The 72089-nt window shown below is 41.4% G+C and overlaps 1 long non-coding RNA gene and 1 pseudogene across 1 annotated transcript; both read right to left on the minus strand.

Moving 5' to 3' along the window:
* Nucleotides 1–2354: 2354 nt before the first annotated feature.
* On the minus strand, nt 2355–2443 carry LOC129633507 (uncharacterized; annotated as a pseudogene).
* Nucleotides 2444–13769: 11326 nt separating this feature from the next.
* On the minus strand, nt 13770–45454 carry LOC129633249 (uncharacterized). The gene is made up of 3 exons (XR_008704973.1): nt 45342–45454; nt 43977–44054; nt 13770–13870 (listed from the first exon to the last, which is right to left on the minus strand). It is a non-coding gene; the product is annotated as an uncharacterized LOC129633249 (long non-coding RNA).
* Between the last annotated feature and the right edge of the window lie 26635 nt (nt 45455–72089).

Below are 72089 nucleotides of genomic sequence, written 5' to 3' on the forward strand. Positions count from 1 at the left end.
AGGTGCGGTTCATCCTCAAGGATATTTCAGATCACTATGCACCTCATTGGTTTATTTGGTCCCAGGGGTGAGCTGAAAGTACCCACAAAAATTTAGATGCTGCAGCCATCTTGTTCTTTCTGCACCAAGAGAGACCTCCTTAAACGGCTTCTAGGAAAGAAAGTAGAAGTGTTTGGCTGGGACAGCTGCAGTTTGACTTTCTTACAAAGTTCAAAGGGTTATTTGGTCAGTCACGCCCTCCTGCAACCTGCTTTTGTGTAGCCACAATTCTAACTATAGGACTGCCTGCCCCCCAGATCCCTTTAAGGAAGGTGCCTTCAGAGCACAGCTCAGCTGAGGGGAACTTTCTAAAAAGAAGTGACCATTTTCCTCTTTAAGAGGGAAAAAAAATGGCATGGAGTCAAACATCAGTAAGTATACGGTTGGTTCTATTTACATGACACACTTTGAGTCCTGCCTTATATACTGAACAATAGTTATCTCCCCTGCACAGGCTGTAGCTGTGAAGTGTGGGTGCTTCAAACTTGCCTACTGGAAACTGGGTCCAGGGCCCTTTCTCTCTCAGCTGTAATAACATTCACTATGATGTAAGTTCCACCAACATCTTTCAACCCAGGAGGAAGTTTGGTTTGGCTGATTTAAACTTAAAATAGGAAAAGAAAAGCTTGTTTTCTTATCCTTCTTCTAGACTAGCCTGCAGTTTTAAATTAAGTTGTTGTGACCACCTATGTTTATTTATATGTGGAAAATGCTATCTCACACATTGATCACAATCTTTCACAGACTTTGATAAGATTACAGATGATCTAACCGTGTATGCTAAGTCACTTCAGTGGTGTCCAGCTGTTTGAGACCCTGTGGACCCTATGGACCCACCAGGCTCCTCTGTCCATAGGATTCTCCAGGTAAGAATACTGGAGTGTGTTGTCATGCCCTCCTCCATGGGATCTTCTCGACCCAGGGATCAAACCTGCATCTCCTGCACTGCAGGTGAATTCTTTATGGCTGAGCCACTGGGGAAGCCCCAGATGATCTAGGAGATTATTGTAAATTGTTTCCATGCATGCTTATTTATTTTCTTATTTGACTCTTTCTCTGTGGATCACACTCAATCTTATATGTAGGAATATGCCCAAGTGACAGGTTAAAAGCTTGTGTAAAAAAGACAAATTTTGGAGAAAGTAGAAAAACAATATCCAGCAATGAAAGGACAGTTGGGATAGTTGTGTTCAAGAACGGGAGCAGCTTGTGAACCTTTACTTACAGGAGCAGATAGCCTAATTTTAGGCTTGTAAGCCATTTGATCTCCCTCACAACTACCCGACTTTGCTGTTATGGTGCTAAAGAGTGTAGACAGTGGTCTGTGGTTGAGGCTGGGATCCAATAAAACTTTATTTACAAACCCAGGTAGCTGCTTGCCGGGTCACAGTTTGCCCATTTTCGCATTACAGTATAATCTATTTGATGCATGCATTTGTTATATTGCTTTAAGCTGAAAGTAAGGGAAAACCCAACTAAAGAGGCCTTAAAAACCATGTTAATTCACGTAAGAAAATTATCTCATGTAAGAAGAAGTCTCATTATAGGGAAGTCCCAGGGCTGGTTAATTAAAGCAGCCTGATGATGTCATCCAAGGCCCAAGTCTGTCCCATCTTTCTCCTCTCCCATCCTTGGCTCATTGGCTTGTGTCCCGGCTGCACAGGCACAAGACGGCTGCTCCAGTTCTAATGCTGTATGTAGCGGCAACAACAACTGGGAGAAGAAATAAGACTCCCTCCCACCATGTATTTCCTTTTAAGAGTAAGACAGTCTTTCCAGGAGGACCCTTCCATTTGATAGACCATGTCTATTTAACCAGAATTGGGACAGAACATTTCAAGAAGGGTTTGATCTACGTTAGTTGCCTGCAGACACCAAACATGGTGACATAAAACAACAGAAATGTATTCCGTCCAGTTCTGGAGACCAGAAGTCCAAAATCAGCATCACTAGGTCAAAATTAAGGTGTCATGAGGGCCATACTCTCTCAGGGTGTTCTAGGGGAGAGCCCATTCCTTCCTTTTCCACTTTCTGGTGGCTGTTAGGATTCCTCAGCTTGTGGCCACATCACTCCAACCTTCAAATCTCTCTTTGTTCCATTTTCAAATCACCTTCTCTTCTGTGTGCCTGTATGAAATCTCCCTTTGCCTACCCCACCCCTTGTTTAAAATATGCGGCTGCTAAGTCGCTTCAGTCGTGACTCAGTCGTGTCCAACTCTATGTGACCCCATAGACGGCAGCCCACCAGGTTCCCCCGTCCCTGGGATTCTCCAGGCAAGAACACTGGAGTGGGTTGCCATTTCCTTCTCCAATGCATGAAAGTGAATTGCATGACATCCTTGCACAGGGGCCATGCTAATCTCTGTATTGTTTCAATTTTAGTACATGCGCTATAGAAGTAAGCTCTGCCTCTTTCTTGTAAGGACACCCGTGATGGCATTTAGGGCTCACCCATTTAATTCAGTGAAACTGACTTCTCTCAAGATGCTTAAATTAATCACATCTGAAAAGAGCCATCTTCCAAATAATGTAACATTTACAGGTCCAGGGATTAGGATCTTATGACTTTGGGGATCATTATTCAGTCAGCTTCCATCTTGGAGAACTTTGTCAAAATAAAAACTTTGTTAAAGTAACACCATTAAATCAACTACCAGGAAGAAGGAACTACCATGATTCTTTTTTAACACTAATCAAGATTTACTTAATTCAAATAGTAGAAGTGTTGGCCTAAAAATGTTGGAAATCAGGCATGGAAAAATCTGGAATATGACTGTTATATAGGCAAACATCAGTATCTGCTATAGCATACTCATGTGCAACTATTGTGTTTAGCAAGAGCTTACAATGACTTAAGAAAATACATTTTGTAAAGTAATAGGAAGAAAACCTTTTATCTATAGTATGGTCACAACAGAGAATGAAATTCTCTTGTGCATTAAAAAGATGGAGACAATACACAATACAATACACTAGTGTTTTCCTGGCGGTGGTGGAAGTTTGGGTTATTGACTTTCTTTTTTCTTTTTTGTACTTTGGAAAATTTTTATGAAAAGTATATATATATATATATATACAGCTTAAATTAAAAATATTTTAATAAGAAAACAATAGTATTGTTATATGATAATACTAGAGTATTTTTAAAAGATAATATCAGTTTATTTCGCATCATGTAACTTAATTTCTCTATCTCATTTAGTTTACTGTATCAAAATTATACAGAATAGCCACAGACCCCAGCTACCCACTCCAGTAGTCTAGCCTGGAGAATTCCATGGACCATATAGTCATGGGGTTGCAAAGAGTCGGACATGACTGAGTGACTTTCACTCACTCCACCCACATGAATTCTTCTGCTTTCAGAAAGACCTAGAACCCTTACCTTGTCATTAGAGTTATCTTTCTGAAACATGGGTTGTGAGATCCACCATGCGTGCACACGTGCTAAGTCACTTCAGTTCTGTCTGACTCCTTGCAACCTTATGGACTGCAGCCCGCCAGGCTCCTCTGTCCCTTGGGATTCCGCAGCAGGATCACTGGAGTGGGTTGCCATGCCCTCCTCTGAGATCCACCTTGCTTCTCATCAAAATGCTCTAGAAAATGTCTTTTCTTTTCTAACTTTGGCACTTGGAGTTGTACCTCACAAGAGTTGTAGTTTTCAAAGTCCCCAACACCAGATGCCCCCCAACTCAGTCATGTTCTTTTTGCTCTGTCTTGACTGTCTATGGTCTTTCTCAAGCCCATCTCTACTCAGGGGTTCTCCCTGTGGTCCCAGATAAAGGAGCAGCTCAACTCCACCAGGGATCTTATTAGAAATGCAAATTCTCAGACCTCCTGAATCAGAAACTCTGGGGGTGAGCTTCCTCATGCAAGTCTTGACAAACCCTCGAGGTAATTTCAATATATGCTAGAGACTGGGAGACTCAGGGTTAGCTAGCTTTGTCCTGCTGCTGCTGCTGCTAAGTCACTTCAGTCATTTCTGACTCTGTGCGACCCCATAGACGGAAGCCCATCAGGCTCCCCCGTCCTTGGGATTCTCCAGGCAAGAACACTGGAGTGGGTTGCCATTGCCTTCTCCAATGCATGAAAGTGAAAAGTCAAAGTGAAGTCGCTCAGTCGTGTCCGACTCTTAGCGACCCCATGGACTGCAGCCCACCAGGCTCCTCCGTCCATGGGATTTTCCGGGCAATAGTACTGGAGTGGGGTGCCATTGCCTTCTCCGAGCTTTACCTACTTTGTTTATTATTGCATTCTTACATCTGTGGCAATCAACATTACTAGAATCACCATGGTATTATTCATCCTAGAGAATTAATTTGTAACTCAATTTTACAACTATATATTAGGCCAGCAATTGGCCTTCTAAATGAATAACATACCTATATTCCTATGATTTTCTTGCTATATCAGTCATTTTTCCTGTAGGTAAATATTTCTTAGCTTGTTTTTATGTATTTTATGCATATGAGTCAATGAACCAGGGCAAGGATGAACGCTTTTTCTTAACCATCCTCTGGATCACTTATTCTAAAATCATCAAATGCCTACTTTGAGCAAACATTGTCTATGATTCAAAGCCATTCCTTCAGCTGCAGTTCATTGAATAGGCCTGGTAATACATGACCATCCCTCTGTCTCTTCTGTTTTCCTCAACTAAACCAAAAAGATACCTGGAAGAATCACGGCCATTCTGTCTAAAGACCCAAGAGAGACTCCCCCACCAACTTTGCTTGTAATTTTATAACCTCAGGCAGATCATCTTTCCCTAGAGTCTTACATTCATCATTGTGGAAATAGAGATGGTAGAGGATTTTTCCTTTGATTATATGGATTCTCATGTGCTAAAATCTATGCGCTTCCACAGAGCTCAGTGATAAGGGAGGGTTCAGTTCAGGTCCTACTTTTTCCTCCACTGTCATCTGAAGGAACTGTGTTTTGACCTCTGATTAACACCTAATCCCATGGCTGGCACATAGGTGTGTGCGTGCTCAGTACTCAGTAGTGTCTGACTCTTTGCAACCCCATGGACTATAGCCTGCCAGGCTTCTCTGTTCATAGGATTCTCTGGGCAAGAATACTGGAGTGGGTTGCCATTTCCTCCTCCAAGGGGTATTTCCAACCCAGGGATCGAACCCATGTCTCCTGCATTGGCAGGTGGATTCTTTACCACTGAGCCATTTGGGAAGCCAGCTGGCACATAGTGAAGGCCAAATAAACAATTATTGGATAAATGGAAGAAACAATGAAAGGGATGATGGAAGAGTGGAAGGATAGAAGGAAGAAGGGAAGAGTGAGAGGGAGGAGGGAAAAAGGATGGGAGGGAGGGAGGAAGGGAGAGGGGAGGAAGGGAGAGAGGAGGAAGGCAGGGAGATGGATACGTGTAGATCAGACACAGCTTCTGATGTGGGGAAATGCTTAGGGAAGACAGGTAGAATTGGAACTCTAATACTTAGTCTCTAATACCTACCCTGTGCCTACAGCTAACTAGCTAGGTATGCTCCAAGGGTAAATTAACCATTGGTTCTCTCCCTGGAGGATGTTTTCAGCAGCTCCTGCCAGGTGCAGAGGGTGAGGCCTCTGAGAGTCCAAGAAAAGGGCTTTGTGAATTATAAAGCAAAATGCAGATGGTAATTAACTAGCACATCACAAGCAAGGACAAGTCTCCTGAGCAGTCCCAGGAGACACTGTTTTGCCTTTTTTTTGGTCATTTGAATTCTCAAAATTGTCCTCAGCTTATACAAAATCAACCTGAAATGATCTGTGATTAAAATTTCCCCTCTGAAAATCTAAGCGACTTGGGACTTGTAGGAATTGGACCATTTGTAGATAATTTATGAATAATACTCGCCTTTCAAATAGCCTCTGTCTTCCCAAAGAGCCCTCTGTCCTGTCAGTGGGACTACTGCCAGGGCCGAAACTGCTAAACTGGGCCAGAGACACTGAAGTCACTGGTGTCTCTGATTCTTCTAAGAATTTGGGACACTTTATTGAAGCATTTGTTTTTCCTCATATAAAATGTAGGCTAAAAAGTTATTAGCTATCTTTCTGTTGGAAAAGGCTTTCAAAATTTTAATGCCTGTGATTCACTTCGCTTTTGCTTCGTCTTGTTGTTGTTGCTCAGTCCTTCAGTCGTGTCTGACTCTTTGCAGCCCCATAAACTGCAGCACACAGGCTTCCCTGTCCTTCACCATCTCCTGGAGCTTGCTGAAACTCATGTCTATTGAGTCAGTGATGCCATCCAACCATCTCATCCTCTGTCACCCCGTTCTCCTCCTGTCTGCAGTCTTTCCCAGTATAAGGGTCTTGTCCAATGAATCAGCTCTTCTCATCAGGTGGCCAAAGTATTGGAGCTTCAGCCTCAGCATCAGTCCTTCCAATGAATATTCAGGGTTGATTTCCTTTAGGATGGACTGTTTGGATCTCCTTGCAGTCCAAGAGACTCTCAAGAGACTTTTCCAATTCCACAGCTCAAAAGCGTCGTCAGTTCTTCGGTGCTCAGCCTCCTTAATGGTCCAACTCTCACATCTATACATGACTGCTGGAAAAACCATAGTTTTGACTATATGGACCTTTGTCAGCAAAGTAATGTCTCTGCTTTTTAATACACTAAGTTTGCCATAACTTTCCTTCCAAGCAGCAAGTGTCTTTTAATTTCATGGCTGCAGTCACCATCTGCAGTGATTTTGGAGCCCCCCAAAATAAAGTCTCTCACTGTTTCCATTGTTTCCCCATCTATTTGCCATGAAGTGAAGGGACCAGATGCCATGATCTTAGTTTTTTGAATGTTGAATTTCAAGCCAACTTTTTCCCTCTCCTCTTTCACCTTCATCAAGACATTACTTTGTTTACTGCTAAAATAATGGAAACTCAAACCAAATACTGAGCAGAACCCAACATATCCTGGTCGTGGTAATATTCAGGGGCTTGAAACAATGACTAAGCCCTCTGCTCCTTTTTCACAGGATTCTGTGAACATGAAAGGGAGTCAGTAACACCATCTTTTCCTCTCCCTTTCTTTCAGGTCAGTCCTGGCAGACACAGTCTTAGCCTGTGTTTGCATGTGCCTCTGAAAGGCCAGATCAGCAGTATTAAACTGAACAGTGGCACTTTGTGGTACCAAACCAGACAAGACCACTCAGAGTTGAGCTGCCTGGGGAACGATGCCTGTTCTTATATGTCAATTGGGTTGTCATGTTTTTTTTCCTTGCCTCTGCTGAGCTGGAGTGATGGAAGTCTCATGGTTGTTTACACCCTGGGATTATGATATATTTTATTAGCTCTCAATACTGCTCAAGGAAAGGCAAAATTTTTAAATGGTCAAGTTCAAAAGAGAGTACTGTAGCTGTGATCTCTGTGTCTCTGGCAAAATTCCACCAGGTCCACTCCCACCCAAAATGCACATGCAGAGCCCTCCCCGGCCACTGGCTGGGCATGTCTGAGTTCACACATATTCCTGCAACTGGCTCTGTGGACTGGAGGTCTTTACATTGCTCCTCAAGGATCCACTAATGGCAAGTGATAAAATGGATTGCCTGGTGCAGAAGAGAGTCATATTGACTTAATTGCATAAGAAATAAGAAATTTATTAAGCAGAGCTTTTATGGTGTGGTGCTGAGAGCTTTTTCATTTCAGAAGATATACAGCATAATATACCAAGCTGTGCCATTTCAAATATAATGGGCACGGTGTAATGTTGAGATAGAACACATATCCATTTCTGAGAACATTGTTTAGCTTGGAAAACATCTGAAAAAGCAGCTTCACAGTGGAACTCTTCTCTGCTTCTCTCTAAATCCCAGAGAGTTGTTCTCTGTGTGGTGTCCATCTTCCCTTTTGTTACCCTTATGTTTTATAGCGTTGGCTTTCTAAAGGCTGAAAAGAAAGCTCCTAGGGATCAGCATTCCCTAGGATGTATCAGCATTCGTAGGAGGAAATACATGTATACTTTGAAACACTATTTCATATTGTAACAGAATGCCATAACTTGAGAACCAAGTTCTCATAATACAAGCAAAGAAGGTAAAGTTTGATAAATTCTCTTTGCTGAGGTGAATCTGCATCATGAATCTTCAGAGAGGACACCCAGTTGGGGGTGGAGGTCTCATCTTCCTTGGTGGCTCATGTCAGGATCTTCTTGGGTGGTCAGACATAACACTTTTGTTTATAAAATAGGAAAAGAAAAATGTCTAAGGCTCAGAACAATTCTGGGCACAGATAATAACAGGAAACCCCTGTATCTTTCCGGTAGTATCAACTTGAGGTGATTGAGCTGGGACCAAGCCCCCTGCCAGGGTAGGAGCCACATATTCAGGGCCTGAGATCCAGGGTCAGGAAGAGAAAGTTAAGTGTTATAAGTGAAGACAGCCGTGGCTTCAACAGCACAGGCTTTGCCTTCATTGCATGGACAAGTGTTTGCCCTAGGAAAATGGAAGAGACAGAGGATTGTGGGCAATGAGTCCAGCAAGGGGCCTCAGAAAGGGGCCTGGCCTGCTGAGCTGTATTCAGGAAGGAGACTGCAATGAAAGTGAAAGTGTTCGTTGCTCAGTCGTATCTGGCTCTTTATGACCCCATGGACTGTAGCCTGCCAGGCTCCTCTGTCCCTGGAATTCTTCAGGCAAGAATACTGGAGTGGGTTGCCAATCCCTTCTCCAGGGGATCTTCCTGACCCAAGGATTGAACTCTCATCTCCTGCTTTGCATGCAGATTCTTTCCCATCTGAGCCACAAGGGAAGCCCCTCAAGAATATGGAAGTTCCTCAAGAAACAATTGTGAAGTGTGTGGGGAGGAAGAGGGACAGAGGCTGCTTCCTCATTTTCACTGGTGGTGCCCTGGGCAGGGGGTAGGGGCAGAGGTCCCACCTGAGCAAGCAGACAGCAGAGTTAATCCCTGTTCAGCAGGGAGGCAGCTCTTTGCAGGTGACTTCATGATGTCATTTTATAAGACCTTCTGAACCTACTCAAGGGTGTTTAGTCCCACAGTCTTCATGAGCAGTGGCTCTGGGGAGCAAAAAGAGTGAGTCAGGTAGGAGTAGTGACAAAGACGATGGTCAATCATAGCCAGCAGATCTGATAAATGAGTTTTAACAGTGAAAAGAGGAGAAAGCCTAGTGAGTGTAAATGCCGCAAGAATCACCATGTGCCACAGCTGTGGATGGGGCCGTGCCCCCGTGGTCCTCCCTTGTCCCACCCACAGTTGTCGAAGAGTCGGTAGGACCCTGTGTTGATGAAAGGGTATAACCTCTGAGTCACACTCTGAAAGGGTAGCAAGCAGCACCAGGGGAGACCAGAAGGGTGGCCCTGAGAGACGGTGCTAAGAGCTGGGCATGGCCCCAGCCAACATACAGCAATGCAACTGAGACTTCAGCCTTCTAACCAACAGGAACTAGTGTTCTTTCAACACTCTGAATGAACTTGGAAGTGAACTCTTCCCCAGAGCCTGCAGATAAAAGCCCATCTAGCCAACACTCTCATGTCAGCCTGTGAGACCCTAAAGGGAGAATTCAGCTAAGCCCACCCGGACTTCTAAACTATTGAATTAGAAATAATAAGTGAATGTTTTAAGCCACTAAGTTTATGATCATTTGCTGTGCCACAGTAGAAGAATAGTATAACAGCCATGCTTACATGTTTGTAACTCCTTTCACACTGCACCTGTAGAGTTGAGTAGTAACAACAGAGACCTCACGCCTACAGAAATTAAAATATTTACTATCTGACACTTGACAAAAAGTTTACTCATCTGTGCATGTGTGCTAAGTTGCTTCAGTTGTGTCCGACTCTTTGCAATCCTATGGACTGTAGCCAGCCAGGCTCCTCTGTCTATGGGATTCTCCAGGCAAGAATACTGGAGTGGGTTGTCACATCCTCCTCCAGGGGATCTTCCCAACCCAGGGATCAAACCTGCTTCTCTTAAGTCTGCTTGCATTGGCAGGTGGATTCTTTAAGCCTCTTATTCATCTGTCCTTTAACCAAAAATGTAACCTCACGTCAGATGTATTTAGTGAGAGTTTTATACCTGACCCAAGGCTTGCAAGAAACAAGACTTACAGTATTGAAAATGAAATGGGCCAAAAAACTAGAAGCTGTCCTAAAGACCTGTTCTCCATCCTAGTTTTTAAAAGGCTGGGTGGGTTGGGGTGAGGTGGGATGGGTGAGGGGGGAGAGAGAAAGAGCACACATATTTTCAGAGGAAGAAAACCAGGGTGATGTGTACCATATGCATATTCATTTTCCATATTATGAATTTTTATAATAGTTAAATTTTGTGTAACATATGGTATTAAATTAAGAATAATTATAATCATATGATTATTAAAAGACATATTGTGCCCCACCTTGCCATGCGTGCTCCGTGGTGCAGTGGCCTGCAGAAAAGAAGGTATGAAAACTATTGCTTTGTGATTAGAACTTCAATTCACTCAACTGGTTCTTTTTTTTTCAATTTGTGTGTGTGTGTGGTTAAAAGTCACAAACATAAAACATACTATTTTAGCTATATTTACCTGCACAGTTCAGTGGCACTAAGTACATTCATATTGTTGTGCAACTCTCACCACTATCCATCTCCCAAATTTTTTACCTTCCTAAACTGAAACTCTATCCTCATTAACCACTAAGTTCCCATAACTCCACCCCTCATGCCGGGCCCTGGCATCTACTATGATACTTTCTGATTCTGAATCTGACTATTCTAGGTACCTCAAATGAGTGAAATCAACCAGTATTTGTTTGTACCTAATGTATATTGGGATGTATTTTTGAGGGTAACGACATATTTTGTTATTAAGGGTAAGGTAACTTCACTCTGTAATATTAATGCATATATGTGGAGTCTAGAAAACTAGTACACTTGAATCTATTTGCAAAACAGAAATAGAGACACAGATGTAGAGAACAAACATATGGACACCAAGGAAGAAAGGGGGGATAGGATAAATTGGAAGGATGGAATATATATTCATTAATACTACAGAGTAGAGTAAGTCAGTAAGAAAAACTCCACTGATTCTTGACTCTCCTTCCCTTCATGGTACCTCTCTTCTTTCACAATGGAGCAAGTCAGGGTGATGCAGTTCTTCATTCACTATTGTTGTTTATCTAGAAGAGTAATTATCAACCACTTTAGAGCTACATTGCCCTCTAACACACACACACACACACAAAGATATGGTATGGTATGTATTTAGCTAAATTGAATTAAAATTCATATGATTCTGTAGAAAAAATTGAAAAGGTGTACTGGTGTCCTCAGACTGTCATAACCAATTACCACGAGCTGGTTGGTATAAAACAACATGAATTTATTCCCTCACAGTCTTAGAGACCAGAAGACTGAAATCAAGGTGTTGTCAGAGTTGGCTCCTTCTGGGTAATCTGAAGGAGAACCCATTTCATTCCTTTCTCCAAGTTTCCGATGTTGTTGTTCAGTCGCTAAGTCGTGTCCGACTCATTATGACGCCATGGACTGCAGCACTCCAGACTTCCTTGTCCATCACTATCCCCTGGAGTTTGTTCAAACTCATGTCCATTGAGTCAGTGATGCCATCCAGCCATTGCATTGCCAGCAATCATCAGAGTTCCCTTGGCTTGTAGCTGGATACCTCCAGTCTCTGCCTCCATTTTCACGTGGTCTTCCCCTTTTCATGTCTATGTCTCAAATCTCTCTCTGCCTTTCTCTTTTAAGGATGCCTCTCATTGGATTTAGGCCTACCCTAAATGCAGGATGATCTCATCTAAAGATCCTTAATTATACACACAAAGACTGATTTGCCAAATAAAGTCACAATCACAGGTCCGGAGGGTTAGGACTTAGAGGTATCTTTTTGGAGGCCCCCCAGTCCAACTCATTATAGAAAACATTTGCAAATTTCTGTACTTAATACTGAAAACTTTCCCTCTATTTCTTAACTAGCAGTTGAAATCACAAAGCTGTCCTATATTGTAGGAAGAATTGTTTTGCTTTTTATTACGAGGTTTTAGGAATACTCAGCTCCTCTCCCCAAGTGCTGTGAACATAGATTGGACAATTCCTCAATGGCAAAGCAAGTGAGAAATGCCAAAACCTTCACCACTATCCTATATGAGTACCCCCACCTTGTCTTGTGTCCTTTTCATCCATGTGAACAAAACCCAAGTTAAGGCAATATTGGGAGATGTATCAACAAGCAAAGTAGTTATGCTCAAGTATTACATCCAGGATAGAACCCTGTGGAGTTTTTCTGTAGGTTGGAAATTGTGCTCTCTAGCAGAAGAGCATGGGTCTCTCTGGGAGAAAGTCCACGCCACTGATTGTCCATTTGGCCTTGGGAACATTCGATGCTGTGATCTGGGTTCTCTCTCTGTAAAGAAGGCATGACAATGCCTTGCTACCTTACCAGGGTGTTGTGTGAATTTGCTGAACATCCATAAAGCTCCCTGAAAATGAAGAGGCTTACATAAGTCCCTGGTATTATTCACACAGCAAACGTCTTCCCCTGAGAATAAAGTAGTAAATGGTACCATTGTGCTGCTGGTGGAACGTGTTCAAAAGTTTCCGTTCACAACTAGTAGATCAAGTTGTGGGTGGCTGTATGGACTTTCTGTGCTCACGCCAAGCTCCTTCCAAAACAGCAGCACAATGGACTATCCTGGAATGAAAAGCCGTACTGTGAGAGACGGCCGAATCACGGCATCGCATCACATAGGAGAGTCCTGTGTAGCCAGTGACTTCATATGCACCTTTTCCTTATGGCAGAGGGGAACAATAGCAGAAGCAGCGGCCACATGGATATCCAATGCAGCAGCTATTGAGCAGCAACTATCTTCTTCCACCACATTGACAAACTTCCCAAGCCTGTGGATACTCACAACAGGGGCGGGAGCTGGGGGGATTATAATTATAGCTCTTCTTTCTTTTTTCCTTTCTGAATTCTTAAGCCAGGAAAAGCCAGCATTCTAAATCAGATGGTGCACAGGTTAAGGACCTATTCTCTTGAAATACAATTCATCTGGTTGGGAGTGTGTGGGAACAGTCTGGATAGAATACTACTGGCTGGCATCAGAGATAAGAGGGATCTCCTTTCTACCATTATAAGCTTTGGAAACACTCCAGGATGTGATGCAGGGAAAATGGCCTCTTTCTTTTGGGGACTTTCAGCCTCGGGATGCTACATCTGAGATGACAGATATTTTAATTAAATGAGAAGACGATTAGCTGCTAAAGATATTGCATTTATTTATTAAAAGTCATCATGTTCAACGAGAAACATTTGGGATCACATCAACAAACTTCCTTGGGTCAAGGAATTTATCATCCTTTTGATGATAAATATTCTCACAGTAAAGAGCTGAGGTGGAATCACAGAATCATGGAATTTCTTAGCCGTGAATTATCTATCTTGATATTAAACTATTTCATAATTTTTTAAATCCCATGGACAAACTTGCATTTTTTCCCCCTCTTTTTGTTCAGTTCAGTTCAGTTCAGTTCAGTCGCTCAGTCATGTCCAGCTCTTTGCGAACCCATGGACTACAGCGCACCAGGCTTCCCTGTCCATCACCAACTCCGGAGTTTACTCAAACTCATGTCCACTAACACAGTGATGCCATCCAACCATCTTATCCTCTGTTGTTCCCTTCTCCTGCCTTCAATCTTTCCCAGCATCAGGGTCTTTTCAAAAGAGTCAGTTCTTTGCATCAAGTGGCCAAAGTATTGGAGTTTCAACTTCAGCATTAGTCCTTCCAATGAATATTCAGGACTGATTTCCTTTAGGATGGACTGGTTGGATCTCCTTGCGGTCCAAGGGACTCTCAAGACTCTTCTCCAACATCACAGTTCAAAAGCATCAATTCTTCAACAAAAAATAGAAAAGAAAATCTTTCTAAGTATTTAAGCCATGAAGTTAGTTAAAACCTTTAGACTGTAATGCAAAGGCTATGGAGAAGGATTGTGCAACCTCAGGGTGCATTGGATTCCCTCTGAGTCTCTCTCCCCCACTTTTCTGTCGTATCCTGTTTTCAGAGAACCTTGCATTCATTTATTCAGTGCTGTTTACTATTCATTAGACAGTGTGATAAGTGCTAAGGGTACAAAATGATGCATGCACCACCACCGCCCTCATGGAGCCCCTCACCTGGTGAGCAGCAAGGTGATGGTTATCATGATGGAATCAAGGTGAGAGCTGGAGTCAGTGGAGGAAATTTCCTCATGACTCCTCGCCTTAGGCCTTAACTTTCAAGGTCCTGGCACCTTCTTTAGGCTTGTCTGTTCTCCCTGGAGCCATTTCTGCTACACTTGCCACGAGAGCCATGGCCTGAGTCACCATCACACTGGTGCCCTCGAGTTCATATGAGCTTCAATCACATCTTGGAGGATGTAGAGCAGTGCGGACCCACTAGGCAGAGAGGGGTTCTGATCCTACCCTCTTGTTTCTGGAAGAGCACACACAGAGCCTGGAGGATACTGCATGATATTTCTGCCTGACTGAGTCCATATGCAGGCAATTCAGCAGCTTCCAAGGCTTCTTCATCAGTGTGCATCTGGGGACCCAAAGGTTGCACAGTGCTAATCTATGGTGACCAAGTTTAGAGGCTGTGAAGGAACTCTTTGCCTGAACAAGGCCAAGCATGCCTGTGAGCCTGAGTAATGCAATCATTTGAACAGTATTATATGCCAGCCTTCCCGTAAGCTTCCAGGAAGCAGACACCAGTGTCTCTGTTGCACTCCCTCGGGCTCAGACCACAGGCTGCCTGCCCCTTTTGTGTTACTCCTGTGGCCATCTGAGAAAATGAGATGCAGAGAGATGATTTGAGGAGAGGGTGTCATAGTTCCCACTCGGTTCCTAAGGTGTGGGTTCTTCCTTCAGCAGCTTCATGGTAGACCCTGTTGGTTACTCATCCTATATCCAACTCCCCATCTTCTTACCAGTTTTGTTCAGGATAGCAACATGCCTGGTTACCTGCTTGCTTTGCTCACTGCTCTCACTGCTGGCAGAAACTTGTGACATTACCTGAGCCAATAAGATGTGAGCTGAAGTCAGCTTGGCACTGGGAAAGTTTAAGCTTTCCTGATAGAAGGGGACCCATGTGTTTGGTACCACTTTGCCCATCCCCCTCTTCTTTTTTGCTTTGGACATGTGCATGATGTCTGGAAGATAGCAGCCATCATATAACCATGAGGCAACAAATGTAAAGACAAGCCAAGACTCTAAGAGAGGTGGAGCAGAAAGATCTATTCATTCATTTATTTAAACTAATACTTAGTGTCTATCATGTGCCAGGCACTGATACTGTTGCTAGAGATACAGAAGTGAGCAAAACACACAAACATGCTTGCTTCCTTGAAGCTTACGTTTTAGTGGTAATAAGAGAGAAAGACAATTAATTATATTCATATACAATAGTAAAGGATGCAGTATGTCACACACAGTGGTAAGTACTATAGAGAAAAGAAAAGCAGGCACTCACCCTGTGTGGTACTTTGAATGTTCATGTGAGGACTGTGAGTAGAGGTGTGATGTTGTCTGACCACATTTTAACAAGATCTCTCTGGCTTTGCAGAAGTCAGAATAGATTGTGTTGAGAATAGATTGAGAAGGGGAAGACTGAAAGAGCCAAGGCCTCTGATGGCATCAGTAAACAGCTAAGACAACACCAGTAACTATCTGCTTCCAGAAGTCTTGTTATCTGTTTCTTAAATAAGAAATAACCCTTATTTCTTCAAGCTACTTTTAGTCAGGTATTCCATCATCTGTAGCCAAACTCATTCCTAACTGATATGGACAGATATCATCATTTATTGAGCACATACTATGTGCCAGATGTTGTGCTAGGTCCTTGGGATATAAATATGGAAACACACATAGTTCTTATTATTGAAGAGCCTTCAAGGGCCTTATGATTCAATTGTGAGGTATAAATAGGTGAACGAGTGCACTGCAATAGGCCAATTGCTTTAGCAACATTTGTCTGGAGGCTGGATTGACTCTGGAGGAGAGCCTTAAGCCAAGTGAAGGAGTCAGGGAAGGCGTCAAGAAAGCTGAGCAGATGTTCTCAGGTAAACAAGTTATTAACAGCAGAGGGCATTCGTGTCAGGAGAAACTAACTGCATGTGCATACAGAACATGGAGTGTTCTAGGACATGTAGCTAGATCAGTATTCTTGGGAGACTGGGAAGGTGAAGAGGGGGAGGACAGCAAGAAGCAATGGGTATTTATGCAGGATGTGGGCAGGAGAGATGAAAGAGGGGTTCATACGCACTACAGAAGAATATGATTTATCCCTCAAACGATAGGGAGGCAGTGGAGTGATCATCCTGGCAGCAAGATTAAAAATGACTTGTAGGGGAGTGAGACTAGAGATAAAGCCAATGCTAGAGTCCAGGAAACAGGAGATAACAACCCGAGCCAAGGCAGAGCTAGGATGGAGACGAAGGGATGCAGAATTGTTGGTCTTGTGGAATAAAAGACAAGGAGACATTCCAGGAGCATCCAGCGCATTGTATGTACCTCTGCATGAAGAGACCGATAATATTCTTGGCATAGAGATCATGTCAGGAGACAATGAACAGCTTTTTAGCGGACTACAGTAAAGCATGACTGGCTTTGATAAAAGCCCATGGAGATTGTGTCTGATGAGCTGATGTCAGGAGATTCCATTCAGCCAGCTTTGTGGAAATCAGAGAGTGGTTCCTTACACCTCGTCTGGGTTGTGCTTCCCTCCCGCAGTGCGCCTTTGTGTTTCCTCCCGTTTGGATACCAGTTACTCTATGATGTCTACTGTATTCATCAGCATTGCTCTGCATGGGTAATCGTATGAACAACTACCATCACTGGGAGACTACCATAGGACAGAAGTGTTACCTATAATTTTTAAATTTTCTTAATAGCCCTGATAAGAAAGTATTATTAACTTGAGGCCACACAGCTAGTGAGGCAGAGTGTGATCCGCATCTTGGGCCACCTGACAAAGCCTGTGTTGTTTTCGCTATGCTGCAAGGTTACCCACTTCGTTATAACCCATTGTCCACTCATGACCCAGGGCTCTGTATTTTGCCCTCAGTGACAAAGCCCAGGAAAAGTGTGGCATTTACAAAATACCTTCATATATGGTGAAGAGAAACTTTAAAGTGGGTTTTGCCTGATTTCCATGAAAGGGTTTGGGTTTTTCAGGGCTCCAAAGCTTTTAAAGGGCTGTAGAGTATATACTAACAAAAAATTAAGGAGCAAATTACTTATTCTGATAAACCATACTTTACAATACAGAATAATCCAGGTGATTAATAAAAATTATGTAACTTCTTCAGAGAGAATGGAATCAGGAGGGTTGCTTCAATTCCTTAACCATAAGGATGAGTAGAGCTTCTTAGGAATAAATGTCCTAGAACCTAAATGTGGGCAGGACCTGCAGGTGATTATTGGGGATGATGGATGGATAAAATCAGATTTTGTCCCTCGTTCAGTGGTGGTATCACATTACATATTCAGTAATTAGTCTCCTAAGCATCTACTCTATTCATAATGCTGCTTTTGGTACTGGGAAGGTGAGAATAAATGGAGAGACAAGGTAAAACTCGAAGTCATGGTCTCTCTTGAGACTTTGGGGAGAAGTGAAAGACATTTATGCCCTCCAAGGTTAAAGCAGTATCAGGTATCTCAAGGGTATTACTCTGGATCACAGAGTTTAATAGCTGGGCCTCAGAGACCACTTTGTCCAACCTTTACAATTTACTGACAATGAAGTTAAGTCCAAAAGAGTTTACAGTTTGCCTGAGGTCAGAAAAATAGCTGGTATGAGAGCTACCTCTGCCAAGAGTCTGCTTAGATTACTGTTATTTTTATTTAATAATTAATTTTAAAAAATTAGTACATTCATTTGAGAGGAAAAAGAGAGAATCTTCTGTTTAACTTAGGAAAAACAACACCAAACCAAAGAGATCTCAGCTTGTCATTTGGAAGGAGCTGATCATGGAGAGGTGTAAAGTGTGTGCCAGGATCTGCACTGTAGCAGACAAGAGCCAATTTCTAGAGCCGGTAAAAACCCCAGGCAGCCTGTGGTGGTCAGTGGCCTACAACTCATGCAACGGTGCTCTAACAGGATGGGCGGGAAGTAGGATATTGGCTGTGGGCCGAGATATTGTCTCCTCCCTTGCTCTGGCCTGTTGTGTTTCTCCAACCTTCCTTTCAATCTGTGAGTTTCCCAATAACCTTTCTGTTGTAAGAATTTGCCACTATACCTTTACCTCTAAGACTCCTTTAGCTGCACCCTACAAATTTTGATCTATTGTGTTTTACTTTTCATTCAATTCAAAATACTTTCCAGTTTCTCTTGTGACTTTTTCTTTGACTCATATGTTATTTAGAACATGTTTAATTTCCACTTATTGGGGGATCCTAAAAAATATTTTTCTGTAGTTGATTTTTTAAAATCTAATTCTGTCATGGTCAGAGAACATACCTTCAATGATTTCAATTTTTAAACTGCTGTTTTAGGTGAAAAAGAAAGAAAGAAAGTGAAGTCGCTTAGTTGTGTCTGACTATTTGTGACCCCATGGACTGTAGCCTACCAGGCTCCTCTGTCCATGGGATTTTCCAGGCAAGAGTACTGGAGTGAGTTGTCATTTCCTTCTCCAGGAGATCTTCCTGACCTAGAGATTGAACCTGGGTGTCCCACATTGTAGGTAGACGCTTTACCGAAATGTTAGATCAAGCAGGTTGATAGTATTACTTGGGTCATCTACATCTTTACCAATTTTCTCTCTGTTTGTTCTACTGATTACTGAGAGAAAAGTGATTTAAAAAATAGCAGCTACAGATTTGTCTATTTCTCCTTTCAATTTTGTCAGTTTTTGTTTCATGTATTTTGAAGCTATCTCATTAGGTGCATACACATTTATGATTGCAAAGTCTTTATGAATCAACCTCTTTCTCACAATGTAATATCTGTTCATCCCTGGTAATAATTCCTTGTTCTTAAGTTTGCTTTGAATGATATTAATATAGGCACTTTAACTTTCTTTTTATTAATGTTTGATAAGTGTTTGCTTCTCTTCTTTTACTTTTAATTTATACATGTCTTTAGATTTAAAACAGGTTTCTTGTAAGTAGCATATAGTTGAATCTTGCTTTTTTTTCTTTTAATCCAATCTGACAGTTACTGTTCTTTTAATTGGTAGGTTTAGAACACTCATATCTAATGTTTTATAGATATGTTTGAATTGACATATGACTGCTTTTAGATTTATGACTACTTTATCCTGACTTTGAAGATGTTTTTTTCATAGGAATTTTTTCTCTATTTAGATAAATAGATAGATGATGAAATGAATATTTGTGTCCCTCCCATAAATTCATATGTTGAAACTCTAACCTCCAATATGATGGTATTTAGAGGTGGGACTTTGGGGAGATACTTAGGTTTAGATGAGGTCATGAGGATGGGGTATCCATGATGGAATTAATGTCCTTATAAGAAGAAGAAGAGAGACCAGAGGCCATTCTTTCTCCACTATATGAGGACATAGCAAGAAAACAGCAGTCTGCAAACCAGCAAGAGGGCCCCCATCAGGAATTGAATCTACCAGTACCTTGATCTTGGACTTCCCAGCTGCCAGAAATATGAGAAGTAAATGTTTTTTAAGCCACTCAGTCTACGATACTAGGTTATGGCAGCCAAGCTGACTATATAGATAGATTCATATGTACATACATACATAGTTTTTATTATTGTTTTAAATAATAAAGCATTACCCTTAAAACCCGAAATTTCACTTCTCAGTACCTTTGCTAGACAAAACACTGGCACATGTGCCCAAAAAGATACATACAAGGGAATTCATCATAGCATTATTTGCAATAGTGAAAAAATTTTAAATAATCCAAATTTCCAGCTTTTGAAAATAATCAAATTATCTACAATACATCCACTATATGGAAGAATAGATAAGATTCTTTTTATGCTTCCATTAAAAAGAATAAGATCATAAATAGGTATTGATATGAAAAATGTCTTCAGCATATATTCTTAAGTGAGAAAAGCTAGTTGTAGCACAATGTACAGAAAATGACACAATTCATGCCTTAAAGAAAACTCCCACCAAACAAAATATATGCTTTCTTACTTGTGAATATATATATATATATGTATGTATATATGTATATATGAATGTATATGCTTTAGAAAAAGTCTAAAAGGATACATAGTGGATGAATACTAAGGATACACAAGGGGGAGCATTGTAGGTTAGGAGAGTAGGCAAAGAAAGGTTTTGAGTCATCCCTATTGTTTTAATTTTTATCAATGAGAATCTATTACTTATATAATTAAAATGAATCCATTATTATTATGAGTGGTAATTAGAATTCAGAAAACTAAGATCATGGCATCTGGTCCCATCACTTCATGGAAATATATGGGGAAACAGTGGAAACGGTGGCAGACTTTATTTTTGGGGGCTCCAAAATCACTGCAGATGGCGACTGCAGCCATGAAATTAAAAGACGCTTACTCCTTGGAAGAAAAGTTATGACCAACCTAGACAGCATATTAAAAAGCAAAGACATTACTTTGCCAAAAAACTTCCATCTAGTCAAGGCTATGGTTTTCCCAGTAGTCATGTATGGATGTAAGTGTTGGACTATAAAGAAAGCTGAGCGCCAAAGTATTGATGCTTTTGAACTGTGGTGTTGGAGAATACTCAAGACTCTTGAGAGTCCCTTGGACTGCAAGGAGATCAAACCAGTGCATCCTAAAGGAAATCAGTCCTGAATATTCATTGGAAGGACTGATGTTGAAGCTGAAACTCCAATACTTCGGCCACCTGATGCGAAGAACTGACTCATTTGAAAAGACCCTGATGCTGGGAAAGATTGAAGGTAAGAGGAGAAGGGGACGACAGAGGATGAGATGGTTGGATGGCATCACTGACTCAATGGACATGAGTTTGAATAAATGCCAGGGGTTGGTGATGGACAGGGATGCCTGGCGTGCTGCAGTCCATGGGGTTGCAAGGAGTCTGACACGACTGAGCAACTGAACTGAACTGAACGGAATTAGAATTATAGCTTGAAAAGAAGGAGGGGAAAATGAAAGGAATGTACATAAGTCAGGAATTTTTTCTCTTTAAGTTTCATGTTTTATTCATTTCATTAATGGTAGTAGGCTTGGGAGAGGAAAGCCAAGACTGTCTTTCTGCCTTTTGTCCTACAGTGGTAACAGCAAAAACATGGTGAGTGTCCGGGGAGTGCATATTGTGTCTCGGGTGTGTCCCTGTGTGTTTAGTTATACTCATTCATGCTGAGACATTGCTTTTTTGCCCATAAAAGGAGGAATTACAACATCAGATCTGGATTGTTCTCATTTCCAAACAGCCCCACAGTGTCAACATAAGACTGTCAATCTCTTGTTCTCTCCCTCTCTCACAAACATTCCCTGGAACCCAAGCCAATAGGCAAAACAGATGTAGGCAGGCAGTGTTTTGACAACACTGGAAACGCCTGTGATTAGGAGTCAGGAGAGCATAAAGGTGATTAATAAGCTCCTAAGAGAACAGGGAGTGTGCCTCCAGGAGAAATAGTTAGATGGGTAGCCCTGCTTGTATACACTCTCTCATACCCAAACAAGGACACAGGTTCTCAGGTTTATCCTAAGCAACCTCTTGTTGAGTGTTTCTGGTAGCATTTTCATCATGGCATGGCAGATGGGGTAGAAGATTCCTGGAGGATGAGGAGAAGCTGGAGGATGGCAAAAAAGTGCCAACATCTCCCTTCCACCATAAACTACATAATCTTCAAGCAATAAAGTGGATGTTGGTATCCTTTTATACCAAGAGACAAGCCTTCTCTGAATTTAGCAATCAGCCATGGGATGTGGATTCTGACAATACAATTACTAGTTCTTAATTTATGAGACAGAAAATCTTTGTTTAGCTCATTGCACATCAATCAAGGTTGCCCTTGGGTAATTTAATTATGTGCCCATCAATTTACCAAGTGGTTGTGTTTTTGCTGTAAATATATTCTCAACTCTGAGTAGTCCAAACTCCAAAAGGTTGTATCTCAGTGAAAGAATGAACAACAACAACAACAAAAATTCCACCAACTAGCATAGGGAAGCTTGTGTTTCTCTGCCAGAGTTCCATGAAGAGACCAAGTTTCCCTGATGATTTGTACTCATAAGTCCCTACTTCGTAAGTTTGAGGTTAACTCTTTTTATACCTATGCAGGCTTAGAAACTCTGGATGAGAAATTATGTTAAACATTAGTCTCGGGCATGTGGTATACCAGGGGTACCACACAGAAGCAAAAGGAAAGCCAGTCTACCCAGATCCACAAATAAAGTTCTGTTGAAGATGAACTCACAATCTAAAATTAAACTATCAAGGAAACAATCCTCTAAGAGTTAGAATTAGGAACAAAGCAAACAAGAGAATTAGGACCTAAGAACTTCAAATAACTTAATAGTTTGATCAATAATGTGATTAGCATGAATAATTTTGTGATTAAGGACATGAAAAAAAAAACCCTAACCACAAAAAAAAGACACATTTAAAAACAAGAATGAACGAGATGGAAAAGATAAAATTAGATCTCTACGTCTTCTTACATACAAAATAAATTTCAGTTTTATTAGGATTTAAATGTAAAAAAGACAAACTTTGAAATTTTTAGAAGAAAACATAGGAGAATGTTATTAGTATATTAAAATAGCGGGAGCTTTCTTTTTTACTTTAAGAAGTTCATTTGTAGTGTAATTTTATTTCTTTTTTTCATTTTGGCTGTGCTGGGTCTTTGTTTCTGTACAGACTTTTCTCCAGTTGTGGAGAGGGGTCTTTGTTGCGGTGCACAGGCTTCTCACTGTGGTGGCTTCTCTTACCCTGGAGCACGGGCCCTAGACGACGTAGGCTTCAGTAACCGTAGCACCTGGGCGCAGTAGTTGCAGTTCCTGGCTTCTAGAGCGCAGGCTCAATAGTCGTGGCTCAAGGGCTTAGCTGCTCCCTGGCATGTCAGATCCTCCTGGACCAGGAATCAAACCTGTATCTCCTTCATTGGCAGGCAGATTCTTTACCACTGAGCCACCAGGGAAGCCCAAAATAGGGGTAACTCTCACATAAAAACCACAGATCATAGGAAAGATGGAAAACCTGAACTTTTTTAAAATGAAAAACTGTGGAAAAAAAGATGCTGTTAAACAAAGAAAGAAGAGTCTGAAGAAGATAATTGCACTCTATATAAAAAGAAATCTTCCAATTTAATAAGTAAAAGACAGTCCAATTGAAAACATCTATTTCTGCTTCATTGGCTATGGTAAAGCTTTTGACTCTGTGGATCACAACAAACTATGGAAAATTCTTATTGTGGGAAATCCAGACCACCTTACCTGCCTCCTGAGAACCTGTATGCAGGTCAAGAAGCAACAGCTAGAACTGGACATGAAACAGTGTGCTTGGTCACTCAGTCATGTCCGACTCTTTTCAACCCTATGGACTGTAGCCCACTAGGCTCCTCTGTCCATGGGGGTGCTCCAGGCAAGAATACTGGAATGGGTTGCCATGCCCTCCTCCAGGGATGGAACAATGGACACGTTAAAAATTGGGAAAGGATTACATCAAGGGTATATATTGTTACCCTGCTTATTTAACTTCTATGCAGAGTACATCATGTGAAATGCTGGGCTGGATGAATCACAAGCTGGAATCAAGACTGTAGATGGCCATGCTAATGGCAGAAAGTGAAGAGGAACTAAAGAGTCTTTTGATGAGGGTGAAAGACGGAAGTGAAAAAGTTGGCTTAAAACTCAGCATTCAAGACACTAAAATCATGGCATCTAGTCCCATCACTTCATGGCAAATAGATGAAGAAAAATTGGAAACAGTAACAAATTTTATTTTCTTGGGCTCCAAAATCACTGTGGATGGTGACTGCTGCCATGAAATTAAAAGACACTTGTTCCTTGGAAGAAAAGCTATGACAAACTTAGTGTATTAAAAAGCAGAGACATTACTTTGCCTACAAAGGTCCATATAGTCAAAGCTATAGTTTTTCCAGTAGTCATGTAAGGATGTGAAAGTTGGACCAGAAATGAAGGCTGAGCACTGAAGATTTGATGCTTTTGAATTGTGGTGCTGGAAAAGACTTTAGAGCATCACTTGGACTGCAAGGAGATCAAACTAGTCTATCCTAAAAGAAATGAACCCTGAATTGAATATTCATTGGAAGGATTGATGCTGAAACTGAAGCTCCAATATTTTGGCCACCTGATACGAAGAGCCGATTCATTGGAAAAGACCTCAATGCTGGGAGAGATTGAGGAGAAGCGGGGTACAGAGAATGAGATGGTTGCACGGCACCATGGACTCAATGGACATGAATTTGAGCAAACTCAGGGAGATAGTGAAGGACAGGGAAATCTGACATGCTACAGTCCATGGGGTCACAAAGAGTCAGACATGACTTAAAGACTGCACAGCAATAACAACAACCAATTGAAAAGGATATTAACAATTCACAGAAGAGGCAATATAAATGGTCAGTAAATATGTGAAAGATGCTTCAGTTCACAAGTAATCAGGGAATTACAAACAACAACAAAAATTAACAAGATGTGAGGAAACAGGAGCACTTATGCATACAGATCAAGCATATATTGGAACCACAACTATGGAGAGAAATTTGGCAGCATTAATGAAACTGAAAAGGTACATTCCATCTCTCCACAAGAAGACAGGTGGTGAAAACCTATTCAGTTAAACTGAGAAATATAAAAAAGATAATTCACATTGATGTGCATCGAGAGGACAGTTTCTCTGAATAACTTTTTAAATACCTGCTATGCCTGCCAACAAGAAAAGAAAAACAACTAATAAAAATTATGTATTTCAGAATAAGTGGGCCCAAGAAGAACTTCTTTGGAAGTAAAGATGTTGTTATGTAGTCATTTGTGTTTAACAATGAAAGAGCACAAAATTTAGGGGCACAAAGGAGGAGCCAAGTAGTTTATGAAGTCAATATGGAAAGATGAAATAAGCCTGCTTCAAATATGTCTTCCTCTGCAATCAAATTTATTTAAAGGTGCAATATTAAAGTCAGATTCTGCAGTGCAGGCTAATCATGTGGTTCTTGAGATTTTGGCTGTAAGATGAAACTCAAATTCTTGCAAAGAGTAGCAGCAAGAAAATTATGTTTTCTGATTTTTTTTTAAAGTTCTGTTGCTGTTGTGTGTTTGTATTTTTTAAAAAATACATATGTATTTGACTCTTAAGCCTCTTGTTTTTCTTGAATTGGTCCATGTGCAGAGGTCTGTTCAACAATGCCCTAAGTGCGATTGTTTTGTGATGAGGATCAAAGGCTTAAAGGGGGAGGATTCATCCAACCCAGCAGTGTTGGAGGCAGTGAAAGTATTTTCAGGAGCAGTGGCCTTTTTGTTTAGTCTCAAAAATGTCTCCCCAGCATCCACCACCGTGATCCTGCAGTGGATTCGCCTATACTTAAGAGTCTGCCTGTAATGCAGAAGACCTCAGTTTGATTCCTGGGTCAGGAAGATCCACTGGAGAAGGGACAGGCTACTCTCTCCAGTATTCTTGGGCTTCCCTTGTGGCTCAGCTGGTAAAGAATCCACCTGCAATGTGGGAGACCTGGGTTCGACCCTGGGTTGGGAAGGTCCCCTAAAGAATGGAAAGGCTACCCACTCCAGTATTCTGGCCTGGAGAATTCCATGAACTGTATAGTCCATGGGGTTGCAAAGAGTCGGACATGACTGAGCTACTTTCACTATTGACTATTGACTATTGACTATTATAGGCACATAGAAAATAAAAACTCACCCTAGTGATTTTGGGGAATTAACAAACCACTGCCCCTAAACCTGTGCACACTTCTGCCTCTGAAAGAAGATACACCTGGTCTGTGTGGCTAACTGGAGATTCTTTACTGGGTTTCACTAAGGGAACATATGGGCGCAGGGTAAGGTGCCTTCTCTCCCCCAAAGAGCCAAGACCTAACATGTGTGCATGCTAAGTTGCTTCAGTAGTGTTCGACTCTTTGTGACCCCCATGGACTGTAGCCCACCGGGCTCCTCTGTCCATGAAATTTTCCAGGCAAGAATACTGGAGTGATTTGCCATTTCCTCCTCCAGGGTATCTTCCCAACCCAGGGATCAAATATGTGTCTCCTGCCTTGGCAGGTGGATTCTTTACCACTGAGCCACCTGCAAAGCCCCCAAGACCCAGGCTGAGGTCTTATTTGATCTGGTAAGAAGGTCAAAAAGTTTAAATAAGGAAACTATGAGGGAGTGGGAGAGTTTACCCAGGGTTTATGATTTAATTCCTCTACTTGCAATATTTTTTTAGCAATTGGTGAGTGGAGTGAAATGTGGGGTAGACTCTCTTTATATTCATCCTGATAACTGATTAAAATGATTGCCCTATTCTAGTACAAATTAAAAGGGGTTGAGGTCTTGGACAGACATTGAAGTGACAGCTGCCCTTTGAGACCTTGGTCTTCAGTATTTACCTGGTTTTCAGAGGGGTCAGTTCAGTTCAGTTCAGTTCAGTTGCTCAGTCATGTCCAACTCTTTGCAACCCCATGAATCGCAGCATGCCAGGCCTCCCTGTCCATCACCAACTCCCAGAGTTGACTCAAACTCATGTCCATCGAGTCAGTGATGCCATCCAGCCATCTCATCCTGTCATCCCCTTTTCCTCCTGCCCCCAATCCCTCCCAGCATCAGAGTCTTTTCCAATGAGTCAACTCTTCACATGAGGTCGCCAAAGTACTGGAGTTTCAGCTTTAGCATCAGTCCTTCCAAAGAAATCCCAGGACTGATCTCCTTTAGAATGGACTGGTTGGATCTCCTTGCAGTCCAAGGGACTCTCAAGAGTCTTCTCCAACACCACAGTTCAAAAGCATCAATTCTTTGGCACTCAGCTTTCTTCACAGTCCAGCTCTCACATCCATACATGACTACTGGAAAAACTATAGCCCTGACTAGACGGACCGTTTTTGGCAAAGTAATGTCTCTGCTTTAGTAATGCTATCTAGGTTGGTCATAACTTTCCTTCCAAGAAGTAAGCGTGTTTTAATTTCATGGCTGCAATCAGCATCTGCAATGATTTTGGAGCCCAGAAAAATAAAGTCTGACACTGTTTCCACTGTTTCCCCATCTATTTCCCATGAAGTGATGGGACCAGATGCCATGATCTTTGTTTTCTGAATGTTGAGCTTTAAGCCAACACTTTCAGTCTCCTCTTTTACTTTCATCAAGAGGCTTTTTAGTTCCTCTTCACTTTCTGCCATAAGGGTCAGAGGCAGATAATTACAAAAAGGGAGTCTTCTTATTATAATAATGTCAGGCCTGGGAAGAGGGAGGTAGAAGATGTTTATGGGCCTTTGAAAGGAAAGAGTGTATCAAGTCAAGCTCTTCAGGCTGATGGGAAACAGAGGGATGCTTTCAGGAGCCCTCACACTATAAAAGGTGCCTTTGATGCCTGCTGCCTCAGGAGTGGCTGCTTTGGACACCGGATGTGCCCAGGTGGGTCTCAGCACACAAAGAACATCAGGTGGACATTTTAAGGAGGGAAGCAAAGTGCCTTCTTAAACCTTCACCATCTAGGAATACTTTACAACTGTTTCATAGCCTTACCAACTCCCACTGCCTGAAAATGCCTCAGTTGGTAATACCTCCTGTTCTGAGCCCACTCATGGTGGAATGGATATGGGCTGCCCTTTCTCACCAGTATCTCTAGGATTTTCTTCAAGATCACAGTATCTGAACATGCTAGAGCTAGAAAGAAACTTAGCATTCTTTAGTCTAAAGGAAATTTTTCAATGAGGAACAAGGCCCAGAATGGTGAAGTGACTTGCTAAGCTAGTCACTGGAAGAGTCAGCTTCAGAAACGGTTGTCACAACGGTCTTTTGCTGGTCCCCCTGCCTAATATTGTTAAAGGATGAAGGGTGTCCTAAGTCTGAGAGAAATCCTTGTCTTCTGTCTCAGGTCCCCAAAGCCTCCACTGTGCCTATCACCTTTCAATGCCCCAAATCATTTCCAACCTATTAAAGAATACAACTGACTTTAAACCCCACATAACAAAGAGACCTAGTAAATCCCTAGGCCATGAGAAAGTCCTGGGCAAGAACAGAACCGTATACCCATAGACCTAGCACTCCAGCTAGCACAGTTACACCTCTGTGCAGTTTAATTATGAAAAAACTCTCTATAATTGAAACATAGGGTTAGATTATTCCTTTTTCTAAGAGCAAATTTTCTCTCGTTGCTTGGTACGTGGGCTTTCCCTCATGGCTCAGATGGTAAAGAATCTGCCTACAATGCAGAAGACCTGGGTCTGATCCCTGGGTCAGAAAGATCCCCTGGAGAAGGGAATGGTTACCCACTCCAGTAATCTTGCCTGGAAAATTCCATAGGCAGAGGAGCCTGACAGGTTGTAGTCCATAGGGTCTCAAAGAATCGGATGTGACTTAGAGACTAAACAACAACATAAAGAACTGGGAGACTAACACTTCCACTTTCTCCCAGGCATACTTAATGAACTTCAACTCATGAACTCCTGAAGCCAGAGCAGACCTCTAGGTATATTGCAGGAAAGCCACTCAGACTTCATGAAAATTTCCCCTGGGGAGGGGGAGATCCAGGAACTCTTAGAAAGGCAGTTTAGCATTAGGTTGGAAAGGAGTTTCTTGCTGAAAGTTCTGGTTCTCATCATGTTTTTCTCAGTGTTTATAAAATATGCATATTTTATGTGTTTTCAGCTTTAAAAAATGTCTTGATGGCCTTTAGGGGCCTTGGGCAGTGTTGTTTATGCGCCTTTAAAAGGCAGATCTCTCAAAGATAGGGCTTGGCTAATTAGAGCCAGAGACCAGGCTGAAGCGGGACTCCTGTTACTCCTCCTGGGCTTCCCCACCCCTCTCACCCTCTGCTGTCCCGAAGAGGAAGGATAAAAGTATGAGACCGTTTATCTATTTGCCAGTCTGTGGTATGTGGGAATGAAATCACTGATAAATACTGTTAGATAGTCATCACAGATAAAAAACAAATACCTCTATACCCAACAATTAAGACAAAAAATGGGTAGAAGAACTAAATAGACACTTTTCTGAAGAAGACATACAGATGAACAATAAACCCGTGAAAAGATGCCCAGCATCACTAATTATTAGAGAAAATGCAGATTAAAACTACAATGAGGTATCATCTCACACCAGTCAGAATGGCCATCATCAAAAAATATACAATAATAAATTCTGAAGGGGATGTGGAGAAAAGGGAACCCTCTTTCACTGTTGGTGGGAATGTAAATTGATATAGCTACTGCAGAGAACAGTATGGAAGTTCCTTAAAAGACTAAAAATAAAGCTACCAAATGACCCAGCAATCCCACTACTGGGCATACACCCTGATAAAACCGTAATTCAAAAAGACACACCCCCCCCCAGTGTTCATTGCAGCACTATTTGTAGTAGTCAGGACATGGAAGCAACCTATGTGTCCGCTGACATATGAATGGATAAAGAAGATGTGGCACATATATACAATGGAATATTACTCAGCCATAAAAGGAACAAAACTGGGTCATTTACAGAGTTGGACCTAGAGACTGTCATACAGAGTGAAGTAAGCCAGAAAGAGAAAAACAAATATCATATATTAATGCATATATGTGGAGTCTAGAAAAATGATACAGATGAACCTATTTGCAGGGCAGGAATCAAGATGCAAATATAGAGAGCAGATGTGTGGACACAGAGGGAAAAGAGGCGTTGAGACGAATTGGGAGATTGAAATTAATACACACATCTCCGTATATATACACTACCATGTGTAAAATTGATAGCTAATAGAAAGCTTCTGTAGAGCACCAGAAGCTCAGCTCGGTGCTCTGTGATGACCTAGATGGGTGGGATGAGACTGGGGTTGAAGGGAGGCCTAAGAGGGAGGGGATACATTTATACATAGAGCTGATTCACTTTGTTGTACAGCAGAAACTAACATGACATTGGAAAGCAACTATATCCCAATTAAAAAAAGAAAGACACTGTGGTCATGAATATACTGTTTCCCAATTAAGAAGAGTTATACAATTTTTGCAAAGGACTAAATTAGAAATAGTTTTTACAGCCTGTAGTTACCATGCCACACTGTTTCCCACTGCTCCTCAGTGCCAGCCCTGGGATTTTCTTGTGTAGGCCTCTTCAATTTCCCCCCCTATGATGTGCTCGTTCCTATCTCTGTCTTCCTGAGGCTTCTTACTCCTACTTGGATGGAGCACCACCACCCCCGCCCCTCCCCATGCCCTGCCAGCTTCCCCTTCCCAGTCTGGGGAAGCCAAGCTCTGCCGTAACTCTAGTCCACTTCCCTGGAGCAGCCCCCTAGCTGGATGCTGTCTCAGCTACATCTGTCCACATCTACAATCTCAACCCCTCACTACAGTAGATAGCCACTGGCTGTTGTTTTAGTCATCTTATCTTTCTTTCCATCTTCTTCTGAAGATGTCACCTCTTCACTCTTTGGGGAATTGTGCATCACCCATTCTATGGGGTTTCCCTGATGTGCATTCCAAGAATCCTCATTTCTAAGTCTTTCCCATTCTTTTAGTGGCCTCTGCAATAGAATGAAAATCGCTCAAGAAGGCAGGGCTGTGTCTACAGGAGTCACCGGTTTGTCCTCCATGCTCACCTTGCTGCCCGGCACATAGTAGAAACCCAGTGGGAAATACTTACAGTAGGAAATAAATAACCAGGGTTAGAGCTTCCTGACAAGCAAAAAAAGGACAATTAATTATTCAGGTGTATAAGACAATATGGGCTACCCACGTGGTGCTAGTGGTAAAGAACCTGCCTGCCAATGCAGGTTAGACTTAACAGACACAGGTTTGTTTCTTGGGTCAGGAAGGTCTCCTGGAGGAGGGTACAGCAATCTACTCCAGTATTCTTGTCTGGAGAATCCCATGGTCAGAGGAGACTGGCAGGCTGCAATCCATAGGGTCGCACAGAGTTGGACATCACTGAAGCGACTTAACATGCATGCATAAGACAATATGCAATGTAAGTAGAGGATGAGTTGGTTAGATAGCGTCACCAACTCAATGGACATGAATTTGAGCAAACTCCAGGAGATAGTGAGGGACGGGGAAGCCCAGTGTGCTGCAGTCCATGAGGTTGCAAAGAGATGGATATGACTTAGCGACTGAACAAGACAAAACTTCACTTTTACATAAAAAGGTCAATGCTGTTCTTATCCACACATGTGGGCATTTTTTCATCTCTCTACTTCCGTTTGACCATGATTATGAAATCTTTACTGCTGAACCCCTCTGTAGACCAGACAGTCTAGGAGGAAGTCAGAAGCTGTAGTAGAGACCCCGGGCAGAACTTCTCTGGGAAACAAGGGGAATTGCCAGGAAGGGAGGGTTGCAGACAAGGGGGAGGGTCAGAGAGGAGGAAGTATGGTGGGGAGGACAACCTTGCAGTGCTCCACAAGCAATCTTGAGACACTTAGAAGTGCCCAACCAGAATCTACAAGCACAGAGACATCACTCTTAGGCCTTCCTTTCAGTAGCCTACTTTTTGTTTACATTTTCCGGATAATTATGTATTTTCAGTTTCGGGTCACTAAGGCAGAGAGCTTCTCTTCTTCCCATTGTTTCCCTGGGGATGCGTTTGGAAGAACTATGAGTAGCAGGACAGGACTTCTCTCTCCTGACCCTTCCCTACTTCATTTCCATGCTAGAGTGGCCCATGGGATCTTTATGTAAAAAGATGGGATGGAGTCTCAATTTTCTACAAACCTTTCCTAAAGAAAAACAAAGCCAAGGAAGGAATGCAAAAATCTCAGATCACCTGCCCTTCGAGGGATTATTTCTGCTGGCTCAGAGGTGACTCTGAGCTAACCTGTGAGTCACTTCAGTGTCCCCTAGTCTCCTTGGGGGGCCCATTTCTCCTCCCTCTGCTTCTACTCACCTTTCTTCAATTCCCATAGTTCTCCTGAAGGCTCTAATTTTCCTTTTAAATGATGGGGAAATAGTAATGTGTTGCTTCTCCAGGGTACTTGAAATTTAGAAAGAGACAAATCCTTAATCCAAGGGAGTGAGTCTCTAGGTGCGGAATTTAGGTACCAGGAGGAATTTTTCAGTGCTAAGAGCACTTTCCAGAGTTTCTGAAATCATGCCATGTATGTACTTGCCAATCAGCCTATTTCTGACACCAGCCTTCCTTATGGAATGTCACTATGTATGATTTTTATTATTTCTGGGTCCTATAACTTCTCAAGCATCCTTCTCCACCCTAAATCCAGCTGTTTGGTGGGCAAACTGTCTTATTTTCCCAAGAAAATACAATAACCCCTGGAAATGTCAAGTCTTTAATTTTTTTTTTTTTTTTTTTTTTTTACTAAATAAGAGTTTTTCAGAGTAGAAATTGTTCCTTGTTTATACTTAAGTTTCCAGTACCTACTACAGTCCATGGCTCATAGTTAGTGCTCAGTAAATGTTGAGTAAGTTATCAACTAAAAAAAAAAACCCACACACACAACCTAAAAGCTGAGAATTTGGCAGACAAAACTGAGAACTTAAGCCCAGGACACAGCCTTTCAGATAGATCGGAGAAGCTGTTCCAAAGGGGTAAGGGAGGAGCCAGGATACATAGGAGTTTTTGCAACATAAGACCAGGTAGTCGGAACCTCACAAGATACTATTAATTAAGGAAAACCAGATATCTCAAGGAATTTAGTGTTTGTCTATATATGGGAAGATATGAAAGTCTGGTCTCACAGAAGTCTTTCCTTTGATACGCACCTCAGCTATCTGGGGCCAGCATCCTGTGCTTTCCCATCCTTAGTCTCCTCAGGGTGCATTGTTGGGGGTGGGTGTGGCTGTGGGACTGAGAGCGTGGCAGCCAGAAGTCTATTTGTCTCCTTCCTGAGTTCCCTCAGGGCTCACCATCTGGGATAGACACATGACTTGATGGTTGCAACATCCTGTATTTACCGATATGGCAGGCCACATTCTTTTTCCAGTGATACCAGCGTAACTATCACTTGCTCAGTTTTGAGCAGATGCTGTTTACTGGTCATCTGCATGAGCAAAACAGACTGGTATTGGTTCTTTATCAATTTGTTTGCTCTTGAGTGCAAGAAACAGAATACCTACCTAAAAGCTGCTTAAATAGAGGGGCTTATTCTCTCTCTGGTTCAATCCCTGGGTCAGGAAGATCCCCTGGAGGAGGGCACAGCAACCCATTCCAGTGTTGTTGCCTGGGGAATCCCATGGACAGAGGAGCCTGGCGGGCTACAGTCTGTAGGGTCGCAAAGAGTTGGACACAACCGAAGTGACAGCACACACGAATTTTCTCTCCACACTCTCCCAAGGCCTGATGAGGACCTCAAGGAGTCAGGTCTTCCCCTAGCCCACTGCTCATTCCTCAGTAAATCAGCACCCTCTCCTCTCCTGGTCCCAGCATGGCTGCCACAACTCCAAGTGCTACCTCCTCAGCAACTGCACGCAAGGCAGAAAACAAGGAGCAGGGTACTTTCTGTCATTTGTCAGGAGGAAATTTTTCCCAGAAGGCTCAGGATACTTCCCCTTACTCCGGATTGGCCCAAAATGGATCACATGATCCCTCTATGCTAATCATGGTGCAGAGGAGTGGAATCACCCTCAAAGGCTTCCACAATCTGAGCCTTCCCTTATCCCAGGGAGCAGTTGCTCTTCCTTGCTACTTTGACTCCCAACACCTGAGCAGAGTGGACAAAAGGGGGATTGTTTGTCTGCTAAGCAATCAGGAGTGTCAGCCCAGACTCCATTTCCTTCATAGCAACAGTCCTCTCAGTCTTTCGACCTATAGGGATAAGTCTAAGTTGTCTACTTCCTGGGGCAGATATCCAGTTAATAGAGAAAGAGAAGATGTTATGAGATGTATTCTCATTTTTGATCCAAAACAGCAAAACAGCCTGTTTTAAAGACAAATAAACTGTTGGAAAACTTTTTTTTGGAGTGTAGATAAAACAACATTGGCCATGAGATAATTGATTTTGATGGGTAATGAGAGTAACAGTATATGGAGATTTAGTATATTGGTCTATCTTTTATAATAAAAAGCAAAAGTACTCATAAAAAGAAGGATTTTTAAAAGTTAGTGATAATAATAAAAATGCTAAATGATTTATGCCAAATTTCCAAGTTGATATAAACTCTTCAGTATATAAAATGAAAGGTTTAGAGTTTTAAAGAAGCACTGGAAGGTAAAAACAAATTCTCCAGATGTGCAAAGATGTTCTTTTAATTTCGATTTTGTAGCTTTTGGAACATAAATATTAGATAATTAGGAACTGCAGTAATTCAGAAATCTACAAATTGATTAAAATGTGATCATTTGGAGTACTGGGTTATGCAAAGAAATACCATAAGGCAGAAGTATAGGAAAAATATTTACTAACCTTTCAGTTAGCTCAGGTTAGAGGAAGCACGGAATCCAACTACCAAGGTCTGGTTTAGACTTTCATCTGAGACCTGAGATGTCATTAAAGAAAAGACACTTTCTATGAGTTCTGTGTGTTGCTAAAGGCGTACAAGGAAAAGAACATGGTTCTGTGCAAGCATGTAAGAAAAGGAGCTGACCTAAACCCAGGCTTTCTCTGGGAAATGCTGGCTGATGTAAGATCTAATGAAGCAGAGGAGTGAAGCAGGTGATGTGTGAGGAGGAGGGAGCAGGGCACAGAGGTGAGAGGGAGCACCATGTGCATGAGTCCTGGGTGGGAGGGCCAGCGTGCCTCTCCAGGAACTACCCAAGGCCCGGGTGGCTTCAGGGCCTGAGTGGAGGAGAGAGAAGTGGGAGATGAGGCTGCTGAGGAGAGCAGGGATCAGACCACATGGGCCCTGGAGGCCAAGCTGAGAGAAGCAGAGGACCAGGAGTAAAGGAGAAAGGTCTCTTCTGAGGGTAGATTCAACAGACCTAGGCCAAGAAGAGAGAAAGCCAGTCTTAGTCTCTTCAGGCCACCAAAACAAAAATGGCTGCACATTGGTGGCTTAAAAAATAGAAAATTATCTTCTCATAGTTCTGGCGTTTGAGAAGTCCACGATCAAGGTGCAAGCCAATTTGGTTTCTGGTGAGAGCATCTTCCTGGCTTGCAGATGGCCTCTTTCTTACTGAGAAAGGAGAGAAATTTAGAGAGAGAGAGACAGAATGAGAGAAAGCGAGCTCTCTGTTGTCTCTCCTTATAGTCCTGTCATTAACCCCATCCTGGGGATCTCATTAACTTTAATTATTTCTTTGGTTTTCCTATATCCAAATACAGTCACATTTTTGAGTTAGGGCTTCCGCATGTGAATTTTACAAAGACACAAGTCAGTGCATCACAGCCAGTAAGGGAATCTCTATGATGATACACAGCCAGTGGGTTCTCTGAGTATTTCTAGGCCTGAATCATTTCCTGTGTTCTGGGCATGAATTCCACTCTGACATGCCTCAGCCTTGATAAAGCTCCGAGATCACTCTGTGTGACGGTCACCTTGAGTGAAGCTAGAGCACAGAGAAATAGCTGGGGTGACAGAGGAGCCAAGGAAAGCCTCTGAAGCAATGTTAGGGGATAATCAGAGCCTCTTCCCCGATGGATTTCAGGTGTAACTAGGAGGTGCCTGAATGCCAGCCGTCAATGCAGTTAGTTGATTCGGTTGTTGATAAAAAGGGATAACTCAAGAAGATGAGAGCACCAGAGGACGGTTGTATGACAACGATCTTCTCTAATTCTGTGACAAGCTTCTTTGGATATTTGCTGGAAAGTACGGTTTATGGGAGTTATTTCCTCTAAGCTGTGGAATGCATTTATTATTTCTCCTCTTTTATGCATCAGATACATCTGTTAGGCCTACCACAGAATAGGAAGTCCTAGTGTAAAAAAGTGATGTGAATATTATGGAGCAATTATTCTGAACCAACAGAGGAGGCTAATTAGCCTTCCGGGAGTGACCTTTCTCAGTTACAGGACTAATAGCTGTTCCGGTGTGCATGTTAGTTGTAAAATGTCTCTGGAGAGAGATGATGATTAATTCCCCTAGAGGAAAAACGCATGTAGGATCAGAGACTGTTGGCAGTGGGTGGGGCCTTGGGACCACCTAGGGCAGCCTCCTTCCCTGGGAGCTGAGGGCAATAAACCAGGAAGAGTTTGTGTTTGAGTCAAGGTCACAGCCAGTCAGTAGGACAAGAGTCCAGGCCTTCTGGGTCTCAGTCTCTGCTCTTTCTACTAAACTTTTTCTATCTGTATCAGATAATTGCACAGGGTCTAGGAAATCATGCCCCCTGCCCCCACCATCCACCCAGAGCTCTTTATTCCAAACCTCTGTTTCCTCTTGTCCAGAGGTTTTCTTTTCTTGTCCTAAATACCACAATGAAAAAAACCCAAAAGTTGAATAACCTTGTGAAAACCAGAAAGAGAGAACTACACATGGAAGGAAGATCAAGGTCAATTGAGGTTACTATAATCTAACTCGGGCTCCAAATAAAATAGGCACAACTTTAATGTTTCCCTTGGCTTGTTTTTCTCATCCCTTTTGGTGTTATAATTATATTTTGCTTGGTTAATTGCATTTTTTGTAAGACATTCTAAATCTTTTATGAAACATGGTTGAATGAGCAATTATGAGAAAGAAAAATACATTTATGGACAAAGAGCAAGAAGAAGTATAGAAGGACAGAGAGGCAAGTCGCTCTTTGCATGGAAATTGGATGTAGTCATCATACACGTCACCCTTGGGGGCAAAGATAGTTGCTGGAGCCCTGATTTCCTTCTGGTTTCCCATTTTCTTGCCATTTATATAGTGCACAGAGTCATTTATCCCATTTGCAGGTCACACTTTCCAGGTCAGTCTAGTTCAGTCAGTCATTAGGACAATACTTCACTGTACACATACAGTGGTTTGTGTGTCTGTGTGTGTGTGTGTGCGTGTGTGCATGCTCTATATGGGCTTCCCTGGGGACTCAGACAGTAAAAAATCTACCTGCAATGCAGGAGACTTGGGTTCAATCCCTGGGTTGGGAAGATCCCCTTGAGAAGGGAATGGTTACCCACTCCAGTATTCTTGCCTGGGAAATCCCATGGACAGAGGAGCCTGGGAGGCTACAGTCCATGGGGTCACAAAGAGTCAGACATGACTAAGTGACTAACACTTTCACTTTCAGAAACATAAATAGTCCTGTTAAGAGGGGAAAAGGCTTTTGCTGGCGGGGATAGCTGCTTCCCTGGTGGCTCAGACTGTGAAGAATCCGCCTGCAATGCGGGAGACCTAGGTTTGATCCCTGGGTTGGGAAGATCCCCTGGAGGAGGGCATGGCAACCCACTCCAGTATTCTTGCCTGGAAAATCCCCATGGACAGAGGAGACTGGCGGGCTACAGTCCATGGGGTCGCAAAGAGTCAGACATGACAGAGCAACTAAGCACAGCACAGTATTCTATATATGGTCTTAAAAATATGAAACTAGTTCAAGAGGTCAAGACAAATAGACAAATCGAATGGAATGGAAATCTAAGAGGAGAGAGAAAGACCATAGAGTATCAGGGAACTTGATCTATGATAATGGTGTTAGTCCAGATCAATAAGAAAAAAAAAATTGATTGTCTAGTGATGTTAATAGGAAATTTGGGTCACTATATAAAAAAAGCAAAACAAGATCCATTCTTTATACCAATATAAAGTGAGACTCTAGTGGGATGAAAGACCTAAATGTGAAGATAATACCCTACAGCTAGTAGAATAAAATGTTAAGATTTTGTGTGCATGTGTGGATCAGCACGGGGTAGGGCATTCTAAAAAGACCCAAAGCCCCAGTATAATTTATATAAAATGAAAATACATGTAAAAAACACCAGATAATTTACAAAGAAACATAATTTCAAAGATAAGTATCAAACACATTCAGGGTATAGCTTACAATGGGGATGGACTTGTTAAGGACTGCCTGGAGGACATTTAAAAATGAAACAAGAGGAGGGCCTCCCTGTTGGCTCCGTGGTAAAGAATCCACCTGCCAATGTAGCAGACACAGGTTTGATCCCTGGTCCGGGAGGATCCCCCATGCCTCGAAGCAACTAAACCCATGCACCACAACCACTGAGCCCACGTGCGACAACTACTGAAGCCCAAATGCCACAGACTCTGTGCTCTGCAACGAGAGAAGCCACCGCAACGAGAAGCCCACGCACTGCAACTAGAGTGTAGCTCCTGCTCGCTACAACTAGAGAAAAGCCCACACAGCAACAAAGACCCAGCACAGCCAAAAAAAAATTAAAAATTTTTTAAATGAAACAAGATCTGAGCATGTTGTGAGTGATGATGTTAATGTCCAAACTAGCTGATGGTTTAATCAACACTCTAATTGAGGTCGAACACAAATATGTAAAATAAACTGACGTAACATAAAATAAAGCAGGAGGAGGAGAAGGGGACCACAGAGAACGAGATGGTTGGATGGCATCACCGACTCAATGGACAGGCTCCAGGAGATGGTGATGGACAGGGAAGCCTGGCATGCTGCAGTCCATGGGGCAGTAAAGAGCTGGAGCAACTAAACAACAACAAAATAAAAACAAAGTTGATGAAAGATCCTAAATATTCCTTTTAATTCTAAGGTCTGCAAAAAAGTAAATATTTGATGACAGGTTCATCTGATCCCTGCCCCGTTTTTCTCTGTGGTTATTTACTCCATTATTCATAATAATTTGGGGGAAAAAACCCTCTAATTTGGGAGGCAGCAATTCCTAGTTATCTTCCAGTACTACTCACTCCTTCTTCTATAGTAAAAGTACCGTGTATTATAGCTGGACATGTGGCTATCTGAAATGAAGATGACATTTGAAGACTGCCTTGCAGTGAGATGCAGCCATGGGCCTACTCAGTGAGGTGTGAGGAAAAACAATATTTCTCCCATCAGCCATACATAAGGATTTTTTCAATCTTCACATCCTACTCCCTAATACCTAGCATTCTCCAACTGTCTGACTTTAGCTTGTCCTGGGATATATAAATCCAGGCACAGACTAGCTCCTTAACTTTAATCAACAGTTAACCTCTGTCCACATCATGAATAGCACAAATACACTTGAAACATAAAAAATACCTTAAGTATTTCGAAACCAAAACTCACAGACTGATAAGAATGCATCCTTGGGGTGAGTTACCCCTGCAGAGACAGAGCAGAAGGGAAAAAGAGCCAAGACAGATTTGTCTTAAGTGGCCATTGCTCTGGACTGGATTCAAAGGCTCTGAAGTTGTAATTCCAGTTTGGGCACTAAATTCCCACTGGACCCTAAGCAGATCAGTTCTTTCCAGTCAGTAAAGTGGAGAGACTAATAAAGGCCTCTCCTCAGGGCAATGAGAAGTAAAGTTTGTGAAGCATTTTGAAAAGAATGCCGCTGCTACAGTTTGCAAAGAGGAAAGCACTCAGGAGCAGAGGCCTTGGGCTTAGCAGGGACAGGAAAGGTCAGCATATCCCAGCCATGCACTGATCTAATTAATCACCGGGCAACCCTGCCACTGGCCAGATTCAGATGTCTGTCTCTCTGTATAATTTCTGGAAAGTACAGACGAATATGAAAGAGTCTCAGTATCTACCGAGAGGATAAAATTTAGTACCCCTGTGAGTCATGCAAGTGTGCATGTGCCTGTGTGAGTGTTGTTGCAGATTCATAATACATGTCAATATGTGTCTCTCACCTTAAGAAATTCTTCTCAGTTTTTTCCTGTACTTAAAGCACACTCAGGGCAGCTGGTGGCATTGGATTCATCACAATATTAATAATCACTAATAAAACATAGCAATGATTGCAACTATATGTATGATCCCTGACAGAGGCATCTATCTCTGAACTAATGTGAGTCTATTGCTTTCTGGAAAATGTATATTCATGTTTTTCTTATTGTAGAATTCTACAGCCTTGCCTTGCTATTTTGTTGTCTTCTCCAGAAACATTTAGTGTACTATATGAAACTTCATTTTTTTCGCTTTCACTTTTCTTTTGAATCTGAACTATTAAATTCTGGAATTTCCTCCCACTTTAATGTCTGTTCTTTGCAGGACAGACCTCTGGGATTTTCCTCTCCCAGTGAAAATCATATTTCTCTTTCACTGTTCCATTTAGAGAAACTTTCCATAGCTATTCTCTGGAGAGAAAGAATTTTAATCATGTGTAATCTGCTCATATTCTATGTCTTACCAACAGAATGACTTATCTTCTTTTCTAGGGATAAAACTGAACTCAAAGACATTCTGGTTTTATTCAAAGCATTCACAAAGGGAAGACATTAATTATGGTTTCTATAGTTCTGTACTATTAAGCAAACTTCATGTGCCTGTGGGTCCACTCCTGTGAGCTTCCAGAGGGAGCTGACCAAACACAAAAATACCAATCACACAAAAATTAATAAATGAATTCATCAAAGTAGCAGGATACAAGATTTACATGCAGAAATCTGTTGTATTGCTTTACACTGACAATGGAATATCACAAAGACAAAATTTTTAAAAATCCTTTTAAAAATCATATCCCCAAAAAATCTAGAAATTAAACCTGACCTAGGAGGCAAAAGACTTTTATGTTGAGAACTACAAAACGTTGATGAAAATAAAGATGATTTAAAGAAACAGAAAGATAGTCCATGCTCTTGGATTGGAAGAATTAGTACAATTAATATAATGGCCATACTACCCAGAGCAATCTACAGATTTAATGCGATTCCTATCAAATTACCAATGACATTTTGCACAGAACTAGAATAAATAATCCTAAAACATGTAGAATCACGAAAGACCCAGAATTGTGAAAGGAATTCTGAGGGAAAAGAACAAAGCTGAAGGCATAATCCTCTGATACTACAAAACTACAATAATCAAAACATTGTGGTATTGGCATGAAAACAGATGTATAGATCAGTGGAACAGAGTACATAGCCTAGAAATACACCCACACACCTACAAAGGAGGAAATTAATTAGTCTTCAGCAAAGGGGGAAAAATACACAATAGGGAAAAGATGATCTCTTCAGTAAGTGGTGCTGGGTGAACTGAACAGCTACATGTAAAAGAATGAAATTAGAACATTCTGTAACATCACATACAAAAATAAATTTAAAATGGATTAAAAATTTAAATGTAAGACTAGATGCTATAAAACTCCTGGAGGAAAGCATAGGCAAAACAGTCATTGACATAAATCACAGCAATAGTTTTTAGATCCATGTCCTAAATAATAGAAATAAAAACCAAAATAAATAAGTGGTACCTAATTAAACTTAAAAGCTTTCCATAGCAAAGGAAACCATAAACAAAATAAAAAAACAACTTATAGACTGGAAGAAAATATTTGCAAATGATGAGACTGATAAGGGATTAGTTCCAAAAATATACAAATAGCTCATATAACTCAATATCAAAAAATCAAATGTCAATGAAAAAAATGGGGAGAAGTCCCAAATAGGCATTTCTTCAAAAATGACATCCAAATGCTCAACATGAAAAGGTGCTCATCATCACTAATTATTAGAGAAATGAAAATCAAAACTACAAGGTATTGCCACATCACACCAGTCATAATGGCCATCGTCAAAAAGTCTACAACTAATAAATGTTGGAGAGAGTATAGAGAAAAGGGAACCCTCCTGCAATATTGGTGGGAATGTAAATTGGTGCACTAACTATGGAGAACAGTAAGGAGGTCCTTTAAAAAACTAAAAATAAAGCTAACACTTGATCCAACAATCCTTGGACATATATCTCAGTTCAATTTAGCGGCTCAGTCATGTCCAACTCTTTGCAACCCCATGAACTGCAGCACGCCAGGCTTCCCTGTCCATCACCAACTCCCGGAGTTTACTCAAACTCATGTCCATTGAGTCAGTGACGCCATCCAACCATCTCATCCTCTGTCACCCCCTTCTCCTCCCGCCTTCAATCTTTCGCAGCATCAGGGTCTTTTCCAGTGAGTCAGTTCTTTGCATCAGGTGGCCAAAGTATTGGAGTTTCAGCTTCAACATCAGTCCTTTCAATGAATATTCAGGACTGATTTCCTTTAGGATGGACTGGTTTGATCTCCTTGCAGTCCAAGGGACTCTTAAAAGTCTTCTCCAACACCACAGTTCAAAAGCATCAATTCTTCAGTGCTCAGCTTTCTTTATAGTCCAACTCCCACATCCATACATGCTACTGGAAAAATGATAGCTTTGACTAGACAGACCTTTGTTACATATATCTGGAAAAGACAAAAACTGTAATTGTAAAAGATGCACAATTTACATTGTGCATTGCAGCACTATTTACAATAGCCAAGACATGGAAGCACCTAAATGTCCATTGATAGATGAATGGATAAAGAAGATGTAGTACATATAATCAATGGAATGTTACTCAGCCTTAAAAAAGAATGAAATAATGTCATTTGCAACAGTGTGGATGAACCTAGATATTGGCATACTAAATGAAAGTTAGGTAAAGACAAATATGATATCACTTTTATGTGGAACCTAAAAATATAATACAAATGAACTTATTTACAAAACAGAAACAGACTCACAGACATAGAAAACAAACTTACGGTTACCAAAAAGGAAAGGTGGGCTATTACATAAAATGCATAAACAACAAGGACCTACTGTATAGCACAGGGAACTATATTTAATATCTTATAATAGTCTATAACAGAAAATAATCTGAGAAAGAACATATATATTCATATATATATGTATACCTGAAACTAATACAACATTGTAAATCAATCATACTTCCATTTAAAAAATATCCCAATAATATGAAAATGCTTTGTAGCATTAGCTGTTCCCAAAGTAAGGTGAAATTTACAAAACATGCAAATAATAATATCTGTCAACTGCTTATACCAGAAGTTATTGAATCTTAGTGGAAGATAGCTAATTTGTGATAATCTGAATGCTCAAATAAATTTATTTTTCTGTATTTGAAAAATATCCTTCTTATTGACAGGGTATCAAAACCAGTTCATTCATTCAATGAACATTTTTTAGGAAAGTACTTTATGCTAGATAGGGAACTTCAGCATAGAAATAAAAACTCTGTAAAAGGATCAAGTGGAAATTGTAGACCTGAAAACTACAACAGCAGTCCAGAAATGAATTCATTTAATGTGTTTACATGACTGGACCCAGGAAAAGAAAGTATCAGTGAATTTGAAGATAGTTCAATAGAAATGATCAGGATGAAGGGTGACAAAACACTGAGCAGAATGTTCTAGATGTGTGAGACATTATCAAGTTGTCTAATATACATTTAGTTGGTGTTACAGATAGACAGGAGAAAGAATGGGGCAGAAGAAACATCTGTAGAGGTAATGAGTAAGAACTGTCCAAAGGTGATGAAAGATATTGCCCTGCACATCAAAGAAGCTCTCAATTTTCTATTCACTCCAGAATAAATCTCAAGTTAATAGAGTATATAGTCAGGGTCTTGTTTATCTCTCCATTTTCCTGCAGATTTCCCTCATCTAAGCCACTCCAACTACTCTTTCAGTTCTTTTCCCAGATTGTCCCCTGTGTGGTACATTTACATATTAACATTTTAATTCAGGTGTCAGCTTCTCAGAGAGATCTTGTCAGACTATTGTATCTAAAGTTGTCAAACCTCAGCCCCAGTTCTCACCTGCCTATTACTCTCTGTTTAATTATTATGAGTTTTTTCATAGCATATGTAATTATTTGAATTTATCTTAACAATTTACTTTCTGACTTCATTATTTGATTTCTCCCCACATTGAATGTAAGCATTCTGAAAGCAGGAAGCATGTATCTCTCATTCAACTGCATAACCTGAAAGCTTCAAAAAACATCTGGCACATAGTGGGAGGAGAGTATATATGGATGGTTGGATGGATGGATAGATACAGATATGTGTAGTATAGTGTGTGTGTAAAATAGAGATACTGAAGGTTTCAGGACTTACTGGGAAGATTCTGAGTAGCTTGGCTCACATCTATCGATGCAAATCATTCCAGCTAATCTTCACTTCCTCCCTCTGGTTCTCATGTTGGCAGGATAAAAGAATACAATATTTTCACAATGTGTTTTTACCACAGCAAACATGTAAGGTTACCTCACCCAAACAGATGTTCATCAAAATCAAACAGAAAAAGGAATAAAAAGCTTGGGATGTGTGCATCTATGGGGTCGCACAGAGTCAGACACGGCTGAAGCAAATTAGCAGCAGCAGCAGCAGCAGGCTTGCTGCCTGACTGTCAAATGAGGCAGACTTCTCTTAGGTCTGAAACCAACTTTTACGTAACTAACTTTTCAATCCTTTTTTATTGACTACTTCTACTCAGAGATGAGTTGGAGTCCAAAAAGGAAAAATACACTATTTAAATAGGTCTCTATTAGCTCTCCTCCTCCATCATCTATGTTAAGAGATAAATGGGCCAATTTTAAAATATTCCTATCAAAGTTAGAAAATGGAGATCTAGAGAGGTTAGATGATTTTCCAGGATCACACAGGATAATACCTAAGCTCCAGGACCTAAAATTATCTCATAACATTTTTCTGCCAATGCACATTCCATTGACAGAACACATTTTTAACCTCTAAGTCTTGGGTTATCTCCTAAGAATGTTTTCACAGATAATTAGGGAAATTGAAAGTCAGTCTATTTAAGATCTCTGTTGGAGAAAGATGGAAATAGCAAGATGTTAACCCTCTTGAAATTCACATCTACCTCTGCTTTCTGAGTACCTTCCAGGCCTTTTATCTTGTTTTCTTCCAGAGACCAGGATACCAGACAGCTATTTCTGTCATTTCTTACATTCTGCTCATTGAATGGCCTGGTGTTTTTAACCAGCAGCCCACGCAGCTGGTATATATAATTTGAGGAAATAATTCCCAAGTCCACTGTGAAAGCAGAGAATTGAAGAAGGCATATTAATAAAGTACTTGCTTTAGATGCCGTCTTACTGTTCAAATCTATCTTGAGTTTGTTCAAATCTATCTTAATATTTCTGAAACCTTAATAACTGGCATCGTGAAACTACCACCCTCAACATAAACTTTAGTTCTCTCATTTGTCCCACCTAGCAAATTTGTGTCTTTGTCAAACTTTTCATAAAGGGTGACATGAAACCTTTTGGCTTCAAGGAGCAGCAGTGTGGCTAGACAGATAACATGGCATTGTCCCTACTCATGCTCTAAGTACAGCCTGACATTTTTCCTGGGTGAAATCTTGCCAAGTGCCTTGTCTAATGACAACAGTGCTGGGCACATGAAAAGGAAATAGTGGAAACAGCCTCCCATTACATATCAGTGGGGAAGATAACTTACAAACATTAATGTGAAGATATTCACTCAAAATCACTTCAGTTCAGTTCAGTCGCTCAGTCGTGTCCGACTCTTTGCGACCCCATGAATCGCAGCATGCCAGGCCTCCCATCATCAACTCCAGAGTTTACCCAAACTCATGTCCATCGAGTCGGTGATGCCATCCAGCCATCTCATCCTCTGTCGTCCCCTTCTCCTCCTGCCCCCAATCCCTCCCAGCATCAGAGGCTTTTCCAATGAGTCAACTCTTCGCATGAGGTGGCCAAAGTATTGGAGTTTCAGCTTCAGCATCAGTCCTTCCAAAGACTACCCAGGACTGATCTCCTTTAGAATGGACTGGTTGGATCTCCTTGCAGTCCAAGGGACTCTCAAGAGTCTTCTCCAACACCACAGTTCAAAAGCATCAATTCTTCGGCACTCAGCTTTCTTCACAGTCCAACTCTCACATCCATACATGACCACTGGAAAAACCATAGCCTTGACTAGACGGACCTTTGCTGGCAAAGTAATGTCTCTGCTTTTGAATATGCTATCTAGGTTGGTCATAACTTTCCTTCTAAGGAGTAAGCGTCTTTTAATTTCATGGCTGCAGTCATCATCTGCAGTGATTTTGGAGCCCAGAAAAATAGTCTGCCACTGCTTGCACTGTTTCCCCATCTATTTCCCATGAAGTGATGGGACCAGATGCCATGATCTTCATTTTCTGAATCTTGAGCTTTAAGCCAACTTTTTCACTCTCCTCTTTAACTTTCATCAAGAGGCTTTTGAGTTCCTCTTCACTTTCTGCCATAAGGGTGGTGTCATCTGCATATCTGAGGTTATTGATATTTCTCCCGGCAATCTTGATTCCAGCTTGTGCTTCTTCCAGCCCAGCGTTTCTCATGATGTACTCTGCATATAAGTTCAATAAGCAGAGTGACAATATACAGAGCTGATGTACTCCTTTTCCTATTTGGAACCAGTCTGTTGTTCCATGTTCAGTTCTAACTGTTGCTTCCTGACCTGCATACAGATTTCTCAAGAGGCAGATCAGGTGGTCTGGTATTCCCATCTCTTTCACAATTTTCCACAGTCTATTGTGATCCACACAGCCAAAGGCTTTGGCATAGTCAATAAAGCAGAAATAGATGTTTTTCTGGAACTCTCTTGCTTTTTCCATGATCCAGCGGATGTTGGCAATTTGATCTCTGGTTCCTCTGCCTTTTCTAAAACCAGCTTGCACACCTAATTTGGGTGAGATTCTAGAGAAATAAACAATAATAAAATTCAGTCTCTGCACTTATGGAGTTCATAGTGAGGAAGACTTTCTCAAACACTCCAAACTCAAATGCTAAAAGTGAACATTTAACTATACAGTGTTTGTGAAAGTTCTTTGAAATATGTATTAATAAAAATGCTAACGAAATGTTGTTCAGTTGCTAAGTTTTATCTCATTCTTTGCGACAAAGAGCAAAGAGCAGCACTCTAGGCTTCCCTATCCTTCACCATCTCCTGGAGCTTGTTCAAATTCATATACATTGAATCAATAATACCATCCAACCATCTCATCCTCTGTTGTCCCCTTGTCCTCCTGCCTTCAACCTTTCCCAGCATCAGGGTCTTTTCCAGTGAATCAGCTCTTCGCATCAGGTGGCCAAAGTATTGGAGCTTCAGCTTCAGCATCAGTCCTTCCAGTGAATATTCAGGGTTGATTTCCTTTAGGATAGACTGGTTTGAACTCTTTGCAGTCCAAGGGACTCTTGAAAGTCTTCTCCAACACCATAGTTCGAAAGCATCAATTTTTCAGTGCTCAGCCTTCAATCAAATATTAAGACATTTTAAATACTATGATGAATGGGAGCCAACCATGAAACATCTTTAAAACCTCTTTATTAATACAAAAACTTTTTTCTGATTTTTTCCTTTATGTTATCTAGAAGGGGTTTCAGAATACTGAGATTCTATGAGGTTCTAGAAAATGGAAGGATGGCCAACTTGAACTGAGTAGTATTAGCATACAGCTTCTGGAACATAATATCCATGTAAAACTTTTTACTGAGTGAATGAGGGAAGGAATTTGATTAATACACAGATGGCATGGAATATGGGCTTCCCTGATAGCCCAGTTGGTAAAGAATCCACCTGTAATGCAAGAGACCCTGGTTCGTTTCCTGGATGGGGAAGATCTGCTGGAAAAGGGATAGGCTACCCACTCCGGTATTCTTGGGCTTCCATTGTGGCTCAGCTGGTAAAGAATCCACCTGTAATGTAGGAGACCTGGGTTTGATCCCTGGGTTGGGAAGATCTCCTGGAGAATCTACCCAATCCATTATTCTAGCATGGAATATAAGAAGATGGGCTGTTGCAATGGAGTTTCATCGACTATAAAAATGCACCTCACAGGTTTTCCTTCTTTATTGGGGCTATAATCTCATGAACAAGCTAAGCCCCATTCCGATTGCTCTAAATGTGTTATGCATCAAGCAGAGGATTTATGGTACAGACTAGGAGCTTGAAAACCCTTCAGAATTGATATATGACAACTTTCCATCTGACCTTCTTTTAGCGGAAATATCTCTAATTTTTTCTTCCTTTTTTCCATTTTTTTTTTTCAATTGTAGAGTCTGGTGTCTAATTTAGTGTGCTCCCTTTGTGTATAGTTATGTGCTACTCTAGGGGCATGGATATATTTAATTAGTTCCATGAATAAATCTAAAGAAATACGATCTTATTTTGGCAAAAGAAGAAAGGTGAGAATGACAGTGAATCCTAAGGACAGTGATGTGAAGAGGGGCTGCAGGGAAGGTTAGATTTACCATGTGATGCCATATCTAAGGAATTTAGTTCTAGACATAGAGTTCCTTCTTTGGGCATACTTGCTAGAGTCTCCACTAGAATAGTTGTAGACATTACTGGGCATCAATCTTCTAAATTCTAGAGATATATGGAAAGATCAGATGAACTCAGAAAAATATCCACTAAAACCATGAAATCCCAAGAGGGATAAGGACTGAGTGTGAGAAAACATTTCTAGTTGTACAAATTTAGATAGTCAAGGAAAAAGAAAGAATGAAACTACTTTAAAGATCTGATAAGGTTCTTTAAAGATCTGATAATGTTAAATGCTTTGGAAAGAGGGTTAAGATATATCTAAAGATTTAAAAGTCCCCCAAAGCTAGTAGATAATAAAGGGAAGAATGAGTTGACAGTGACCATCAAGGCATATTTCAGCCTTGGATTGCAATCTCTAGCTCCCAGGAATGGGACTCACAGAAACTACATAGCTCTCTGGTTTTGAAATGATGCAAACAATGGCCTAAAAAGACATTCCTGAGAAACAGGTGATAACTGGCTGTCAGTTAAGACGAGGAACCCACAGCCCAGGCTGGTGTTTTAGTTGTGCAATCTACCTTCCTGTGAAACTAAATTGGGGGATGAGGGGTAGGTTAGAGGCAACAATGAGAAGAACTCTGTCTATAGAGAGGCCACCTTCTCAAGTTCTCACATCAGAATGCCATGGTCTGGACTTCCCTGGTGGTCCACTAGTTAAGAATCCATCTACCAATTCAGGGCACACAGGTTCAATCCCTGGTCTGGGAAGATCCCACGTGTCTTGGTGCAACTAAGCCCATGTGCACCGGAACTACTGAGCCCATGTACCCTAGACGTGTACCACAAAAGGAGAAGCCCCAGCTGTGAGAAGTCTGCCCACCTCAACTAGAGAGTAGCTCCTGCTCACCACAACTAGAGAAAGTCCTTGTGCAGCGACAAAGACCCAGTGCAGCTAAAAATAAACAAATACAATTTAAAAAAGTAAAGTTGTAAAAAGAATGCCATGGTCCATTGACTGTTCCTCTCTCTGTTACTGTGGGCAAGGTTCATCAATTGCTGGGCTTACTTTTCTCCTTGGTAAATGGGGATTCTGATTAGTTCTTGTCTCATTTTTGTTGGGTGATTGCATTCTGTCAGCAACTCAGAACATGGTGAGTGAGTACTCAGTAACGGTTGTTATTTAATATTGATGCAGCTGCTGCCACCTCTCAATCAGATATTTTAATCAACATTTCATTACCATGGGCTTGAGAAGAGTCAGCAGAAGAGTAAATCAGTGTGGCACAGTAACTGAAGGGCATCAAGGGCTCTCCAATAACACTGCTGGCAGAGATCCACAGTGAGCCAGCCACGGGTGAAAGACAATTGACCTCCATCACTGAAGAATCATATCTGGTCAGAGACCCCAGTGTAAGGAGTCAGGCTAGAGGGGAAGTGTCTCATCCATGGAGAGACTAGGAAGGATGACTGACTCCCCCCTCCACCCCCAGCTGTCCTTTATAGTCAAAACATCAGCAGCAACCTTCTCGGAAGGATATGATGTGGATCCTTTGTGGGCAGAGCATTCTGGATCAGAGTATCCTGTGGACTGAGGGTGATTCTAAGTGAACAAAGAAACCATAAGATTCTAAGACATGATTGCTCCAAAATAAACCAATATTGCCAAACATACTGAGGTTGCTTAAAGGAATCCAGCTTAGAATACAAACATTTTCCTCTTCTAGGAGCAACAGCCTATAACTCAAAAAAGGGAAACGATCTTCAGTATTATTTCTTTGTCTTCAGCTCTGGGTTCAAATTCTGTGTGGTGTTCAGTTCAGTTCAGTTCAGTCTAGTCGCTCAGTCGTGTCCGACTCTGTGCGACCCCATGAATTACAGCACACCAGGCCTCCCTGTCTATCACCAACTCCCAGAGCTCACTCAAACCCATGTCCATCGAGTAGGTGATGCCATCCAGCCATCTCATCCTCTGTCGTCCCCTTCTTCTCCTGCCCCCAATCCCTCCTAGCATCAGGGTCTTTTCCAATGAGTCAACTCTTCGCATGAGGTGGCCAAAGTACTGGAGTTTCAGATTTAGCATCATTCCTTCCAAAGAACACCCAGGACTGATCTCCTTTAGAATGGACTGGTTGGATCTCCTTGCAGTCCAAGGGACTCTCAAGAGTCTTCTCCAACACCACAGTTCAAAGGCATCAATTCTTTGGCACTCAGCTTTCTTCACAGTCCAACTCTCACATCCATACATGACCACTGGAAAAACCATAGCCTTGACTAGACAGACCTTTGTTGGCAAAGTAATGTCTCTGCTTTTGAATATGCTATCTAGGTTGGTCATAACTTTCCTTCCAAGGGGTAAGTGTCTTTTAATTTCATGGCTGCAGTCACCATCTGCAGTGATTTTGGAGCCCCAAAAAATAAAGTCTGACACTGTTTCCACTGTTTCCCCATCTATTTCCCATGAAGTGATGGGACCAGATGCCATGATCTTCGTTTTCTGAATGTTGAGCTTTAAGCCAACTTTTTCACTCTCCTCTTTCACTTTCATCAAGAGGCTCTTTAGTTCCTCTCCACTTTCTGCCATAAGGGTGGTGTCATCTGCATATCTGAGGTTATTGATATTTCTCCCGGCAATCTTGATTCCAGCTTGTGCTTCTTCCAGCCCATCGTTTCTCATGATGTACTCTGCATACAAGTTAATAGGAACCATCAATAGTTAAACCTACTGCACCTTCTCAAGCTCTTTTTCTACCATCTTTTAATGCCCAAACTGAGTTTACCTCTTCAGGTCTCACACTGTCTTGGCTCATGCTCCTCCTCTACCTACAAAGTCCCTCTGTTTTGTCATCACAAGTCAATATCCAACCCATCCTTGTCCAAATCACAGACACTTTATCCCCAAAGTGTAATCTGGTACACTAACTGACCCCTGTGCCCTCCAAGTTTTTCATCTATATCTCTTTCATGGAATTCACTTTCTCCTTGGTATTATAAATAGAAAATGCAGCTTCCCTCCTACACTATAAACTCACTAAAATCAAAGTTCACTTCTGATATATCTGTAACTTAACTCACTGAATGTTTATTAAATACCTACTGTGTGTCAGGTGTTTGGTTGGTGCTTTGCCTCCTTCATAAGATCTATTAGTTGCTGGAATATGGTTACTAAATAAATGATCAAGTGAGATAATTTACCAGTCTTAGACTCTTTTCTTTGACCTTTTTTTCTGTTTACCTTCCAAATAACTGAAGTGAAGTCGCTCAGTCATGTCCGACTCTTTGCGGCCCCATGGACTGTAGCCTACCAGGCTTCTCCATTCGTCGGATTTTCCAGGCAACGGTACTGGAGTGGGTTGCCATTTCCTTCTCCAACCTTCCAAATAGTCCCTATGAAAAATCGGTCCTATAGTAGAATACATACGCACACACGCACGCACTACTGTACCACACCTTACTCTAATTAGAGGAGTGATACCATAGTCTGGGGACTTCCATAGTGGCCCAGTGGTTAAGGCTGCACTTCCAGTGCAAGGGGTGCCAGTTCAATCCCTGGTTTGGGAATTAAGATCCCACATGCCATGGGGGCATGGCCAGAAAATCAAGGCTTCCCAAATGGCACAGTGGTAAAAAAAAAAATCCTCCTACCAATGCATGAGACACAAGAAACTCAGGTTCAATCCCTGGGTTGGGAAGAACCTCTGGAGAAGGAAACGGCAACTCATCACAGTATTCTTGCAGGGAAGATTCCGTGGACAGAGGAACCTGGCAGGATATAGTCCATGGGGTCGAAAAGAGTCAAATGAGACTGAGCACAAGCGCTGTGAAACACAACATGGTTGAACTGGTTGCAGCCCCAAGATGAACAAGATCTGCTAAAACAGAAACTACATTCTAACTACATTAAACGGGTATTTTTATGTCCTTTTACAAAAGGGCATTACTTGGTTGTTGCCTCTCCAACTAAACTGTAAGCTCCTTTCAGGTATAAAGCAACTTATACATTTCTATCTGATGTCTTGTATATAGCAGGAACTCAATTATTGTGTGTGTGTGTGTGTATGCATGGCAAATTTGAATTTGTATTATGCAGTAATTTTACACCATAAGAAATTCACCATGTTCTAAAAAAAACTGGAAATAGGACATTTGGGGAGCTTAACTCAGTTCTGTCATAGATCTCTTAAAGTAATTGGTGTTGGTTCTTTGGCTGATTCTAGGTTAATTTTAAGAAAAAAAAAATTCAGATGTTTTAGGACTACCACAGTAATGAAGACTTATAGAGCTTTAACACTGAAAGTAGTTAGGTAGACCTCTTCAAAAGAAAATTACCCTTGTTCCTATGTTTGATGCCTCTCCATAAGGTCTCAATTTTTCATTTTTAAAAAAGATGATGCCATGAAAATCCAAAGCAGTTGAAATGAATTATGAGTCCTTTTGGAGTAGGAGAAGGGAAAATAATTGTTCCCCAGGGATACATTTTTTTTTAAGTTCCTCTTTCTATTTGAAATGCTTTCTGACTTGACAACTTGCAAGAATTGCACAATCGCATGGGTTTGTGCTTCTGCAGAAGACCAGTTCTACAGCATAGGGGAAGAACTTTTCTTGCAAATTAGAAAATTATTTGGTTCTGTTGCTGACCCTACTCAGGACTTGCTCAATGACTTGCAAATGCTAGTTCTTCTTCCTCTCTCTTTCCAATGTTTCTGTGCATGGACATGGATTAAATATATTGTATAAAATTACTGATGCTAATTACAAGGTTTGAGAGTCCTTAATATGACTAGAGATGCATCATAATCCAGGTGGTTGTTAGTAAATTCAACCTGTGATACAAAGTTAGACTTCTCAGAGTTGTCAAGTTATAATTTTTAAAAAGTTAAAAGCATATCTCTTATACCAATATACAAATTGTGACCATCTTTTTATTTATTAAACTTGTTAATGATAGAAGTAGAGAGATGACAAAGCTGACTCAAAGAGGAATATGAGAGCCAACATGTGGAAAGGAAAACTCTGAAATAAGATCGCAAATTTAGACATCAAACTGGTTAATGTCCAATGAGGCAACAAAGCCATAGCCATGGGAGTTACCTTTTTTTCTAAAAACCATTTGCAATGTATCAGTTTTCTATAATATCTAATTTTATAGAGTCTGGGCCCTAATTATTATGACATACAGTGTTACCTTCCCCTAGGGTGTAGGATGACTCTTAACCAAGCATATTAAGAGGACACACAGAAGTCTTTTTTATTTATTTTTAACAACTGGATAATTTTTCTTGATGAATATTAGAGAAAGATGCAAGAATGCACAGACTTTCCTGGCAAGAGTCCTGTTTTTCTATTTTTATTAAGCTGAGTTAGCTGGCAGTTGTTTTACACGGTTGAGACTCTTCATAAATACAATAAAAATAGGAAAACTTTGTTGAGATTTCCCTTACTTCACAGAAGCTGCCTCAATGTAGATATTAACACAAAACCAACCAACCTAAAATTAAACAGGAAATTGAACCCAGCCAGCCTTGCAGCCCCATGATCTCTCAGATGTGCTGCCAGTGACATCACTCAGTATTATCTGAGTCCTGCCTCACGAGCAGATGCTCTCCCCAGTGTTTCTTCATCCATTCAAGTCCCCAGCACAACAGGCTCCAGGGACTCCAGCCTCTCCTTTACGGACCCAGTCAGCCTGTTTCTTCTGAATTACCCGACTTACCCTTACTGCATATCTTGACCCTGTTTTGCTCTTCTCTCTAGTTCTATGGCTGCATTAAAATGGCAGCCCACTCTAGTATTCTTGTCTGGGAAATTCCATGGACAGAGGAGCCTGGTGGGCTGTCCCATGGACAGTCTATAGGGTTGCAGAAAGTCAGACATGACTGAACAACTAAACAACAATTATACTGTATTATGGCTAGTATGATAAATCAATACTTATGACTTGGTATATTTAGAACACTTTGTTTGTACAAAGCCCAATTTCAGTCTTTCATCTATTTCTCTATTCACAGAGACTGACCTGATTGTCACAAATATATTCCCAGGACCTTAAATTCTTATAACCTGCTAGTCCTTTCATGATCTGTCACTGAGGCAGAGTACACCGGTCCCTTTAAACTAAAGATCAGATATGAGCCTTTTCTTAAGAGGCTTAAAATAAATAGGACGAAGAAAAAAAGAAAAACCAGAGAGATACACTGACCCACCTTTGTTTTTTTGGAAGTAACCCAGTTGTATCTGACTCTTTGCAACCCCATGGACTATACAGTCCATACAATTCTCCAGGCCAGAATACTAGAGTGAGTAGCCATTCCCTTCTCCAGGGGATCTTCCCAACCCAGGAATCGAACCCAGTTCTCCTGCATTGTAGGCAGATTCTTTACCAACTGAGCCACCAGGGATTGTTCTTTTAAGCCTGTGCTTAAGAGCATACATTCAAGACAGAGAGAAGGTTTAAACCCAGGATGTGCTCACAGAGCAGCAAGTAGTCGATGGCCACAGGGGTGGGCTTTTTGGGGGTGGGCATCTTTCACACTCCCTGGGGATATCTTTGCTCTCTTTTACATCCACTAAATCTTGTTTTCAAGACGTCAGTCTCAGTTCCTTAAGAAACTTCCAGTGGTTTTCCATCTTGCAAACTTCTGTAACACTCACTGCATGGAGCAGCCAACTGGTCCTTGATGTTCTATCCACATTCTCTGGGCTGTAAGCATGAATCATAGCTCCTTGTACCATCTTTTACTTCTTTTTGTGCAATAAATCTCACAGCTCCATGTTGGAGCACAACACAAATTGTTTATTAATTTAAGGCAAGGACTGGAGTATGATATTAGGAAAAGAAGGATGAGTTTGGGAAAATGGACTGCATAATAATGAAGCAAAGACAGGTGAAACCAAGGAAGAGGTTAGGAATGACTGTGAAGTGTTGAGGAAGGGATTCATTAGGATGGAAAGAGAGTCCCACATAATAGAGAAGAGTGGAAAGGTAGTTTTAAAGGGATCACGTGAGCTTGGGAGAAATATTAGAACCCACTCCAGCATTCTTGCCTAGAGAATCCCATGGACAGAGACAACAGCCCATGGGATCACAGAGTTGGACATGGCTGAGCTACTGATCATGCCTGCATTCACGTACAGTGTTTGGTACTGTGTTAATGAGCCCTTAGTGGTATCTGATGAAGAAGCAAATGAGTAAATGAATGAATAAAATTTTCTTTTTATCTACTTCCCTCAAGCTCACTATGATTTCTATTCTGAGATCTAATGTTGTGTCTATTCTACCATGCTCTCTCCTCTTCCCCAACCCCGTTTCTGTTGCTTTAATTCATTTCAATTTTGCTTTAGAGCAGGGGTCCCCAACCTCTGGGCCACCGATCAGTACTTCCTGTCAGATCAGCGGTGGCATTAGATTGGTGCACTTGAATCATCCCAAAATAACCGCCTCCCCTCTCCGGCCCCCGCTGGTCCATGGAAAAACTGTCTTCCGTGAATCAGCCCCTGGTGACAAAAAGGTTGGGGACCACTGCTTTCAGTTCAGTTCAGTTCAGTCGCTCAGTCGTGTCCGACTCTTTGTGACCCCATGAATCACAGCATGCCAGGCCTCCCTGTCCATCACCAACTCCCGGAGTTCACTGAGACTCACGTCCATAGAGTCAGTGATGCCATCCAGCCATCTCATCCTCTGTTGTCCCCTTCTCCTCTTACCCCCAATCCCTCCCAGCATCAGGGTCTTTTCCAATGAGTCAACTCTTCGCATGAGGTGGGCAAAGTATTAGAGTTTCAGCCTATAGTGTGTTATAATCTCTCTCCATGTATTCCTCTACCAGAAAGTCTTCATGACTTGCTGTTAAATGGTATAATAGACAAATTTCACCATGTAAAATTGCATAAGCATGTGGTTTTAACTATTAATAACAGATTGATTGCTTTTCTTTGGGCTTCCCTTGTAGCTCAGCTGATAAAGAATCTGCCTACAATGCAGGAGACCTGGGTTTGATCCCTGGGTTGGGAAGATCCCATGGGTTGGGTTGGGAAGATCCCCATGGACTATCCATGGGGTCACAAAGAGTCAGACACGACTGCATTTCTTTTGGTCTAACTTAACGTGTGTACAGAGTTCTTAGAAAATACTCTCTAGATCCCTCAGAGCTGACCTAAACTGGAATCTGATTAATTATGTTGCCTTGGAGGAAAGATGCAGCCAATACGTTGATTCCCTTTACACCAAAGATTACTTTAAAATTTAAAATAAGTCATAAAATGTTCCTATTTAGTATGAGAAAAAGATATTTTTTTAAAAATCTAGTTTTTTAAAATATAAAAATGTGATAGATTTCCATTCCTCCTCCCCCCAAACTCCACTATAGAATTCACACATCTAAACTTCTAGGACAAGATCTATACTTTTAGGAAAAGTTCCAAAATATTTTCAAGCAGGAGTTAAACTACATAAAAATGAACAAGTGTGAAAATGTCTATGTGATTGTTTGAAAATACAATTCAAAATTTGTGATCCACGGCGTGGTGATTTTTTAAAATGCCACAGATGAAGCACATTATTCAGTCAATTAAGGATGTAAAGAGCCCTGCTCCAAATCCTTTGAGTGCCTGTCTATAAAGTTTACATTTTAATTGGTCAAAGTCAGCCTAGTGCACACTTCCAGGCAGCCTGACTGGTGAATTGTCTTTGACGAAGCATTACCCTAGGCACCTGGAACGATGCAGAGTACATAGGAGGACCTCGATAAAAATCATTGGAAAGCTGAATAAACATGACTCAAGCATGGAGAAGTAGTGGAAATAAAATTGCCAGACACTGTATCTAGATTTGGGCAGGCAGTCCCAAACGCTTGCTATGCCGGTGCCTTCTGTGTACGTTCATACTCTAGTGTGAATGGTTAATAATTTTTACAAGTGGGCAAATGATTCCCTACCCCACCCTGAAGGATCCTTGAAGTCAGGTCTCCCTCAGTTTCTGCCCCCAGACAGCAGGCCTGAGAGGAGAGCTGGCACCGCTCTGCAGGTCAGCTTTGGTTCTGCCACCTGCCCAGCTGTTATTCACCCATCTCAAGTCTCTCTGGATAAGGCAATGGCAACACACTCCAGTACTTTTGCCTGGAAAATCCCATGGATGGAGGGGCCTGGTGGGCTGCAGTCCATGGGGTCACTAGGAGTCAGACACAACTGAGCAACTTCCCTTTCACTTTTCACTTTCCTGCATTGGAGAAGGAAATGGCAACCCACTCCAGTGTTCTTGCCTGGAGAATCCCAGGGACGGGTGAGCCTGGTGGGCTGCCATCTATGGGGTTGCACAGAGTCAGACACGACTGAAGTGATTTAGCAGCAGCAGCAGCAGCAGCAGCAAGTCTCTCCATGGTCCTGTGATGGGGCTGAAAAGAGGAAAGAGTCTAAGAAAAGAAAAGAAAAAGTTGTGGGAGAGTGTGGTATAAAATGAGAGGAAGCAAACAGGTCAGGATAGGTGGGCTGAGGGGGAAAATATTACCTGTGCCATTAACATACAGCAAAATGCAACCCACTCCAGTATTCTCTCCTGGAGAACCCCATGGACAGAGAAGCCTGGCAGGCTAAGTCCATAGGGTCACAAAGAGTAGGACAAAACTGAAGCGACTTAGCACAGCACAAAATGGAAGTCTGAATTTTTTATTTTCTCAGTAGTTCAAATAACACGTTTGGGGAGCAACTGTTCTTCCAGAGGTGAGACAGACAATTCACACTAAAAGATTCTTTCTTAGGGAGATGAGTTTGTGTGTCCTTTTAAAACAAATCTGTTAAACAACAAGGTTAGTAATGCAACCTCGCAGACAGAAAACAACAGCCAGCCACGACAACAAACCCATACAAAACCCACCAGCAGTGTATTTCCTTCCACCCATCCTTTTAGCCCCTTTGCGTGACAGAGCAGCCAGCTGCCTGGAGGAAAGGACTCTGGGAAGTGGGGACTTCCTCCCTCAGCCCCAAGGATAGCATCATATAGGAGGAGGCAAGAGGTGGGGGTGCTCGCTGTGTTTTCCAGCTCTGCACTGCTCATCTGGTCCAGCTCTTTGGCAAAGAGAAGGACACCGACGGGGACCTCGCAGTCCCTCGACTCAGCACAAAGCTTCCTTAGATTAGTGCCCAAACTAATTTTTATGACATGTCGTTCCAGTAAGGGGACTGCTGCATTTCACAGATGGGCTTCCCCAGATAGGGGCTGTTGATTGGCCGAGTTGGGATCTGGCTGGATTAGGGAAATTTAAGCTGACAGCTGGTCTTTTTTGCATGAGCGCATAAAGCCCTTGTTGTTGGAGGAAGCGATGGGGGCTGGTCAGACCCCGCCCTGGCCAAATAGGACAGTTGCTCTTTGCAGTGGCCAACACTTCCCAAGCTAAAATGACTTTTTGAAAATAAGGATTGTACAAATGCAGTTACACTGTACATGCCCAGATGATTTCAGGCCCTGCCTAAAAGACCAAAGCAGACAAGAAAACAGTCCAGTGGAACGTGGGATGGCAATACAGAAACAATCCAAAGAAGCTCACATCTAGTGGAAATGCCAGAAGTCCTAATCACGAGGAACCTGGCTTCCCTGTAGCAATGAGTCACTCTGTGTCTTTGCTAGAAGATTGGTCCACATGACCAGTGGGTATTGAGCAGGGATTTAAAAGGTTTATTTGCCCAAGGAAAGACCAGGCAGTGTTGGGCAATAAAAATAGTAATACAAGCCTGTGTGTGTATGTGTGCATGTGTGTGAACATGTGCCAGCTATTGATTGCATTAACTGCTTAAGGTGCATTAACTCATCCTATCCTCACAGCTACCCTGTGAGGTGGGTACCATTATTATCTTCTTTTTATGGAGGAGGAAACAGGTTTAGAGAGATTAGGTAGCCTGTGGGTTACTCTGAGAGCCTAACCTGCCTTAGTAACAGTGTTTTCAGGTCACACTTCATTAAAGATTATAAAATCCATTTAGTGCATGGCCATTAGGCTTTGGGCTTTCCTGAAGGCTCAGCGGTAAAGAATCCACCTGTCAGTGTCGGAGACATGGGTTCCATCCCTGGGTTGGGAAGATCCCCTTGGAGGAGAAAATGGCAACTTACTCCAGTATTCTTGCTTGGGAAATCCCATGGACAGGGGACCCTGGCGGGCTATGTCTATGGGGTCACAAAAAGAGTCAGACATGACTTAGCGACTAAACAACAAACAACAAATTAGGCTTTAGAAAAACAGAATAGAAAAAAATAAGTGCTCTCTCTATGTGCAGTAAAAATAAGAATTGTTTCATTATCCTTTTGATTCAATTATATGTGTGCTTCATGTCATCGATTGAAAGATAAAATGTAGTAGCTTGATATCTAAACCACAGGTTAGTTTTGCCTTTTTTTGAGCTTTGTGTAAATAAAATGGTGTAGCATATAATCTTTTGTGTCTTTGTGTCTGGCTTCTTTTACTCAACATTATTTTTGAGAGAACAATGTGGCTGTAGTCTGCTCATTCTTGTATACTATATGACCACACATAACTTTTTAAACCAGTTTCCTGTGGATGATATTTGGGTTTCCAGTTTTTTAGTATTACAGATAGTACTGTTGTGAACTTTCTAGCATGTGTCTTTTGTTAGATATATGTACATACGTACATATCCCCACTGGGTAAATATCAAAGTAGTTGTACCAAATTAAATGTTTTTCTCACAGTGAATTATGGTCAAAGAAATTTGAATGACATTGACTTGTGATTTCTATGGGAAAATGCTTTCTTTAGGGTACAAATACAGAAATGTTTATATATACATACATCTACCCCAATCCTCTTTTCCTTTCTGCTCCGACCCTCCATCTGTAAACCTGAGCAAAGCTGAGGAGGTGGGCTATTGTGGGCAAGACTGCAGTTTCCAAAACAAGTTCAGAGCAGAACAGAAGGGGTGTGCCTGGATGTGAAATAGCTGGTTTCCCAGTAACCGGTCCTATCTCTATGATGAGAAGGAACCCTCTCAACAGCCCTGCGACACTCACTAAACAACCCGTGGCCACCAAGGACACTAGGGAGACCACCCTGATTCCCTGGCCACTGCCGAGGCTTCTGAAGCCCACCTGATCACTTGGAGCATCTGCTTCCCTGCAGAGGCAAGACCTCAGGTGGGAGAGAGCGCCGTCTACCATTCACCTGGATTGGGTAGGACAGACAGCTGTCTACAATCCACCTGGAAGGCAGAACAGTGGGTGAGTTTTTCATGATATTTGTTAACAGAGTAAAAGAGATACTGAAACTGTAGCCCTAGAGAGAACTGTCATCAGAAAGAGGGAAAGACAGAGGAAACATAAGTAACTTACACAGCCCTGGGACTTGTAGTCTGGAGACTGCCTCTCTCTCTTTGTGTCTTTCTCATGCCATCAGTAATGAGCCCACAGAACATCCTTCTCTCTCCAAAACCATCTCTTGCTGGTAGAGGGACAGCCCATGACATGCCTTCTGAAGATCCTGCTCTCACTTCCCTCCCAACAGAAACACCCAGGGTGGACCTGCTTAACCTCACTAAGTGCCCACACCAAGAACTGTCTGTAGGGGCAGCCTCTTCTGTGTCCCTGTCTTATGCAGAGTCTTTTCAGTGAGCTCATAGGGAGCTTGAGAAGGAGATGCAGGGCCAATGCGTGTGCTGAGGGCTGCTTCTGTCAGCCTGACGCATCCCAGAGCCGGCCTTTATTCTAACATCCACAGGAACTCCAAATGTATGCAAGGGATCTCATTCTTCCGCTTCTCCCAGAAACTGCATACCAATCCCTGTCTCCACTATGTTCTGCATTTAGAAGCTGCCTCCAATCACAGAGAGTAGTAATAATACTGCAGGGCAGGGCACATCACCCATAAAATGAAAATATTTAGAAAGTTGACTTAAGAACAGTAGACCCTGGGAGTTCCTTGGCAGTCCAGTGGCTAAGACTCTTCATTCCCAATGAAATGGGGGCCCAATTTAATCCCTGTTCAGGGAACTAGATCCCACATGCTGCAACTAAAGATCTCCATGCCACAACTAAGATTGAAGATCCTGCATGTGGCAACTAAGAGCCAGCACAGTTAAATAAATAAATATATTAAAAAAAATAATAGTAGACCCTAGCCATGTGTGGCATCAAACACTTGAAACATGGCTACTCCAAACTGAGGTGTACTGTAAGTATAAAATACACAGTGGATGGCAAAGGGTTACATTAAAAATGTCACATATCTCATTAATAATTATGTTGTTACATGCTGAAATAGTAAAATCTGGGATGTATGTTAGTAGCTCAGTCATGTCTGACTCTTTGCATCCCCATGGACTGTAGAATGCTCTTCATGGAATTCTCCAGGCAAGAGTACCGGAGTAGGTAGCCATTCCATCTTCCATAATAAAGAAAACATATTATTAAAATTAATTTCATCTAATTTGGTTTACTTTTTAAAATGAGAATGAGGATCATTTTAAATTATCTAGGCCCCATATTATATTCCTTGTAAATAATGCTCCTCTGAAGTCAGACTACTTGGTTTCAAGCTAATTGCTTACATTCTTTGTGTCTCCGTTCCCTCCTCTGAAAATAGGAATATTCATGTACCTCCCTGAATGTGTTCATATACGTAGAGTGAGAAAAACAGAGCCTAGCATGAAATAAATATTCCCTCATCTTATTAATGGTATTATTCTTCTTTACTTCATCCCTGGTCCTCTATGAGACCAAAACTTGGCAGCTTCAGTAGTTCTTTTCCTACTCTCATCTCCAGGGAAGCCCAGTGTAGCCAGCTTCCATCAGCACAGGTGGGATCAGTCATCCGCCCTCAGGAGATGCTTATAAGACTAATGATTGTGTGCCCGGGGATACTTGTCCTTTGATACAGATGTCACACGCAGACAGGGTTCACACTGCCCTTTATGATGAGCAGATCCCGAGTAGATGCTATGATGAGTAGACCCTGACCATACACTTACGATGAAACCAGATTGTGCCCTAGTACCCCGACTCAGAGGATGCTGGGAAGAATTTTCCCTGTGGTGTTAACTGTGGTGGTGAAAATATGCCCCCATTTCTTGTTAAAATGATTATTACCAGTGTTTTTAATTTATCAGAATACAGAGGTCTTAAAAAAAAGTCATAATTAAATTTGGAAATAGATATACACATTAAGAAAGAAATTAGAATCCATCTGGAACCTAAGAATATTTAATCTAAATCTTGAGCTTACATATAATAGTCTGTTAAGGATTTTCAGCCCCTGAACTGTATGTAAGACCCTTGCTTTGGGCTACAATGGTGCCTGTTGTTCTCAACTCATTGAAAAACAAGTTCTGATCTTTTCCTTTTAAAGTATTCTGTTTCCAAATGCTTGTCTTGTTTAAAAAAGAGAGAGAGAGAAAGAGGAGAAAAAAGCATATCCTGGTGCCATGAATTGGAGGCTGCATTTTTTTTTTTTTTCAGTAAATGGCACAGTATTTACTTTCTAGATGTGTAAATGAGTAATGAGTCCCTGAGAGGAAAGATAGTATTGAAGAACAAACAAACTCCATGGATGAGATCCATAAGAATTTTAAAAAATGATTATAAACTCATACTTTCAACTAATAATACTAAGGGTTTTGTTGAAGGACAAGAACGCTGAATTGAATTACACAACTGGAAAGAGAGAAATACATTTCCATAATTCATTTTGAGTTACAGAGGCTTTATTTCTATGTTCTGTTGTTCTGGTTTTGAAAAAAATCAAATTATAAGAAGAATGATTCTGTAAAAGAGGCAAAGTTCCTTTCTATGAGATTTATAAAGCTGAGCTGTTTTTTTTTTTTTTTCTTCCACTCTGGGTATCACAGATTGCTTCTGTGATCCTGGTAAAATATCTCCAGAGGCTTATTATAGTAACAGGCATGGCTGATTAATGTGGTCAGGGGATGTGGTACCTTCCCTGGGTTCCTGAGCCCTTCAGCTCCAGGGCCCTTCCCTGGGCTCCTGAGCAGGACTCACACTTCTTGTGCACCCCCTTGGCCATTAAGTACTTATCAGAGATCCAGTTACTTTAGATCGGGGCCAAAAGGCAAATCTAGATGAGGACATTGAATTGGACACCGTTCTTAAAACTTTAAAAATTAAAAAGTCCACAACAACTCAAAAAATTGTGTCATTTATGCACAGAAAAAGGAAGGCCTAAGGGAAATGAAGATAGATTTGAGGCCTGACTTAAGTGGAGGCAGAGGGTTGAAGAAATGACCTGTTCGGGTCCCATCCACGCTTATAACTTTATTATGATCAGTGTAGTACCATTATCTTTACTGATTCTAAGGTGTCACCACGGAGAAGGCGATGGCACCCCACTCCAGTACTCTTGCCTGGAAAATTCCATGGATGGAGGAGCCTGGTAGGCTGCAGTCCATGGGGTCGATAAAAGTCAGACACGACTGAGCGACTTCACTTTCACTTTTCACTTTCATGCATTGGAGAAGGAAATGGCAATCCACTCCAGTGTTCTTGCCTGGAGAATCCCAGGGACGGGGGAGCCTGGTGGGCTGGCGTCTATGGGGTCGCACAGAGTCGGACACGACTGAAGTGACTTAGCAGCAGCAGCAGCAAGGTGTCACCAAAATTTAACTTCATTGCCCTAGACTCAAATATTTTGCCTCTACAAGAAATGTAACAATGAGTTAGAACATATGAGTCCTCAGTCACGTAATGTTAAAATTATATGTGACAGGTAATATTAAATTGTAGATGGAAACTATAGAAGCATCATTTCTGTTTTATGGTTTTGAAATCAGAATGTCATTATTTTAGTAAAGTATTAAATAAATAATTTGCAGTATCTCCACTGATAAAATAGAGGATTATATCATTGTTGGATTTTTCTGCCTGATGAAACAAGTTATTCACAAGTACTAATGTAATTTTGCAGTAGTCCGTAGGGTCTACGGGGCTTCCCAGGTGGTGCTAGCGGTAAAGAACACACCTGCCAATGCAGGAGACATGAGACACGGCTTGGACGATCCCCTGGGGGAGGGCACAGCAACCCACTCCAGTATTCTTGCCTGGAGAATCCCATGGACAGAGGAGTCTGGCAGGCTACAGTTCATAGGGTCGCAAAGAGTCGAACACGACTGAAGTGACTTAGCAAATAGCACAGAAAACAAAATTCTAGTTCATTTTGCTGCTCTGAGCTTGAAAAGCAGAGAGAGAATCAGAGGGGAGGGTGGCAGCTGTTCTTGAACTTCTGGTGGATCCTGCTTGCCAAGCAAAGATCCATTCTAATTGGGTTGTTAATTGCAGGTGTGATTGTCCCCAGTGCTGTGCCAGAGACATTACATGTTAATAGCAGGAAGTGCACTGTGATCAGAGGAGCAAATGTGCATGTAGCTCCGAAGCTGAGTCATTGCTCTTCTAAAAAAGGAAGATTCTAAATATACTGAAAGAAGGAGCACATTGCTGGGTAATGGAAACGTTGTCTTTTTGCAGGTCTTCTTGCGGGGGAAAAAAAAGGCAACTGATTAAGCAGTGGATCAAAATATAAGTGAAAGACTTGCCCACCAAGGGCAAGTTAAAAAGCAAAAAAGGAGTGAACTAAAATAAAAATAGCTCCAGCCCAGAGATCAAGAGGACTATTTTGTCCGGGGGAAGAATAGAAGTGGTCCGTTTACACTCCGCCAAGCCGCTAGTTTCAAGTGCATCTTTGTGCGATTGCTGAGGGCCTGAAAGCCTTCATTATTAAGAAGTTAATGCTTGACAGCAGCCGACTCCACCACAGCAGAATTGCCCGCCTTCCAAAGACAGTCTCCTATGAGTCTTGGGATAATTACTCAAATCGCCAAATTATCCTTCAGGGAACAAAATGAAACATGCAGAATCAAAAGCAGATTTGTAGCTGAGATTATGAAAAAGGAGTGGGCTCCTTTCCATTTTAAAAAATGATTATTTCTATTGTTGGAACCACAGAGAGGAAAGGAAAAAAAAAAAAAAAAAAATCCCAGTCTATAGACCAAGTAGGCAATAAATGGCTAGCAGCTGTATAGCCCCAGGGACAACCTAAATCAGCTCATATACTCACAAGGCAGTTTTCTCTCAATTTCCAAATAAATCTCCTCAGATCAGCTTGCTTGAGAAGAATGGGGATGCTGAAATGGAGGTACCCCAAGTCTTCTTACAGAAGAGTATTTTCACTGGGCACCATTTCCTAAAACAGCTGAATGTACCCAATCAAGCCACCTACTATCTACCAAAAATAAAATAACTACTTACAAAGCATTTCTCCCTCCATATAGACACATTTATTTCCTAAGCCTACCTCCCATTTTAGGAAGCAAATGCATTTAAAAAAATGTTTTTGCTGAGAATCACCACCACTGCCAAAATCTTTTTTTGTTTTTGAGAAAAAATTTTTATTTAACCCAATAGTTTATGATTTGTTCCATTTTGTCTTTTTAAAAAACATTTATTTGTTTTTCATTGGAGGATACTTGCTTTATCATATTGTGTTGGTTTCTGTATCAATGTGAATCAGCCATAGGTATATACATATGTCCCCTTCTCTTGAACCTCCCTCCCACCTCCCACTCCATCCCACTCCATCCCACCCCTCTAGGTTGTCACAGAGCCAACAGACATGGAGAACAGATTTGTGGACACAGCAGGGTGGGGAGGAGTGGGGGGAGATGAACTGAGAGAGTAGCATTAAAACATATACAGATTACCATATATAAAATTAGATAGCCAGTGGAAATTTGCTCTATGATGCAAGAAAACCTTTCGTTTTTATTTTCCCTGCTTTTTTCCCCATCCATCATGCCTGTCAGAGATTCCCCAAACCTTCTAATGGAAGTATTTCTCAGACAGAGGTAGGTCCTTGAGAGAGTTCTTGAAGGGTGAGGGAGGCCCACAAATCATAAGAAAATTAAATAATTTTAAATTTGGTGATTTTCATACAATGATGATCTTAAATTTTACTGTGATCTATTAAGAGAACAAAACTCTCTTCTGCAGTGGTAATTCGCAACTGCAAGGCAGCTAGCTTCCTGGAAGAAGGCTTCGGTTGTTTAAGTCAGTGTTTCTCAAACCAGGGTCTATGGATTTATTCTCAGGGATAGAAAAAAAGTTTTATTTCTTTAAAAAGACCCTTGTGGTTCAAATTTTGAGAAAGTGAGCTACAATGACATTAAAGCTGTTTCACAACTGCATGACCTTCAATCCCATCAGAACACACCTGCTATTCTGAAGCAGGTCAGTTGGGTTCATTGAAAGGACTTGGGGCATTATGAAAGAATTTTTTTTTAAATCAGATCTATAGGTGTCTTTTCAGTCCTGGGTTGAACAAACTATGGATAAAATAGTAGCATAATGCCTGGCACAGAATATCAATGCTAATATCATATTTAGTTTTATTTTTGGATCCCTTTATCTCCCAGTCTTACCTTCTCCCCTCCAAAACAGAAATGGGTCCTGCATGTTTACAGAAAAAGAATCTGAGAGATCCAGTGGGATCTCTGTACAAAGTATACAAAGTTTGCCAGATGTTAAAAACAATACTGAACTCCTGTCAATTTCTCCAAGCTAACTGGGCCAACTGCTAATGAACTCACTTACTCACAGTGGATTTTTTCCCTTTTTAAAAAAAATTGTAGTAACATATATACATCATAGAATTTACCATTTAAACTATTTTTTAGTGTATAGTTCAGTGACATTAAGTACATTTGCATTGTTATGCAACTATCACCAACATTCATCTTCAGAACTTTTTCATTTTCCCAAACTAAAACTCCATCCCCCATTAAACAATGATTCCCATTTCCTTCTCCCCCAGCTACTGGTAACCATCATCTAATTTCTGTCTCTATGAGTCTGACTACTCTGTCACAATCTTTGTTGAACGATGCTGAACCAGGAAAATCATATGGTTCTTTCCCATGATTTTCTACAAACATGGGAGATGTCTAAACCCCATTCTTGGGCACAGTCCATTAATACATCTGAAATATTTCCCCACCATTGCCTCCTGAATTCTTACGTTGGTCCAACCAGAAGGACTGATCTGTTTGCAAGGCTGTGCTACCTCTAAATAACCCATGCAAGAAGTGCCCTGTATACCAAGACAAAAATGGAGCTGCTTTTCCTCAAGCTTGCAGCAGCTGTTTACAATTGTTCTGCCCTAGAAACCCTGGTTATGTTGGGTTGTCATCTGATATGGGTGGACAAGAGATCCCAGTTGCCTTTTCTTAAAGCCTAGGTTTCAAAGGATTCCTCTTGGTCCATGTAAAGCTGAGAACTGATAAGAATGGTACCCCCATGTTCTTTGTTTTGGAAATGACCTGTTGGATGGAGGGCTGTTTGCTGACTGACAGGTCATCCTGTTCTGTGCTAAAATCTGATTCAACGAGACTGAATGACATAACCCTCCTTCATAGTCAAGATACACTAGATGCAAACCAGGAGGTAAAAAGCTCATATTACAGTCAGTGAAAAACAGAAACACAATTTTCTTATACTTAATGGACTTTAAGAAAAGCTATGACAAACCTGGACAGCATATTAAAAAGCAGAGTCATTACTTTACCGACAAAGGTCCGTATAGTCAAAGGTATGATTTCTCCGGTAATCATGTAAGGATGTAAGAGTTGGACCGTAAAGAAGGCTGAGTGCCAAAGAATAGATGCTTTCAAATTGTGGTCTGGAGAAGACTCTTGAGAGTTCCTTGGAAAGCAAGGAGATCAAACTAGTAATCCTAAAGGAAATCAACCCTGAATATTCACTGGAAGGACTGATGCTGAAGCTGAAGCTCCAATACTTTGGCCACCTGATGCAAAGGGCCTACTCATTGGAAAAGATCCTGATGCTGGGAAAGATTGTAGGCAAAAGGAGAAGAGGGCATCAGAGGATGAGATGGTTGTATATCATCACCAACTCAATGGACATGAATTTGAGCAAACTCTGGGAGATAGAGAAGGACAGGGAAGCCTGCTGGGCTACAGTCCATGGGGTCACAAAGAGTTGGATGTGATTTAGTGACTGAACAACAACAAATGGACTTTCATTTCTTTTTATATCATCTGGTTAAATGAACACCCTTCCAAAGACCCTATACTTAAACTTCCCTATTCTCACATTACTTTTTTTTATTTGTTCTTGATTAACAGAGGAGGCAACCAGATTTAGTCGGTCAGATCAGATCAGTCGCTCAGTCGTGTCCGACTCTTTGTGACCCCATGAATCGTAGCATGCCAGGCCTCCCTGTCTATCACCAACTCCTGGAGTTCACTCAGACTCACGTCCATCGAGTCAGTGATGCCATCCAGCCATCTCATCCCATGTCGTCCCCTTCTCCTGCTGCCCCCAATCCCTCCCAGCATCAGAGTCTTTTCCAATGAGTCAACTCTTTGCATGAGGTGGCCAAAGTACTGGAGTTTCAGCTTCAGCATCAGTCCTTCCAAAGAAATCCCAGGGCTGATCTCCTTCAGAATGGACTGGTTGGATCTCCTTGCAGTCCAAGGGACTCTCAAGAGTCTTCTCCAACACCACAGTTCAAAAGCATCAATTCTTCAATGCTCAGCCTTCTTCACAGTCCAACTTTCACATCCATACATGACCACTGGAAAAACCATAGCCTTGACTCGATGGACCTTTGTTGGCAAAGTAATGTCTCTGCTTTTGAATATGCTGTCTAGGTTGGTCATAACTTTCCTTCCAAGAAGTAAGCGTCTTTTAATTTCACAGCTGCAGTCACCATCTGCAGTGATTTTGGAGCCCAGAAAAATAAAGTCTGACACTGTTTCCACTGTTTCCCCATCTATTTCCCACGAAATGGTGGGACCAGATGCCATGATCTTCGTTTTCTGACTGTTGAGCTTTAAGCCAACTTTTTCACTCTCCACTTTCACTTTCATCAAGAGGCTTTTGAGTTCCTCTTCACTTTCTGCCATAAGGGTGGTGTCATCTGCATACCTGAGGTTATTGCTATTTCTCCCGGCAATCTTGATTCCAGTTTATGTTTCTTCCAGTCCAGCGTTTCTCATGATGTATTCTGCATATAAGTTAAATAAACAGGGTGACAATATACAGCCTTGACGAACTCCTTTTCCTATTTGGAACCAGTCTGTTGTTCCATGTCCAGTTCTAACTGTTGCTTCCTGACCTGCATACAAATTTCTCAAGAGGCAGATCAGGTGGTCTGGTATTCCCATCTCTTTCAGAATTTTCCACAGTTTATTGTGATCCACACAGTCAAAGGCTTTGGCATAGTCAATAAAGCAGAAATAGATGTTTTTCTGGAACTCTCTTGCTTTTTCCATGATCCGGCAGATGTTGGCAATTTGATCTCTGGTTCCTCTGCCTTTTCTAAAACCAGCTTGAACATCAGGAAGTTCACAGTTCACATATTGCTGAAACCTGGCTTGGAGAATTTTGAGCATTACTTTACTAGCGTGTGAGATGAGTGCAATTGTGCGGTAGTTTGAGCATTCTTTGGCATTTCCTTTCTTTGGGATTGGCATGAAAACTGACCTTTTCCAGTCCTGTGGCCACTGCTGAGTTTTCCAAATTTGCTGGCATATTGAGTGCAGCACTTTCACAGCATCATCTTTCAGGATTTAGAATAGCTCAACTGGAATTCCATCACCTCCACTAGCTTTGGTTGTAGTGATGCTTTCTAAGGCCCATTTGACTTCACGTTCCAGGATGTCTGGTTCTAGGTCAGTGATCACACCATTGTCATTATCTGGGTCGTGAAGATCTTTTTTGTACAGTTCTTCTGTGTATTCTTGCCATCTCTTCTTAATATCTTCTGCTTCTGTTAGGTCCATACCATTTCTGTCCTTTATCGAGCTCATCTTTGCATGAAATATTCCTTTGGTATCTCTGATTTTCTTGAAGAGATCCCTAGTCTTTCCCATTCTGGTCGAGGGAGGTAAATTGATTTCAGGAGAAACAACAGAAAAGAGAAACTGTAAAGGAAGCAGAACCATGCATATTTCCATTTTCCTTATACATTTTATAAATAATATGCTGACTCATAGGGGAAAATGGGGGATCTTAGATAAATTGACTCATTATAGAGCAAATCTTGTAGACTAAGAAATAAGATCCATTTAGTTATACAAAGCCTTGGATTAACCACAAGGCATCCATAGAATATGCTGGGTTGGCCAAAAAGTTAGTTCAGATTTTTCTATAAGATGTTATGGAAAAACCTAAATGAACTTTTTTGACCCAATATTTCACTTAACCCCAACTTTGCTTCAAGAGCAATAGACTAGAATCTGAAGACATTGTTCCTAGCTTAAGTTTGATCACTAACTTGCTTTATTACATTGTTCCAGTCAAACAGCCCCTCTGAACTTCAGTTTCCCTATGGCTGTAACAGGGAAAAACAACAGCTGTCATTGAATTAATATTATGCTCAGTTCAGTTCAGTTCAGTCGCTCAGTCATGTCCGACTCTTTGCGACCCCATGAATCCCAGCACGCCAGGCCTCCCTGTCCATCACCAACTCCAGAGTTCACTCAAACTCATATCCATCGAGTAAGTGATGCCATCCAGCCATCTCATCCTATGTCATCTCTTTCTCCTCCTGCCCCCATTCCCTCCCAGCATCAGAGTCTTCTCCAATGAGTCAACTCTTCGCATGAGGTGGCTAAAGTACTGGAGTTTCAGCTTTAGCATCATTCCTTCCAAAGAAATCCCAGGGCTGATCTCCTTCAGAATGGACTGGTTGGATCTCCTTGCAGTCCAAGGGACTCTCAAGAGTCTTCTCCAACACCACAGTTCAAAAGCATCAATTCTTCGGCGCTCAGCCTTCCTCACAGTCCAACTCTCACATCCATACATGACCACAGGAAAAACCATAGCCTTGACTCGATGGACCTTTGTTGGCAAAGTAATGTCTCTGCTTTTCAATATGCTATCTAGGTTGGTCATAACTTTCCTTCCAAGGAGTAAGCATCTTTTAATTTCATGGCTGCAGTCACCATCTGCAGTGATTTTGGAGCCCAGAAAAATAGTCTGACACTGTTTCCACTGTTTCCCCATCTATTTCCCATGAAGTGATGGGACCAGATGCCATGATCTTCGTTTTCTGACTGTTGAGCTTTAAGCCAACTTTTTCACTCTCCACTTTCACTTTCATCAAGAGGCTTTTGAGTTCCTCTTCACTTTCTGCCATAAGGGTGGTGTCATCTGCATATCTGAGGTTATTGCTATTTCTCCCGGCAATCTTGATTCCAGTTTATGTTTCTTCCAGTTCTGCGTTTCTCATGATGTACTCTGCATATAAGTTAAATAAACAGGGTGACAATATACAGTCTTGACGTGCTCCTTTTCCTATTTGGAACCAGTCTGTTGTTCCATGTCCAGTTCTAACTGTTGCTTCCTGACCTGCATACAGATTTCTCAAGAGGCAGATCAGGTGGTCTGGTATTCCCATCTCTTTCAGAATTTTCCACAGTTTATTGTGATCCACACAGTTCACATATAAGAATTTACTATGTATTCCTTCACATTCTTTATGTATTGTTGCCATATATTCCCCCATATTTTATAAATCCCACAATGCATTTTTATTATTTATGCTTTCAAAACAGTTACTTGTATTTCAAATAAGTTGAGGAAAAAACTTATTATTTATATTTATCTACATAATCATCATTTTCTGGCAATTTTCACTCCTTTATATAGATCTGAGTTTTCACTTGTTATCATTTCCCATCAGCCTAAAGACCTCTAATTAGTATTTTTTTAATAGTGCAGGTATGTTCTGACAAATTATCTTAGATTTTATTTATCCAAAAATGTCTTCAATTTCACCCTCACATCTGAATGATCTATTCACTAGATACAAAATTCTGGGTTAATAGGTTTTGTTTTGTTTTCTTTTTGGCACTTAAAGGTATAATTTCCTTGTATTGTGAGTTACATTGTTTGTAATGAGACATTAATTGCCATTTGTA

This window comes from Bubalus kerabau, chromosome 18, assembly GCF_029407905.1.
Source record: "Bubalus kerabau isolate K-KA32 ecotype Philippines breed swamp buffalo chromosome 18, PCC_UOA_SB_1v2, whole genome shotgun sequence".
Classification (NCBI taxonomy): Eukaryota; Metazoa; Chordata; class Mammalia; order Artiodactyla; family Bovidae; genus Bubalus; species Bubalus kerabau.